Below are 72,089 nucleotides of genomic sequence, written 5' to 3'. Positions count from 1 at the left end.
GTGTGGGGACACCTACCCCAAGGACAGGAATGTAGTGCTGGGCAAATAGGCCTTTTATGTAGTCCTCCCAATAATCCCGTAGGGGGGTGTTATCCCATCTCTTGATAGAAGAGGAAACTGAGGGTCTGTGGGGTCACATAACTTGCTGTAGATCACATAGTGACAATTCTGCTCTGAACCTGCGTCTATCCTGCCTTCAGGGTCTGCGAGCTGTTGGTCCCCTTGACCTTTCCAAAGAACCTCAGCCAAGGACAACAGCGCCTGGCAAATGACCCAGCACTCGAGGCTCTTAAGTTCATGTCTGGGCAGCAGGTAGGAGTTCGTCTGGAGTCAGACTCTTTGAATTTGTGCCTATGGTGAAGCTTCTGGAAACCTCACTTACGTTCGGGAAGCCTCAGCCACTCGAGGGGGATGAGGCTGTGCTTCACTTACACAACAGTGTTGAATATCAGTAAACAATGCACTTAAAGCAGGCGTGGGGCCAACAAAAGGCGGAAATGTTAGCTACCCCCCCAGGACAGGAACACCAGTGCCTTTGTGAAAGGAATACTTAAGTGGGCAGGTATCTATTTCCTTCCTTTGTCTGGAGCTAGGCTGCCCACTAGGAGTGCACTCATCCAGGGACGTGTGTGATGGGAAGTTTTCTTGTAGCCGCACTGAAAAAGTAAAGAAAGGGGTGCCTACCTGGCTGGCTCTGCCAGTGGACCACGTGACTCTTGATCGCTGGGATGTGAGTTCCAGCCCCATGCTGGACATAGAGGTTACTAAAAGAAAAAAAAAAAAAAGTAAAAAAAAAAAAAAGAAAAAAAAGTAAAAGAAAACAGGTGGAATCAATTTTAATATTTGGCAATATATTATTACTATAATTACACATTAATAGATGAGAGCAATATATTTATGATTCATATATTATACCATGTAATATATAATATATAATACAATGTACAATGTACAATTGTATTATGTAGTGTATTTTTTTTGTGTATTTAATTATCTAAGACAATATAATCTGAATAACCTGAAATTATAATACATAAGGTAATGGCTTACTATATACTATAATTATAGTATAATTATGTTAATGAAATATAGAATGATATAATTATGTATATTTGATCAGATAAATTTATAATATAATAATTTAACAATAGGATAAATATAATAACATGTGGGCTGATACAACAAATATATTTATAATATATTTGACTTAATATAGCAAAAGTATTATCTCAACACAAAATCAGTATAAGCAATTGTCAGTAAGATAATTTACACTCTTTTTCTCATACCAAGCCTTCGAAACTCAGTGTGTATTTTATACTTTACGACATACCTCAATTCGACCAGTTACATCTCAAATGCTCAAGAGTTACCTGTGGCCAGTGCCTACCACAGGGGACCGAGCAGGGGTAAAAGCACTTGGGTTAAATGACCATTGAGAGCAATCTTCAAAGAAAACAATAGACAAATCACTCGCTGAAGGGTGAGTCTGTAGGGAGAATTAGAAGTAAGCCCTTCCACTCTGCTTTGGTGATGATGGGGAGATCGTACATAGAACCTGTCTATGCTGTAAGTCTGTTTTTATTTGTCATTACTTATTGGAACGAGTGCCTGGAGGCTCACTCCTGCCCAGTGTCAGTGCCCAGTTGCTGTGATGCTTGAAAGCACAAGGTCAGGGATAATGTCCTTGGCTTCTCGGAGCTGGGAAACATGAAACAGAGAGACCTGGGTTTAAATCCCATCTCTAGCCCTCATAAACTGTGTTCTTCAGAACAAATTCTTAACATTGTTGAGTTTGCATTTACTCTTTTTTTTTAAGATTTTTATTTATTTATTTATTTATTCATTTGACAGAGAGAGAGAAATCACAAGCAGGCAGGGAGGCAGGCAGAGAGAGGGGGAAGCAGGCTCCCTGCTCAGCAGGGAGCCTGATGTGGGGCTCAATCCCAGAACCCTGGGATCATGACCTGAGCCGAAGGCAAAGGCTTAACCCACTGAGCCACCCAGGCACCCCTCATTTACTCTGTTTTTAAGTCGAGGTTCTCCAGAGAAACGGAACCCATAGGATCCTGATCTCTACTAGATAGATCATGAGAAAGATTTATTTCGAGGAACTGGCTCACACAATTTCGGGAACTGGCAGGCTGAGGATTCAGGGGAGAGTTGATGGGAACTTGAGGTTGATGCTATGGTCTTTGCTCTGAATTCCTTAAGCCACCCGGTGGGCAGCTCAGGATGGTTTCCATACTGCTGTCTTGAAGCAAAAGTCCTTCTTCCGGAAGCTCAGTCTCTACTCTTCAGGCATCCAGATGCTTGGGCGCCGTGCACCGACCTAAGGTCCCTTACTCAAAGTCTACTCATTTAATCACACCTGTAGCTCATCACATCTGTGAACACCTTCACAACATTAGACTAGCTTTGACGATGCCGCTGGGCACCCTACCCTTGCCAAGCTGACACCGAAAATTAACTACTGCAGCCTGTAAAGTACAAGAATCACATCTCGGCTCTCTCACAGGGTCCTTGCAAGAACTGAAAAACCGCACGTGAGTGCCCGCGGCGCCCTGCACAAACGAGATGCCAGAAAAGAGACGAATGCAGTCATCACCGTCATCGGTGATTCAAATGATCTTGAAGAAGTTAGCCTGATACGTTGTAGGACTTCTGAGACAATTCTGACTCGTCTTCTAATGATGCGGCCTTGGGTGAGACGTTGCTGCCTTTCTGCGCTTCCGTCCTTTCTTTTGGAAAACAGGGGTCAGACACCCATCTCGCAGAGCGGCTGAAGGCTGGAGGGGAGGCAGGCGGAGCCCTTGGGGGTGCTGGGTCCACGCACAGCTGTTGAACCTTATTGTGATGCTGCGGTCAAGCTCCTACCACTCCTGGGGCAGAGCTCTGACCCCGGAGGGCTCAGAGTAAAAATAAACAGTAACCCTGGTAGTTACAGATCTTGCCAAGGGCCAGGCCCCGTCCCAAGTGCTTTACAGGTGTGAACTCACTTACGCTTTACACCAGTGCTGTGAATTAGGTGCTTCCCTGTTACTTACTTGAGGAAACCATGTCACAGAGATGATGGACGACTTGCTGGAGTCCCACAAGGGTCACAGCGACGGGGCTGGTATCCGAACCCTGGTGGATGGCTTAGGACGTCATCTCCTTACTGTTACCCTGTCCCAGCATCACGCCGGGGGCGGAGAGGGGCAGGGGGCGTAGCTCAGGAAATCAAAATTCTTCTCATTCAGTGTCTTTGCATTATTGTATGGAGTCCTTCCAAAGCCTTAGGGAACTACGTTTTTCTGATTTTTAAAATCGTTTATTCAGCTACTCATTTGTTCAGGTACAAGAGCACAGTGCAAATCCAGAGCTTCTTCCTAAGAAATGCCTCTAACAGGAGCTCCTGCGTGGGTCCGTCGGCTGAGTGGTGGAGCAGCCGACTCTGGATTTCAGTTCAGGTCATGATCTCAGGATCCTGGGATCAAGCCCCATGTTGGGCTTCCTGCTCAACAGGGGTTCTGCTTGTTCCTCTTCCTCTGCCTTTCCTCCTGCTCACTCTCTCTGTCTTTCTGTCTCAAATAAATAAATTAATTTAAAAATAAAAATAATTTAAAAAAAGAAGGGGGAGAGATACCAAAAATAAAAGCAAATTTAAAAATGAAGGGGAAGAGACACCAGACACCAACAGAAAAGGCCATATGAGCACAGTGAGAAGGCTGCCATCCGTGAGCTAGAAAGAGAGCTCTCACTGGAAACCAACCCTGCTGGCACCTTGACCTTGGAACTCCCAGCCTCCAGAGCTGTGAGAAAGTACATTTTTATTGTTTAAGCCTATCAGTCTGTGGCATTTTGTCACGGCAGCCCGAGCACACTAATACAGGGACCAAAACCATGCCTAACTTCCTGAATAAACAGGAGAGTGTACACTTAGCACAGGGCCTGGTGTGTAGAAAGCACTCGATAAATGCTTTTGTCTCCATCATTATCATCTTCATCCTCATCATCAGAATGTCATATATCCCAGGAGGCCCTCAATGCCGATTTCTCCCAGGGCATGATTATTGTCCCTATCCCATTCTCCACATCTTCCCACATTTTCATCAATGGACAGTCATCATCTGTAAAGCTTTCCCAACATGGCACTGCTTTTCAGGGTGAAGGGCTTGTGATTGTTGCTGACCGACTCGGGGCAAACTGCTGTCATTCCCTGACCCTTCTATATTCTGGCCAGTGGCTGCAGAAGTCTTCTTTACCTGGCTTAGCAAGGAGTAAAACTCACAATCTCATGAACACATCCAACAGAAAGGGCTCCACACAGTGGCAGAGTCCTTTCAGGATGCCAAAGTAACGTGAGATCACGAACTGGAAATCAGCTGCATGACAGCAGGAACGGAGGTGGGACACCCATACCAGGCAGGAGCAGGGTGAATGAGGACCTTGGGGGTTTTCTCTGAGATCAAGAACTGGGGGCTCTCCAGCAAAGCAGCCACCAAGTCTGAGGGTGGGAACAGGTGAACAAAAGATCCAGAACATTAAAGGCATTTGAAACTGGGTTGAGAAAGGAAAAGGCATGGAGATAAAGAGGCTATACTAAGAGATTTAGCAAAGCACTGGTTTTCCGGGACTGTTTGGAAAGCCCAGAGCCCATGTCCCATGAGTGCACCTTTGCTGTTTTTTTTTTTTTTTTTTTTTAAAGATTTTACTTACTTGCAGAGAGAGAGAGAGAGAGAGAGCAAGAACAAAAACACAAGCAGGTGGGAGTGGGAGAGGGAGAAGCAGGCTTCCTGCTGAGTGGGGAGCCTGATGTGGGCTCAGTCCCAGGACCCTGGGATCATGACCTGAGCCGAAGGCACATGCTTAACGACTGAGCCACCCAGGCACCCCCTTTTTCTATTCTTAAAGATGAGATACTTGAGAGGTTATCATTCATTCAGCAAGTACTAACTGAGCACCTACCCAGCACAGGCACTTTGCTAGGTCCTCTGGGGATAAGGCAGAATAAGGAAAAGGGTAGAGTGTAACAGCATACCACGGAACAAGAGCCATGGTTCAGATAGCTTCACTCCCGAGTAGGGGGGCAGGTGAGAAAGTGTATGTGGGACTCTGTGTGTTGGCAGATGGGAGAGAATGCAGCTTACCCTCCCCTGAAAATGATTCATCAACATAAATTTTTAAAATATTTTTAAAGGGAGACTTCCATAATAGCAAATAATGCTGGCTACCTCAGAGGGTGGGGGCAGGAATTAAGCCTCAGGAAGTAAGAGAAGCCCAGCCACACCTAAGCCCTGGATGAACACCACGAACCCTCCCGTTCCCAGCTCTGGGAAGACAGCAGAGAGAAAAGGCACAGAAGGATTTTCGCTTTTGTACGAAATCCACCCCATAAATTGCAAATATCACAAACAATGAAAAGGGCCAAGCCCAGAAAGGCACAATTTATACCCAAGAAGGAGTCTAAAATGAAAAAGCCCCACCCATACAGGTTGAATTAAGAAAGCATTGCAACACCACAGGGAAAGTGTGCCCAGCGGATGAACACACCCACGGTGCGGAAGATTCCGCTACAGATGGGACGAACATGTTACCCACAACGAATTCTGAAGAATGACAAGCATTACCTGCTGTAGCCAGTTCTGCCACGTGCCGTCCACGTGCTTAGAGGAAAGAAGAGAGGGCTTCCATGGTAGAAAAGCTGATGGCCCCTGGGCTAAGATCTTGTCTGGGAAGAAAGGGTATTCAAGGCAATTTCCCCTCTTTTTGAGACCCAGACCCCTTTCAGAGTTAGACAAAAGCTGTGAGCCCTCTCTTTAAAACTATACAAATTTAGGGGTTCACGGACTTCTCAAAGTCCATGCCTGGAGGATCAGGTAAAGGACCCCTTACTCTCACCATAAAAAAGAAATAATTCTGTAAGCAATCATACTACCGTATATGAATGCATCAAGGCAATGTTTGTACACCTTAAGCTGACACAACATTACATGTGAAATATATTTCAGTTAAAACACACACACACACACACACACACACACACACACACACAGGCATGCCCAACAGCCCTGCTTAAGAGCAAGGCTGGAGGCAACTGGTGAAGAAAGTGCCTTGGGTCACTGTATATCTCAACGTTCGCTGCACACTGGGATCCTCTGGAGACTAATGTGGGGAGCTGGAAAAGTGCCAGTGCTGGGGCGCTGCCCTGGGAAGTCTGAACACATGGGTCTGGGTGCAGGCTGGACATTTGAAGCTCTCAGAGCTCCCCAAGGGGTTGTTAACAGTGCAGCCAGAGCTGAGATCTAAGGCATGAAGAGAAAAGATTGCAAGGATCAGGTGAGGGACAGGAACGAAGTCTGTGGGGCAGAAGGAGCAGGACTGCATCAAACAAAACAGGAAACTGAGCCCAAGCTTGAAAAATGTTACTCCACTTGAAAATCAATATATGTGAAATGAGTACTGAGCATAAAGGAATAAATAGTGATCATGAAGATTGTTCTGAACACTATGGCGGGAGGCAGAGAGATTCCCAGAGCCTGAAAAACAGCCTTGATACAAAAGACCAAAGGTTGAGCCGTGCTAAATGTGTCCCTCCCCCAGCAAATCCAATTCATAGCAAAAGTACATTAATAATGAAAGCCCCAGTAGAGGCGCTAATGGAACCCAGGAAGTGAAATTAAAAACCACAGAAAGGAAAAAAGCCAATGAATAATAGGGCTGATATCAGTTTCCATGAGGCTTCTCCCAAGAACATGGAAATAAAATATTTCCCTGAGAGAGAGAGAGGCTGTGAAATCAGAACAGACAGAACTTGACCGTAACTGTTGATACCAATGTTCCCAAGGAAAGAAGAGAGGGTGGCGAAATCTGGGAAATGGTGTTCAAGCATTGTCTCAGGGAACGAGTGCTCTGGCCAAGGACTGGGGTCTGTGGGAGGAGCTGTGGCTGGTGAGGGCAGCTGGGACATTAGATGTTCCGATCTAGTAATGCGTCTTGTTTTGATGGCATACCCATCAAACCACTTTCTGATTACATTTCATTTTCCATGCGACAGACCTTCAGTCTACATGCTCTGGCCAGGAGGCATTTATAATTCTCATATATGTGCTATGTTCTCAGTGTTCAGAGCTCATATCAGTCTCTAGGGTTTGACCAATACCCATTTCCCCAGAGGCGAGTTTGCTCTTGACTCTCTAACCAATTGGATTCTGAGCTGGGATTATTGAGGAGCAGTTTCTGGATCATGGATCCTGTTAAGTCTCTTGGGAAGTATCTTCTTGGCGTGGCATGGGCTATGCTTCCCCTCCCCATTAGAGAGATTCCTGGAAGGGTGTGACAAGTCACAGAGAAAGCAGGAACTCCTGTGTGGCATTACCATCTTCGAGACATTCTTTTCTATCGTGTTCTAGCTAAAGGGGAAACATCATGTGGAATCTGGATATGGACATGATAATGTCAGTACAACAACATACACATACGTAATGCTACTGAACTATGTACGTCTTATATCACACCCTGGGGCCACCTGGCTAAATCCTGAACAGTGGGGTTGTTGTCCCTTGTAGATGAAACAGGGGAGTGATGCAGAGTCCAAGGATGTGGATTGGGGGCTCAGAGAAAAGCACAGGAGAAAGAACAACCTTGGTGGTGAGGAGGGTGCTCAGATGCCCATGAATCCTGCCCAGGACCCTGTAGACACACTCACAGACCACTAGAGCACAAATTCATAGATCACTGCTGAATGGGAAGAATCACCTGGCGGAGGGCAGAGTAGCATACTGATTCTGATTCGGTCGTTCTGGGGCAGAGCCAGAGACTGTATTTCTAAGTGCCCAGCAGATGCCCAGGGGACTCCCAGGAGACACTCATGCTGCTGGTTGGTGGAGCCTGCTGTCAGAGGTTTCATGGTTCCCCATGAAAGGCTCGTGATTCCTCAGCAATAAACACTCTGGTGACTTGAAACACCTGAGGCAAACCGTGTTGGAGCTAATGACACAGACTTCTCGTCCTATGATGGCCTAAGATCTGTAGATCTACAGGTAAGACTAACATCTGCACACCAGGACTCATCCAATACCAACAGAAATGGGATTCAATGTTTTCAAATATGAATTTTATTATTGTTCAAGTATGGTGAGGCCAACAGATCAGGAGACAATGGCCATTGGAACCATAGTTTATTACGTGAGGCTCACAAGAGAAGGGGTCGTGCCATGGGGTGGTGGGCACACAGGGAAGCACCGAGGTTTGTACGGAGGCAGAGGGAGTGGGGGGGGTGGGCAGAATGTGGGCAAGAGCCTTTACTGGGGTTTCAGTGGGATCCAATAAGAGCCAGTCAGAAAGGACAGCAAGGGACTTTTGTAATGAGCTTGTTGTCCCATCTACCATGAGTGCCCGCCTCACTCTCCTTCTCTCCCACTTGGGTCTGCCTATGCTCACTCTCTTGGACATTAGCACCTGGTCACGTTTCCACCCCCAGAATTCTCTTTTGGGTGCATTGAAAATAGGGGAGCAGTTGAGGACGGCTGCTGTATTTGGGATTTGCCCTATGTTTGGCAAACTCCCTTCTGATTATGCAAACTCTTTGTGCCATTGGCAGGACTCAGTGCCCTGCCACCCACTATGAAAACCAAAGTGGGGAGAGCGGACTCCCACCCTGACAGAACCTAAGCAAGCGACCCAAGCTTGGCGATTTAGATATTCCAGCCAAGTGCTTGAATTCTGAGTGAGTAACACAAAGATGCAAAGACAATTCAGAAATGATCGACAGCATCAGCATGATGATGTCCTGGGCCAATGCACTTACCTCATCATCTCTGTCATGTGTCCTTGGATAGGATGCTAATTGCCTGGCCTCCCTCGGACCCCATCTAGTTTTAAGCCTGGATCTTCAGATTTCCCATCAATGCTATGAGCTTCCCAAGAGTCTGTCAATGAACTCCTTCTCTGTGTATGCTCATGAACATGGTTTCTGTTGCTGGCCACCGAAACCTCAGCTCATACAGCCAGAGAGAAGATGCCCTTGTATTTGCTGTTGGCCACCATGTTGATGAGTTAGTTTCCTCTTGCTGCTATACAAATCATCAGCAACTTAGTAACTTAAAACAACACCAACCTGTTATCTGACAGTTGTAGAGGCCAAATGTCTGACATGGACCCTACAGGCCAAAATCAAAGTGCCAGTGCCTTCTGAAGGCTCTAGGGAAGAATCTGTCTCCTTGCCTTTTCTAGATTCCAGAGGAATCTAGACCCCCTTGGACCCCGGACTCCTGTTCCATCTTCAAAGAGCATGCTCTAGCCTCATCGCATCTTCCTGACTCTGACCCTCCTACTTCCCTCTCATAAAGACCCCTGTGATTACATTGGCCACTAAGGTAATCCAGGATAATCCCCTATCCGATGTTCCTTAACTTAATCACAGTTGCAAAGTCCCTTTTGCTATGTTAAGGTAACACATTCAAAGGTTTCAGGAATTAGGACAAGGACATCTTTAGGAGGACCTTTATTCTGCCCCTCCCAGTGTTCTAGAGAAGCTCAAGCTCCAGAGTGCACTCACTGGGAGTGTCTAGAACAGATGACACAAAGTGCAATATGGAGTGAGATGCAGCACTCCTACCCCAGCCGGGCTGAGCTTGTCCCCCTCCAGACTTCTTTTCACTCCTGAAGTTGTTAGACGGTGGTTACTCAGGCTAATGAGCAAGGGAAAGCAGACACGGAAGAAGTGACTACAGCCACACTGATGAGGGTTTTGTCAAGCAGGATGAATACAGACCTAGCACAGCAGTGAGAGTCTCTGCTTCCCCTTTCCAGGCTTCAGGGAAGCCGGATGTGGGCACCCTCCCAAGGGCTGCCTGCCAACGTGAAGGGGCCCCAGGACCTACCACGTGGACATGGGCGCTAGTTGGCTGTTGCTATGAGATCTTGGGACACAGGCTAAGATACCATGACTTGAAGAATGAGGAAATGAGCTGGTTTATAAAAATATACTTTCTGCTTACAGAGGGGAAAATTTGTCAGAGCTAGGAGTTTGGGGAGGCATAAATGCTTCTCTTTTAGTTCTCCTCGTGGAAAACAGAAGCATTTCATGCAGACTACCTCTGTGAAGAGAATCACGCCTAACAACCAACATTAAAGTAGGTCATGTGGGGGTTTGGAAATTTAGAGAAGGATCTGGGGAAGGCTTTCAATAAATGTTTACTACAGAAATGTATGTGTGGGTGAATGCATACATGGGTATAAAACTGTGGACCAGGTTCTGTACCAGACATGGCTGCCATTGTCTGTTGAGTGCCGGCATCTTTGAGGAGGGACCATGCCTCACCCACATGGCTGATGGGAGCCACAACTGGTTTTCCAACAACTATGTTGTCATGTGGCCTGGCTTAAAAGATGAGTCTCTTGCAAATTTGGAACAGGGATATCAATACAACAAATCAGTAACTCATGATGTTGGGGTTGGAAGAGCTTATGAATCTGGAATCAAATCACTAGAGCCATGCTCAAGGTAAAGCTGAGGAGGTGGCCTGGAAACAGGTTGTAATAAAACCACCAGACACACTTATTTCTGCAGGTACAGTGCATTTTCCTCTCCGAATACTCACTTTGTGCTTCTTTATGGTTTCTGATTTCACATCATTTGAGTTTGCCTATAGTTTTCCCCGCCATAGTTCTGACCAAGATCTTCACCACTGCCAATACAAATGCCCCTGTTATTTGCCAAACTTCTGTGCTTCTTGGTTCAGTTTCTTTGTCACTCTGCCTTTATTGCTCAGCTGCATGTGGACAGGACTGTGTGTCAGGCACCTACGTCTGACACAAGTAGCTGCATACAGGACAACGGGGTTGCAGATCTAAAGAGCTGCTCCTTATAGGGATTGTGTGGTCAGGAGAAGTTAAGTAAGAAGAGGGAGTTTGACTGCACAGACAAATTAACTGGAACTTTCATCATAACCCAATTAGCAGGCTTATTCAAGAATTTCATTCTCTTTCAAACTGGAGGACTGTACTGTTGCAATTCTTTTTTAAGTTTTATTTAAGCAATCATTACAACCAGTGTGGGGCTCAAACTCACAACCCAGAGATCAAGAGCCACGCGCTCTACCGATTGAACCAGCCAAGTGTCCCTGAACTATTGCAATTTTTTCCCCTCATATTTATTTATTCATTCAAGAGAAAGATAGCATGCAAGTGCACAAGGGAGCAGGGGAGCAGGGGAGCAGGGTGAAGGGAAGGTAGAGGCAGAGGGAGCAGACTCCCCACCCCGTGTGGACCATGAGATCATGACCTGAGCTGGAATTGAGTCAGATGCTTACCCACTGAGCCACCCAGGCACCCCAAACTGCTGCAGCTCTTAAAGACACTACTGGCCGGTCCTGCCAAGTTTACTGAATTTGGAATTTCTTGGGATTCTGCCCAGGACTGCTATCATGCAGCATCTTCTTCTGTACTTCCACCAAAATCTTCTCCCATCAAGTTGAACTATCATCCCAGCATTGCTATGTTTCAGATTTGAGGTTTGATTTTTATTTTCCCCTTCAGATGGAAATAGTTCCACTGTAAAGAAATCAGAATATGATAACATTGCCAACAAGTTCTATGTAGTGCTTGGAAATGACGGTTCAGCTCCGAAGCTGTAGTAGATGGCAAGCTGCCTGCAAATTCTTCCCCATGGAGACATGGCATGCCCCTTTGCAGTGTGGCTTTGAAAGACCCTCCTTCCCATCAAGAGGCAGTCTCTTTTTCCATCCCTGGTATCTGGACTTGGCCTTGAGACTTGCTTTGGCCAATGGGACAGTAGCATATGTGATCCAAGCAGAGATTTCAAAAGGCCTTGTGAAATTAACAAGACAGAAAACAACTGATGATGAGAATATGGAGACAGGGGAACCCTCTTATAGTGATAGTGAAAATGCAAGCTGGTGCAGCCACTCTGGAAAACAGTATGGAGGTTCCTCAAGATGTTAAAAATAGAGCTACCCTATGACTCAGCAATTGTGCTACTAAGTATTTACTCCAAGGATCCAGATGTAGTGAAAAGAAGGAGCACATGCACCCCAATGTTCATAGCAGCAGTGTCCATGATAGCCAAACTATGGAAGGAGCTGAAATGCCCTTCAACAGATGAATGGATAAAGAAGATGTGGTCCATACATACAATGGAATATTACTCAGCCATCAGAAGGGACGAATACCCACAATTTACATGGACACAGATGGAACTGGAGGAGATTATGCTAAGTGAAATAAGTCAAGCAGAGAAAGACAATTATCATATGGTTTCACTCATATGTGGAACATAAGGAATAGTGCAGAGGACCATAGAGGAGGGGAGAGAAAACAAAATGGGAAGAAATCAGAGAAGGAGACAAACCATGAGAGACTCTGGACTCTGGGAAACAAACTGAGGATTACAGAAGGGAGGGGGTGGGGGATGGGGCGATGGGGGGTGGGAGGATGGGTATCAAGGAGGGCACATGATGTGATGAGCACTGGGTGTTACATGCAACTAATGAATCATTGAACACTACATCAAAAACTAATGGTGTACCATACGCTGGCTAACTGAACATGATAATTAAAAAAAAGAAAGAAAAGAAAAGTCCTTGTGCATTGAGTTTCACCTTTTCTTGCTGCTGAGGGTCCATCTGCTACCACATGCACGAGTGCAGGATTGCTTCCTTGAGGTTGAGAAACCACGTGGAGAAAGGCTGCCATGACCTCAACTGCTGGAGCTGAGGCCGGACATATGAGTGAGACCACACTAGTCTGTGAAAGCTCACACAAGAAGCACCCAGTCAACCACAGAATTGTGCAAAATAACACAGCTGCTAAGTTTTGGGCTATTTTGTTATGTAGTAGAAGCTCCCTGACACTGACAACTTTGCGGGGGAGGGGGGTGTCTCTTAAGTATCCTGCTTCTTTTCCAATCCTTTGGTTCCAAAGGGCAGGGTCCTAGTCCTTAGAAGATCTCCTACCTCATGCTCTAGTGGCCATCTTTAAACCATCTTTAGCATTGCTTCCAGCTGCCCTTCAGACCCCATCAGCCCAGTCTGGTGGTGACTTTTCCCAGAGAGAAAACCATGACTCTTTCTTATGTGCTAATGGCCTTGGCACCTTGTGATCATCTGTGATTCTTCTGTCAGCCAGCTATTGGCAGGAAGAAGCACGGGTATTGATGGTAGAGAAAGAAGAGAGACACAGGGAGGTTGGGAGTGGGAATGAGGACATGGTTGAAGCTGTTCAAGGTGGGTGAAAGGAGAGGGAGTGGGGGCCATGGGGACCCACCCAGACCCTGTCTTGTCCAATGTAGTAGAGTACACTGGGTGGGAGCACGGCTCATCCATCACCTGCTGGGTTTGAGTCCTCACTCAGCCATCGCCTGCTGTGTCATCTTTGGCAAAAGATCCTGTTGTCCAGGATGCCCATGAGTCCCAAAACTTACTGTATCAGTTAGCTGTTGCTGCATAACAAAGCTCCGTAAAATGTAGCAGCTTATTTATTATTTCACATGATTTGTGTCATCTTTGGCAAACCTGACCTCCCTGTATCTCAGTTGCTTAATTTGTGAAGTGGGAAAATGCCAGCAAGTACTTCACCATGTAAACATCTTGGAACACGACATTGCACACCATCCATGCTCGTATTATTACCCCCTCCCCCTCGGTTCTGGTAGGTTTATACTTGAGTCACAGACACACCCACCTGCTGGGGGAGTGAGGGCTGGTGTCTAGCACTCTAGCCTTACATCTTCTATGAATCATTTTTAGGACTTGGCTCATGAGAGTCATGCTGTGAATCAGTTTCCTATTCTTGACAAGAGAGAGAGGATGTTATCTAATGAGATCACGGGACTCTTGGGCAGTATATACCAAGCTCACAGAAACTGATTGGGCATTAAAGACTAGGGATCATGTTGTCTCATGATGGTGGAAGCTGCAAGGTGAATGTTATTGGCCTTGTCTATACCATCAGGGTGGGGGTGCCGAGAGTTTCTCGCAAAGACTGCAGGGAACCTCCTGGCTCTCCAGAGTTCACTCCTGGTCTTCTTGACTCAGCAACCCTGAGTTGTAGAAAAAATAAAATTGAAAATTCTATCTCTTGATCGCACTAGCCACATTTCAAGTGCTCCACAGCTACTTGCTGGCTACCCTGTTGGCAAGGGCAAGTAAAAATATCTCCATTATCACAGAAAGGTCTATGATACAGTGCTCTTAGATCTAAGATGCCATCCCTGATTCACACCCTCAACATGCTGTGATGTAAGAGGTCTCTCCACCAAAAATATCTTCCTTACAAGAGAAATTATTTGAATGTTCATCTCCCATTTCTCCTGATGGAAGTGCCTCTTTATAAGCTTTAAATAAAATGCAAATATTTCCACAATACAACATAGTCATCAACACCTGAGTTTATCCGCCACTTTCCTATGCATTCGGCAAATGTTTGTTGAGCACCCAATGTATGCCAAAATGCCAAAGATACAGTCTACTTTTTGTTCTGGAGATGTTTCAGAAACTAACACAGAGGCCCTGCACTCACAGAGCTAAATACACACATAAACAAACATGTATAACACTTTCATTGCTATAGAGAAAATCATATCAGGGTAGAGGGATAGCGTGTGAGGCACCAGTGGGGAGAATGTACTATTGAAAATGAGCAGTCAGAGGGGCTTTTCAATTAAGGTGGAACAGTGAGTTGAGCAGAGAGTTGAATGGGGTGAACAAGAAAGCCCTGAGCATCTCTGGAGAAAAAGCAAATCCAGAAGTAACAATAGCACATACAAAGGTCCTGAGGTGGGATTTTGCTCTGCACTATCAAATAACAGCACATGGCAAGGTAGAGCCACATGAGTAAAGGACAGAGAGGGGATGAGGAGAAAGAGTGGCAAGGAGAGGTAGCCAGGGCCAGCTCAGCAGAACTCGTGTGTAAGTCATTATAATGATTTTGCTTTTACTCTGAAACAGACCATGGGAGGGTTTGAATGGATATAACCTGATTTTGATTTTTAAACTCTCAGTCTGCCTGCTGTAATGATAACAGACAATAGGAAAGTCATGAGCCCCACGTGGGTACTGAGGCCTCAAAATACTGCAAGAGTGTCGGGGACTGCCTCCGGCCGGGAAAGTCCCCGCCATTACAAGAAGGTGCTTGGCTCACTGCTAGCAAAACATGCTGCAAGTATACAATGAACTTTCTGGTGAAGCCCGCCTAAAGGAGGACATAGTTATTGGCTGTATCAAATTTAATCAGCATAGTAACAGGGCTCTCATTGGCTCTCCCCATTGCTTGACCCCTTATTGGTCACCCTGCTGTATAGAAGCTATGGAAGTTGATTAAATAAACGGAAATGAAGCATTAACACCATACCAGGCTCATTGTCGTCCTTGCGGCCCGAGGGCGACACAAGAGTGAAGACTTCGGTACAGGGGCATGGGCAGAAGTGAAGTGGGGAGACCATCAAGGAGACTAACTACTGTATTAATCCAGGCATGAGATGACAGACCAGATTGGCAGGGGCAGAAGCAGGAGGGAGCTGACAATTTCTGTGCATATTTTGAATATAGATGTAAGGGGATTTTCTGGTGGACTGGTTGTGGGTTGTGAGAGCAGTGATTGGCAATTTTGATTATAAGAAGTAGAGAATCCTTTTAAAATATAGGTCAACCTCTCTGATGTACTGTCAGAGGCAGGGATGTCTTCTCTGACCAACCAAAGAGTAACATGAGACCATTGGGTGCTCAGGCACAGGAAATGGAAGGAAGAGTGTGGAGGCTGGTAGAAGGTGGGAGGGCAAAGAAAACGTGCTTTGCTCACTCCATGACTTACCAGTGGCTCTGCCTGGCCAGCTGGTAGCAGGAGCACCAGGTTTACACACTGGCCTTCTAAGATTTCTTTATTTATTTTGTAGAACGAGTGAATGAGAGTGCATGAAGAAGTGGGGGGAGGGGCACAGGGAGAGGAAGAGAGAAACATAAGCAGACTCCCCACCGAGTGTGGAGCCCGACCTGGGGCTTGGTCCCAGGACTCTGAAATCATGACCTGAGCCGAAACCAAGAGTTGGATGCTTAACCAACCAAGCCACCCAGGAGCCTCTCCACACTGGCCTTCTCATGGAATGGTTATGCACACAACGGGACGTTGGAGTCCCACAGTCCCGGGTTGAAGTTCCAACTCTAACTCTTACTGACTGTCCTCAGACAAGTTCCTTAACCTTTCTGAGTGTCTGTTTTTTTATTACAAAATGAGGATAAGGAACTACTTCATAGAGATTTTGTGAGGAAACATCTCTCCACAGGTGATTAATTTCCATTTCCCACCTACTCGAGATTCACTCATCTTTACCACAAGTATGATGGATAACCATGTTTTCAGAGTGTCTAATAGGGGGCAGAACTTGTCCACCTTTGGAACTATCAGTTAACTAAGTGCAGCTTAGTCGTCTAGTTAGATGTCTACAAGAGCAGCCCTTCTACTTCTCACTCACCGAAAGACGCAAGTGCCTACACCAGTACCATTTTCTCGTGTCTGGGCACTGAATAAGTTATTTAATATCTGAGTTTCAATTGCCTCAACTTTAAAGTGAGGATAAGACCATTACCTCACACTATTGTGTTAAGGATGAAATGAGATAACGTGCTTACTTAGAGGTGCTGCACAGGAAGGCAGCTGTCATTATCCCCGTGAGGAAGCGATGGGGAGTCGGGCAGACACCACCCAGCTGGGGCTTCCCCGAAAGGTGATGACTCTCTTCTCAGTCCTGTGTTACACAACCCCAGTGGCTGACTCACTCTCTCACCTCCTAGGCCTGCAAAGGGCCTAGCTGAGAAACCAGTTTTGGCAACTACCAGGACAGAGAGATAGTCCCATGATCCTGAAGTCTCCCCTAGGAACACAACAGCGCCCTTCTGAGGGGCTGGAAGTCCTGTGGGGTGAGGAGAGAGGCTGGGTCTTGAGGCAAGGGGTCTTCCCAGCTGCCACTCACAATGTTAGTGAATCTTTTAAGTGGGCTTCTCCACTGGAAATTCTAGAGAACATGAGAAAACTCTTAGATGTTTGGGGGAAAGGGCAAGGTACTAAAAATTACCCAACCCCCTTCCCCAAATGCATTAAAAACACCAGCTCCAGACACACTGAAATGTCTTACTGCTCCCCAAACCGGGTAAACACGAACTCCTGCCCTGTGCTCTCCCACACCGCCCTCTCTTTCTGCCATCTTTATTTCCGCACATCAGCTGAGGCCCGCTTCATGTTTTCTCTTGCGTAGTCTTTCCTGACTCCCTCGTGGGCAGTTGCCCGTGCTCTGTTTTAAAAGCACTTTATGCTTCCATTATTTCACATACCACATGTTTCAGTATTTGTGCTAACAATCAGAATCATTGTGTGCCCTCCTCGGGGCTGCGTCTCTAGCACAATGCCAACCATGTCACTGTTTCATAAAAAAAAATTCTATAATGAGTCAATATATTTCACTTAGCAAAAAAGCTGGGTGGAATATGAGAATTCTGGGACGCTTATGAGGAATATAGAAAAAAGAGAGATGTGATTTCAAAATACTGCCAAATAAAATCTATTCACTTAAAAAATGCATCATGGAGAAATGAAATACTATTATTGGTATCCCAAGAGTAGTTCGGTGTTAGGATATGCACATTTGGATGAAAATGGCAGGCTAAGGGGCACCTGGGTGGCTCAGTGGGCTAAAGCCTCTGCCTTCAGCTCAGGTCATGATCTCAGGATCCTGGGATCAAGCCCCGCATCGGGCTCTCTGCTCCACAGGGAGTCTGTTTCCTCCTCTCTCTCTCTCTCTGCCTACTTGTGATCTCTGTCTGTCAAATAAATAAATAAAATCTTTAAAAAAAAAAAAAAAGAAAGAAAATGGCTGGCTAAGAACAAGTATCCTTTTCAGGGCAGTGAAAATACTGTGTATGATACTATTATGATGAATATACATGACCATATATTTGTCCAAACACAAAGAGTGCCCCACACCAAGCGTGACCATTTAGGTAAACTATGCACTTTAGCCAATTATATGAGTCGGTGTATATTCACCCTTGCGGAAAAGTGTAACACTCCAGTGAGTGATGCTGGTAGTGGAGGAGGCCATGTGTATGTGGATTCCTGGGGGTCTGTGTGCAGAGTCTATAAGGGAACTCTTTGGATCTTCCTCTCAAATGCATTATAAATCTAAAACTGCTCTTTAAAAAAGTATCCACCTCTCCTCATCTCCAAATTAATTCTTATGAAAAGCATTTTTAAAAAATATATATTTTATTTATTTATTTATTCACCAGAGAGAGAGAGCTCTCTCTTTTTCTCTCTCTCAATAAATAAAATCTTTTTTAAAAAAGCATACAGAATTTACCTCAGACTTCATCAAGATTTTAAACAAAAGACAAACATGCAAGAAAAACTCCACATTTCTGAAGGGAAGGAAGTCCCCAGAGCCCTCCATGGTGGTTTCAGCCTCCATTTATATTAAAATGGTCAAGAAGCCCATTTTAATGGTCAAGAAGCCCATTGGGTCCGTGAGTTGGCCCATTCCCCACACCAGGTTCCAGCAACATCCAGCATCATGGACTCATTCAGCTGAGTCACCGGACCACCTCACTAAAGCCTGTCGCCCTTGGGAACTGATTCCCATCCTGTGCCTTCCTCCTGGGCGGGAACTCCCTATCATCTGTCTACTCTAGTTAATAAATCTTTTTCTTCTGAATGCCAATCCTCATTAGAAACAAACCCCACTTTCCCAGAGGACACAGATTGACACCTATCTCCCCTAAGGATCTTTTCTGTCTTGTGGGCCATCGCTGTTTAATCCACCTCACACGTCGTTGCCATGTGTACTAAGCCTGAGTGTGGTTAGGGTGTGTGTTCGGCACCCCGAACATTGGGTTCCATAGGGTAGATGAGGGGTATATGGTCATGCCTGATGTCATTTACTTGGAGTACGCCAGAAGGCCTCCCACATCCTTTCTAGTTTCAGGCTGGGGTTGTCCCCCTGAGGAACTCGGAGGAACTCTGTGAGGCCCTCTGTCTTAATCCCATCAGAGGCCCCTTGTTTACCCTGATCCTGCCTCCTGGTTCTCCGTCCATGAGAACAGGGGTGGTACACGTTTGCACGTAGCACGCAGTAGCATGCTGGACATGCTGCCACTATATTTGTTCATTATCATCAAAGACCTTTCTACAGTATTTGATCATCAAAGTTGATAGTTACCTAGTGACCAGTGATCAGTGATCAGTCCGTGGAGATCCGTACATCACAGTTTAAAGTCCCAGAAGGAAGCAATGCCTGGAAATTCCTTTTCCAATGATATTCTTTGCAGCATATAGCTTAAAAAGTCGGAATCAAAAGACACTAGCATGTTATTGGAGTTGCATTTAGTCATTAACCATCAGTCCAGGCTGTCATATCGTATGACCAGAACATAGAACAGAACATATCCCCAAGGGATGCCACTTGGGTTGCAGGCTGCTGTTCAGCCTCACCAGATTCCAAAAGTAGGACTGGTCTTGGCAAACACAGCCTCCCTCTTCTGGGCATCTGGTATAACTGTGCTAGGAGATATTATTCTTTTGCTCTGAGCCTCTCTTGAAATATTCACAACATGTCGGATTTCCCTTGTTGCAGAACCCACTTATTTATTCCTTTGTTCTTAGCTCTTATTTCGTCTTCTCTCCCTTTGTCATTTATTTTTACCCAGACTTTTCAACTTTTGGAAGAGACATGAGGCTCAGCCACTGCATCCGTCCAGATTGCTGGCAACAATGTGACTCTAGGAAATGCATCTGCTCCCATTCATACAGGGTAGGGTGACGCAGGTGCAGAACCAGTGGGCTGTCCTCCCACCAGGAAACACAGACGTATCCACTGTGAACCCCGAGTTTGCCAGACCGTGTGAAGGCACAACCCACCCTACCAGGCCCTTAGGAATTCTGTTGTAAAGATTTAAAAGTGTAGGGGCACCTGGGTAGCTCAGTGGGTTAAAGCCTCTGCCTTTGGCTCAGGTCATGATCCCAGGGTCCTGGGATCGAGTCCCACATCGGGCTCTCTGCTCAGCAGGGAGCCTGCTTCCTCCTCTCTCTGCCTGCCTCTCTGCCTACTTGTAATCTCTGTCTGTCAAATGAATAAATAAAAATTTAAAAAAAAGATTTAAAAGTGTAGTTACAGTATCTTGCTTAAGAATCATCCCTCCTCTTGGTGCCCTCAGTTGCATCCCTAGTCCTGGGACCACTGCGTCAGATAGGAAAAAATAAACTTGAGCTGGGGGGGGGGGGGATAGAGCTGCACCTGCACCCTCCCTCTAGCTCTCTCCTCTCCCCCCATCTCCAACATGTCTTAGACATTACATGTTTCAACTGCCTGTTCCAATTCTCTATTACACTATTTCTCTAGGGAGGATTGGCAACCTGATTTGTCCTCTTGATAATGGGCACTGTTGGACATTATGGGCCATAAAGTACATCCCTTGGTCTGAAGAAATGTAATTTGGCCACTCAGATTGATACAGTATCGTCTGTTACAAATTTTTAATAGTATTTTGAACATTTGTATCTAGCATTGGGTATGCAAAGCTAATCCAGAATAAGTATCTGTTCCTGTTAGGACTCATTTATTAGCCCCAGGGTCAATGGCATCAGTCCAGGGTAACCCGCTTGCCAGCAGTGTGCGGGCCTCCCTCCTGGGAATCTTCCCCATAGCCATCTGCAGTCTCTGTTTCTCTTGCTGACAGGCAAAGCTGGTCTTGTTGTTATTTTGCACCTCAGAAGATGCACAAACAATATATCTAGCTTTGGGGCATGTCTGCCTTGCGCATCCAACCCCATGTCTGCTTGTTTTATGGACCCAGGTGCCCACCTGGAGGGAAGACAGCAAAAGGTCCACTTGGTGGTTCCTCTCACCTCTAGACCTGGGACAGGGTTCTTCTGGCAGGCACCCATGTGTCCTACTTTAAATGTGTCCCTCAGAGTAATGTCATCAAGATGGCGGCACAGCAGAACCACTGTCCTCCTGCGAAGATCAACAATTAGCGATCCACAAACAGAAACAGAGAGCTCTGGAGTCCATTTAGCTCCACTTAAGAAACCTCAGCAACATAATAGAACAAAAAAACCCTGAGAATAACCGCATGAAAAAGAGCAAAGAAGACAGTTGCATTTTAGCTACATCATTCCCTCCCCCACGAAGGCATCGTTCAGTGCCGAGAAGGAACTCCCTTGTTGGAAAAAACTTCCCTCACCAGGAGGGAGAGCAGTGTGAACACCAGCTTCCCCAGCCTTTAAGGGCACTGTATGAAAGGGAACGTTTGTGATTTCCCCCTACCCAGAGTGGCAAAGCAGAGACATGTAGGGATGGCAGGAAACAAAGAAGAAAAGCCGTGACTCCCTCATAGTGGCCGCACCATGGGTGCCACTGGGTTCAGGGACCTGCTATACAGTCACATCTAGCAGTTCTTGCCATTGAAGGACTCACCAATGGTGGGTACAGCTGCCTGGGGACCCCTGCAGATTTCACCAGCATATGTCAGTCTACCGAGTCCCTCTCCACTTCCTCCCCACGATGTGTGTATCTGTAACTGGCCACTGCCACTACACGGGTTCCAGAAACTAACCCTTGCAACCGAGTGTGTCCACACTGCCGGCTCTGGCCACCCTCACTGCCTGTCCTAGTTTCTACCTGAGGACCCCAACAGCCATTCCAACCACCGCAGGACCACATCACCCTCCACCCCTCCACACACACACACACGAAGCACTTACCAAGGACCATAGAGTTTTTAATGCTAGGAACCCCAGCAGTCTGAGCTGAGGTGACATCCTGCCTTCGCCCTCCACAGGTGGCCCAGCGCTGCCACACACCTCTGCACTTACCTACTTGCATAGCTAGACCTGGGTTCACAGCACACGCCAGTGGGCCCATGCCTACAAGTGAAAGTCTTCTCTTACTGAAGTTACACCATAAAGTCTAGAAGAGAGATGACTGCTTCTTCAGATGTATAGGCACACAGGCGACAAGGATCATGAAGAATCAGGGAAGCAAGACTCCACCAAAGGAATACAGGAGATCTCTAATAACTGTCCCCCTCAAATGAGGAATCAGGAACTGTCCCACAAATAATTCAAAATAATTGTTCTAAGGATGCTCAGAGAGCTATAAGAGAACAGATGCAGTTTGACAAGAGTAGAAAAACAGTGCAAGAATGAAATGAGAAAACAAAATAGATTTTAAGCCAAAAACTGCAACAAAAGAGGTCATTGTATCATTATAATGGCAAAGGGATCAAGTTTTCAAGAAGAAATAACAATCACAAATATATACCTACTCAACATCTGAGCACCTAGATATATTAAGCAAATACCAACAAAGAATTGAAACCATAAAACTCCTAGAGGCAAACGCAGGGAAACATATCCTTGACCCTGGCCTTGGCAATGATTTATGGATATGACACCAAAAGCACAAGCAGCAAAATAAAAAATAAGTGTGACTACCTCGTACTCAAGAGTGTTGCATAGCAAAATATGAAAAGGCAACCTATGTAATGGAAAAAATATTTTCAAACCATATATCTGGTAAGAGTTTAATATCCAAAATATATTTTAAAAACTAATATATCTCAATAGCTTAAAAAAATTCTTGTTAAAAAATGGACAGAGGGGCTCCAGGGTGGCTCAGTCAGTGAAGCAACTGACTCCTGATTTTGACCCAGGTCATGATCTCAGGGTTGTGAGATTAAGCCCTGAGTTGGGCTCCTCCCTGAGCATGGAGTCTGCTTAAATTATCTCTCCCTCTCCCTCTGCCTCTCCCCCACCCCCCACTTGCATGTGCTCTCTCTCTCAAAAAAAAAAAAAAAAAAAAAAAAAAAAAAAAAAGGAACTGAATATATATTTTTCCAAAGAAGACATACAAATGGTCAACAGACACAAGAAAACCACTTTACATCACTAATCATCAGGAAAATGCAAATCAAAACTTCTATGAAATATCATCTCACACCTGTTACATTGGCTATCCTCAAAAAGACAAGAGATAACAGGTGTTGGTGAGGATATGGAAAAAAGGGAACGCTTGTGCACTGATGGGGAAAAGGCTGACTGACGCAGCCACTGTGGAAAACAGTACGGATGTTCCTCGGAAAATTAAAAATGGAATTATCAAATGATTCAGCAATCCCCCTTGAGGGTATCTATTCAAAGGAAATGAAAATAGGATCTTAAGGTAGTATCTAAACTCCCATGTCCATGGCAGTATTATTAACAATAGTCCAAATATGGAAACAACCTGAAGTCCATCAATGGATAAATGGATGAAAAAGATGTTATATATGAGGGCACCTGGGAGGCTCAGTCGGTTAAGTGTCTGACTCTTGATTTCAGTTGGGTCATGATCCCAGGGTCCTGGGATTGAGGTCCTTGGGCTCTGCTCAGCGTGGAGACTGCTGGAGAGTCTCTCTCCCTCTGCCTCTGCTCTTCCCCCACCTCTCTCTTTCCCTCCCTTAAATAAGTAAATAAAATCCCTAAAACGGTGTTATATATACACACATATGTATAAATATGTGTGTGTACATATATGAATGCGCTCAGCCACGAGAAAGACGGAAATCCTGTCATTAGCAACAACATGGATGGAATTTGAGAGCCTTGTGTTAAGTCAGAAAGAGAAAGACAAATACTATATATCACTTATATGTGGAATCTAAATAAGCCAAATTCATGGAAACAGAGAGAATGGAGGTTGCCAAGGATTGGGGAGTACAGGAAATAGGGTGATGGTAGACAAAGGGTAAACGTTTCTAGGTATGAGTTGAATAAGTTCGGGAGATCTAATGAAGAGGAGGGTGGTTATAGTTAATAACACTGAATTATAGCTATGAGAATAGATCTCGAATGTTCTCACCAAAAAAGACATGGCAGTTATTTGCTGTGGTGGGGGAGCTGGCTGACAGTAGTGCCGAGATCTTCCTTGTGTAAAGGGAACAAATCCACCTGCGGTGCACCCTAAATGATACAGTGTTACGTGTCAATTACATACCCATAAAAGGAGGTGGAAAATGTGCCTTTTAAATCCCTGTGCCCTTATTCTACACTACATTGTACCATTTCCTGGCATCTTCTCCCAAACCCCAATTAGAGCTGACTGGCAGCAGGCTAACCTGTGGCTTTTATGGCTTCCCTCAAAAAGATGACTCAGCTGGCTGGTTTGTTTTTTCTTTCTTTTTTTTTTTTTTAAAGATTTTATTTATTTATGTGACAGAGAGAGAGATCACAAGAAGTAGACAGAGAGGCAGGCAGAGGAAGAGGGAGGCAAGCAGACTCCCTGCTGAGCAGGGAGCCTGATTCAGGGCTTGACCCCACGACTGAGATCAGGACCTGAACTGAGCTCCAGTCCGAGGCTTAACCAACTGAGCTACCCAAGCACCCCTGCTCATATTTTTAAAAGTAAGGCACTGAAAATTATGATGCACCCACACACAGAGCAATGAAATGCCAGATTAAAGGCAGTTAAAAGAGGTTTAGATTAACTTGCCTAATGCCAATTCCTCTAAAAATAATCCACTGAAAAACCAGTTGATTTAATAATCCCTTGTATCCTTATCACAAGGATAATGTTTTAAAAGATTGTAATTGTATTCTGGTTGTGTTTTTCTATCTTTCCATGTTGATGATTTATTTTCCTCTTGTCAACCCAAGGCACCCATTTCCTGGTATTAGGCTAGCATCTGTTCCTGAGGGATTGAAAAAAAGACATAAGGAGGCAGTTTCCAGTTTCTGACATGCAAAATGGGATTGTGCAGCAAAGCAACAATCTTGAAAGCCAGGTTTTCTGTAAGAGATTTTTCCAAATCCCTTTCATCCCCGTTTAGTAGAGCCGACTTTGAATGCACAAAGAAAACAGCTCTGACATTGGAGTCAGGAAAGAGGGAGATGTCATTCAGGCAGGACCCTGCCCTCTTGGCTCCAGAATGATGGGAAGTGGAAGAGAGAGGGAGGGAGGTGAGCAAATCAGACAGGCAGGTGTCCCAGACTCTCTCTCTCTGGCCGTGGGCCTGGAGGATGGGAGTCACGTTAGATGCTCTGACTAAGGCTGTAAGTATGGGTAATACCATGGGCCAAAAGCACTGTTGTCCACCCTCCTCCCCGATCCCACCTAAAACTCTCCTTCTCCCTCCACAGCCTGCCTCTGTCACATAATACTCCACATCACCAGACACTCTCCATCAGTACCCACGGCACAAAGATACCCCCTCCCTCAGAACATCCTTCCACCTCCATATGGCACACGCGCGTGTGCGCACACACAGAGTTTTCCCGTATCCTAACAAACTCCTAACCATAGAAACAGAGAAGGAAACTGGGAAAATATGTCTCTGGCCCCAAAAAGGTAGTTATCTTGAGAGCCAGCTGAAGCTGCTCAGCTAATTCTACATAAATCAGAATAAAAGAATGTTTGTGCCATCAAGATACTATGAGGACTGTTCATGTCTTCTGCCCATTTTTTGACTTGATTATCTGTTTTTTGGGTGTTGAGTTTGAGAAATTCTTTATAGATCTTGGTTATCAGCCATTTGTCTGTAGTGTCATTTGTAAATATCTTCTCCCATTCTGTGGGTTGCCTCTTAGTTTTGTTGACTATTTACTTTGCCTCTTAGTTTTGTTGACTATTTACTTTGCTGTGCAGAAGCTTTTTGTCTTGATGAAGTTCCAAAAGCTCATGTTCATTTTAATTTCCTTTGCCTTTAGAGATGTGTCTTGAAAGAAGTTGCCGTGCCCGATGTCAGAGGTTACTGCCTATGTTCTCCTCTGGGATGTTGATGGATTCCTGTCTCACCTCACTGAGGTCTTTAATTCATTTAGAATTTATCTTTGTGTGGGGTGTAAGAGAGTCGTTAAGTTTCATTCTTATGTAAATAGCTGTCCAACTTTCCCAGCACCATTTATTGAAGAGACTGTCTTTTTTCCACTGTATATTTTTTCCTGCTTTGTCAAAGATTATTTGCCCATAGAGTTGAGGGTCCATATCTGGGCTCTCTACTCTGTTCCACTGGTCTGTGTGTCTGTTTTTATGCCAGTCCCATGCTGTCTTGGTGATCACAGCTTTGTAGAACTTGACATCAGGCAAGATGATGCCCCCAGCTTTGTTTTTCTTTTTCAAAATTTCCTTAACGATTCGGGGTCTTTTCTGGTTCCACACAAATTTTAAGATTGTTTGTTCTAGCTCTTTGAAAAGTGCCATTGGTATTTTGATTGGGATGGTGTTGAAAGTATAGCTTGCTCTGGGCAGCATAGACATTTTAACAATGTTTATTCTTCCAATCCATGAGCATGGAATGTTTTTCCATGAACAGAAAACCATCCCTGGGGTTTCTGGCTATATTTTCAAGCTTAGTAGGAGTAAAACTGCAACCTCCCTTAGATCAGCCTTTCCCACACCTGCCACATGCCCTCAGTCACAGTCTTACCCCAGCTGTGGGAAGTCAAGCCCTTCCCAGTCATCCATGGTCCCACTCGCTCCCTTCTCCAGTTAGTCACCAAATGCTGGGCACCCTTCCCCCACTGCTCCTCTCCTCCGTCCCCTGTTCTCTCTTCCTGCTGCCACTTCTCAAACTGGGAGTCTTCTCTCCCTTCTCTTGCTCTTCTAGCACAGGTCTCCTGTGCTGAACACCTACTGTGTGCCAGACACAGAGCAAATCCTTGATCTCGTGGAGTTTTCCCTTGGGGAGAAGGGAGACAAAACGTAAGCAGCACACACAATCAGTAAGATAGGTCATGGGATGTTAGGAGATGCTAGGGACCCTGGAGAGGGAGGCAAGTTTGAGCAGGCTAAGGGGGACCAGGAGAGGTCCTGGTAGAAGGAGAAGGCTACCATTTGATAACGCAGTCAAGAGGGGCCTCATCAAGAAGGTAACATTTCGGGGCTCCTGGGTGGCTCAGTGGTTTAAGCCTCTGCCTTCGGCTCAGGTCATGATCTCAGGGTCCTGGGATCGAGCCCCACATCGGGCTCTCTGCTCAGCGGGGAGCCTGCTTCCCCCTCCTCTCTCTGCCTGCCTCTCTGCCTACTTGTGATCTCTCTCTATCAAATAAATAAATAAAAATCTTTAAAAAAAAAAAAAAAAGAAGAAGAAGAAGGTAACATTTCGATGAAGTCACACAGGAGGGAAGCAAGTTAGCCGAGGAAATATACAGCGACAAGCCTTCCAAGTGGAGGGAACCACCATCACAGCGCTCATTTTACACTCTACAGCCAGACTGGTATTGCATGATATTGCGTGATATCTTCAATATCACGATCCTGCCCCCAACTCTCCAACAATACTCCATGGCCTGTGTGACATTTGGTTTTCCAGTCCTCAACACTTTGTTTTCTTCTATTTACTCTGGCTTGGGGCACAATCTTCCACTCCTGTCCCTCACTAACCCAAGGTTCCACTTCAACGTTTCCTCTCATTTGCCTATCACCTTTGTATTTTTAATTTTTTTTGGCCACAGCTATGTTCCACCTGCACTCTACTTCATAAGTTTTTAAAATACTGGCTCACACATTAAAGCAAATGTATACAAAAGGACACCTTGCATTTGTGACTATAAAATGAAAAATCAATAAAATTTGCCACAGACAGCAGGCAATGGGAAACAAATACAATAGAAATAAAGTAAATATTTTACAACTCAGACTAGGTTTGGTTGCCTGCCAAGGGCTTTGAAATGGAGGCCAGCTTTCTTTGTTAAAAAGGGAAATTCACAACCGTTAGAGAAGAGTTAAAAGCATGGCAACAAAAAGCTAAGGTTTGTTTCTCTCTCTCTTTTTTTTTTCTCTCTCTTTTTTTAAAGATGTTTTTTAAGAGAGAGAGAGAGGGAGAGTGAGCTGGGGGAAGGACCAGAGGGGGAGAGAGAATCTCAAGCTGACTCCTCACTAAGTGTGGAGGCTGAGGCAGGGCTCGATCCCAGGGCCTTGAGGTCATGACCTGAGCAAAAATCAGATCTGGATACTTAATCACCTGAACCACCCAGGCACCCTGCTCAAATGTGTTTCTTGTTAGAGATACCTCTTTTTCTTTCTCTTTTGTAATTCGGTGTCATTTAATTCCACACACCTTTACCGCCTGAAGCGTTGGCAGGTGGGTCATGTGTCCTATATTTTGGGAAGCACTGCACATGGGTCAAAATAGATGGATTGGAGGGAACACTTTCCCGCACCTTGTGTTTCCTTTCATGGGAAGGGAACTGGGTTACCACGGTCTCTTTGCTCATCTGTACCAGGACAAAGGCGATTTAGCCAATCAGTACATTGAGATAGAACGAACTGGGTGTATTTGGCTCAGCCGCTCTCTTTTTCTTCTTGGAAGCCAGTCTGGTCTTGGAGCGTGAGAGTTCTTCCCGACTCCACGCCTTCTGTCTGCCTTAAGCAAATCCTTTGTCCTGGTAGAACACTGCTCACTTAACTTATGAATTCAATTAGCAGGCCCACTTGGGGCTACAGTAGCACACTATGCTAGATACTGTTAATGGATAATCTCAAACACACATACACACACACACACAAACCAAACATGATAAAATCACAATTATAGAGCCAGGAAAATGAATCCAAGTTAAAAGATTTTATTTAGCTCATTAAGGAAAAAGCTAGTGAGGTGTTACAACCAATTCAAAGGAAAATGAAAACAGAGAAACTTTTATTGATCAGGGTTACTTAAATTAATATGCCCCTGCAAATAAAACTTTTTTCTTTCAAAGGTGGGTGCCGGACAGAATTAATTTTCATGTCTGCAGGCAAGAACAATAATGATTATTCTACGATTTTGTCTGTGAAATTCTTTTCCTTTGCGGCCGCTTATCTACAACTTAATAGGACTATTAAGTAGCTCCCATAAAATCGAAATCAAATAACTGGGAAGGGAATTTATTAAGAGATAAATAGAGATAGAGTTTAATTAGATTCTTGTCTAATCATTCACACGGATGGTGATTCATAATTCCATTCAGATGGAAAAGAGATTAGTTATTGGACGTCCTGGAAATCCCAGCAAGATCTGCTTGATTTCTCTTTGTTATAGCTCTCGGCCTTTAACGTTCCCATTTTTTGGCCAAAATTAACAGGACAGGAAACGAACGAGTGTTGGAGAGGATGTAGAGAAAGGGGAACCCTCTTACACGGTTGGTGGGAATGCAAGTTGGTGCAGCCACTTTGGAAAACAGTGTGGAGAATCCTCAAAAAGTTAAAAATAGAGCTTCCCTATGACCCTGCAATTGCACTACTGGGTATTTACCCCCAGGATACAGATGCAGTGAAAAGAAGGGCCACCTGTACCCCAATGTTCATTGCAACAATGTCCACAATAGCCAAACTGTGGAAAGAACCAAGATGCCCTTCAACAGATGAATGGATAAGGAAGATGTAGTCCATATACACTACGGAGTATTATGCCTCCATCAGAAAGGATGAATACCCAACTTTTATATCAACATGGATGGGACTGGAGGAGATTATGCTGAGTGAAGTAAGTCAAGTAGAGAGAGTCAGTTATCATATAATTTCACTTACTTGTGGAGCATAAGGAATAGCTTGGAAAACATTAGGAGATGGAGAGGAGAAGTGAGTTGGGGGAAATCGGAGGGGGAGGAGAGCCATGAGAGACTGTGGGCTCTGAGAAACAAACTAAGGGTTTTGGAAAGGAGGGGGATGGGGGTTGGGAGGGCCTGGTGGTGGGTATTAAGGAGGGCACGTACTGCATGGAGCACTGGGTGTGGTACATAAACAATGAATCTTGGAACACTGAAAAAAATAAAATTAAATTAATATGTTAAGAAAAAATCCCATTCTTTAAGACTTTACTTTTTTAAAAAAATTATTTTTATATCATGGCAAAATATACATAACATAAAATTTACAATCTTAATCATTTTTAAGTGTATACTTCAGTGACACTAAGGACATTCACATGGTTGTACAACCATCACTGGCTCCCACCTCCAAGATTTCTTTATTGTCCCAAACAGAATATCCCTCTGTGCCCATTAAACATGAAATCCCCACTGTTCCTCTCCCCAGTGCCTGGTGACCACAATTCTATTAACCCTTTACTTTTCAACATCTCCCTGTCACACTCATACCCCCTCCCACTACCTGGATCACCTACCTCCTGCCTAGAACTCCAACCTACCTTTCCTTCTGGTCCGTCTCAAGACACACTTGCGTGAGGGCGCATGAGTGGCTTAGTCGGTTAAGCCTCTGCCTTCAGCCCAGGTCATGATCTCAGGGTCATGGGATCAAGTCCCCCTTCGGGCTCCCTGCTTGGCTGGGAGCCTGCTTTTCCCTCTCACTCTACCTCTGCACTCTCTCTTTCTCTCTCTCTCTCAAATAAATAAATAAAATATTTTAAAAGATTTAAAAAAAAAAAAAAAAAGGAAACTTAAGGACAACCAATCACAAATAACCAACTGGTCTTTCTCAAGTAATGCAACTGTTTAAGCTGTAGCCAGTCAAATCCTCTCCTCGCTTTAATACTATCTCTTCCCCCATAAAAGGCTTTCCCCTTGCTTCCGTCTGTGCAGCATCCCTAACTACCTCCCCTTTGGTGCTTCCTGCCTCTGTTTGATTTTTGCTCAAATAAACTCTTAAAAATTTTTAATATGTCTCATCTTTTCAAACCAAGAGTAAAATCAAGGCAAACAGAGAACGTGCTCCATCCAGACCAAGGAAGATCAATTTAGAGCACTTAAAACCAACCAGGTACTTGAAAAAGCCCATGGGGATGCCGGAAGTTCCCCAGAGACTGGTCTTGTACGTAGCACAGAGGACATTCTCAAAAAGCGTTAGCAACATTCTACCACACACAGACTCAGACTTCCGACAACGCTGCCATTCTTGTCCTTGAACTCAGCGTCTTCAGATGGCTCGTAAAATAGGTGGATTATTTCCCCCCTTCTGTGTCTTTTGAAAGACCTTGACTTTATGTTAGCCAGATAGATACTTAACTCCTCTTATTTGTCTAAACGTTTCTTTCCTTGAGGGTACAAGCAATGGTTCCCTAACAGGCCTGGTTTGCTCGATGGGTGCAATTACTTTGAATTGTAAAACTATTTGGTCCTTGTGGTATTGTTACGTGTTGGTATTTATAAAGACCTTCTTTTCTGTAGTGATTTGTGTTTTCCAAAATTTCCAATATTCATAAAAAGTGGAATAGTAATTGATGACATTTTATAGTTGACCTTTGAACCACATGGGAGTGAGGGAGAGCCAACACCCGCCTCATCAAAAATCTGTGCATAACTTTTGACTCTCCCCAAACTTAAGGACTAATAGCTTACTATTGACTGGAACACCTATAACACAGTCAATTAACACCATTTGGTACATCATAGGTATTATGTACTGCATTTTTACAGTAAATTAGAGAAAAGAAAATGTTATTTAGAAAATCATAAGGAAGAAAAAAATACATTTACAGTGAGGTACTGTGTTTATGGGGGAAAAAAAAAACACCCACATATAAGTGTACTGGTGCTGTCCAACCTGTGTTGTTCAAGGATCAATTGTTTGAGCGGGGGGGAGGGGCAGCAGGAAAGGCTGGGGGAGGGGCTGGGGGAGAAGCATGCTTCCTGCTGAGCAGAGCAAAGAGCCCAACCCAAGGCTCCATCCCAGCACCCCGGGATCATGACCTGAGCTTAAAGCAGACACTTAACTGACTGAGCCACCCAGGTGCCAGGGCCAGTTGTATTTTCTAGGCATGGAGAAAGTCAAGTAAAATTCCGAAGGCTTTGGAGAAAGTCAATCTTGTTTTTCTTACCCAGTCGTTTACCTTCAAAACATGCACGTACATGTGAACTATATACTCACACCCATGATCCTGGTGACCGATCTATATCATATTAGTGAACTTCCTGAAAAACCTGATCGATACGAAAGGCAATTTCTTTCTTGCCAAGTTATGAACTAGAAAAATTATGAGAGGTATAGTCCCTCATCAACTCTTAGTCTCCAGGTTTCATTTCTTTGTATCATCCCAGGTTTGATCATCCTTTTACTAAAAATCTACACATCCAGGGGTGCCTGGGTGGTTCAGTGGGTTCAAGCCTCTGCCTTCGGCTCAGGTCATGATCCCAGGGTCCAGGGATCGAGCCCCGCATCGGACTCTCTGCTCGGCAGGGAGCCTGCTTCCCTCTCTCCTATCTGCCTACTTGTGATCTCTGTCAAATAAATAAATAAAATCTTTAAGAAAAAAAAATCTGCACATCCAAAAAGAAAAAAAAAAAGGCACTGGCAAACTCACTGATGTTTTTCACAAATGGGTGATAATCCCCTAAAAATATGGTCTCCTCTATCTGCCTATATGCAACAAGAATCAATTCATTCAAGCCTGAATAACTCTCCTTTTTTCTTTTTTTAACTTTCTTTTTTTTTAAGATTTTTAAAAATTTATTTGATAGAGTGAGACAGCAAGAGAGGGAAGACAAGCAGGTGGAGTGGTAGAGAGAAGCAAACTCCCCACTGAGCAGAAAGCCCAATGTGGGGCTCAATCCCAGGACCCCGAGATCATGACCTGAGCCAAAGGCAGACGCTTAAGGAAAACCACCCCTGTGGTTTTCTTTTAAAAGCTCTCAGTAAATGGAGAGACATACCACAGTTCACAGTGAGAAGATTCGATAGTCTTTCTGAATTAAGCTACGCATTCAAGTAATACCAAGTTTTAAAAATCCCATTAAGGGGCAGCTGGGTGGCTCAGTCAGTTAAGCGTCTGACTCTTGATTTGGGCTGAGATCATGATTTCAGGGTGGTGAGATCAAGCCCCATGTGGGGCTCTGCACTGAACATTGAGCCTGCTTGAGATTCTCTCTCTCTGTCCCCACTGCCCCCCACCACTGCTTTCACATATGATGGGGTCTCTCCCTCTCTCTCTTAAAAAAAAAAGAAAAAATATCCTATTGGGATTTTAAAATAGCATGGCAAGTTAATTTCAAATTTTATCATGAAGAGTAAGTGCATTAACATGACAAGAAAAACTAAAAAGGAGATAAGAAGGACTTTCCCTACCAGAATGCCAAAAATGCTATAAATCTATAGCAACTCAAAATAAGTGATATTAGCTCCAGACAATAAAAGGCAGAACCTAAGAACAGACTCACAACTAGATAAGGCAATATAAAAAAGAATGAGCTGGTTAAGGAAAGGTAGTAAAACATTTGTTGGTTGATTTGGGGGTGGCAGTCTTGGGGGGGCTGGGATATGATTGTGGTTTTTACCCAGCATCCACTTTCTCCTTTCTTTCTTTCTAGCAGAAAAAAGGAGTGGAACATCCATGTGGGTCTGTGCCTTTCCCTCAACCTCCCTTTAGCCCAAGGTTGATCAAGGGAATGCTCTTTCCCTGGGATCTGAGTCTTGAGCAAGGGACTGATTTAGCCTAGAGGTGGCCTCCGTCTGATTCCCGTCTTCTATGCTCATTTTTTCAGCTTTCTTTTCAATTCTATAAACTCCTCCCTAACCTTCCAATGTCTTTTTTTTTTTAAACTGATCAAGTTAAAAAGAGTAAGAACACCAATAGCGATAGCTAGTTCATATTAAAAAATAAAAAAAAGTAATAAGTTCTAGGTAGTGCAGGAGCTCAGAGCATGTCATCTTCAAATCTGCTGCTTTGGCATAGTGACTATTTTGAGTTAAAGGCACTCTGAAAACAGCAAATACAAGAAAAAAATACCCAGATGTTCCTTGTTTTTTTTTTTTTTTTTTTTTTTTTTTTAAGATGCATTTATTCTGTTTTAGAGAGAGACAGAGAGAGCCCACGCATATGCACACAAGCAGGGGGCAGGCAGAGGGAGAGAGAGACAATCTCAAGCAGATGTCCCACGGAGTGCAGACATTGACGAGGGACAAGATCCCACGACCTGAGCCCAAATCGAGAGTCAGACGCCCAACTGACTGAGCTGCCCAGGTGCCCCTGCTTTTCCTTGTTTTCCTAAAAGCAGGAGATGAAACTCCTGCATGGAACATGTTCTCCTACATGAAAAAAAAAAAAAAAAAAAAGAAAGAAAGAAAGAAAGAAAGAAAGAAAGATGTTCTCCTTGTACCCGAAGGCAGGTCACACATGTATCAAGGACAAGAAGCTGAGGCCGGGAGCATTCTACACAGACAGACCTTGCTGAAGTAGTTCTCTTCCTTCTGCCTCTCCACATCCATGAGTCTCTTTTCCACAATCGCTTCTCTTTGTTCAACCTAATCATACAAGCAAGCAAGTTCCACCATTTCTCTGAGTTTTCGTTCCTCTCTGAGGGCTCTGGTTTTATGTCAAACTTACACAAATTCGTCAAACTTACACAACTTTGGATGCTTTTCTACTGTCGACCTTTGTTTGTTTCATTTACAGACCCAGATACAGATTCTAAGAGGGTCAAGGGAAACTCATCCTCCAGGACAGTGGCTAAACCTATTTTTTTTAAAAGATCTTATTTATTTATTTCACAGACAGAGATCTCAAGTGGGCAGAGAGGCAGGCAGAGAGAGAGAGGAGGAAGCAGACTCCCTGCTGAGCAGAGAGCCCGATGCGGGGCTTGATCCCAGGCCGGGATCATGACCCGAGCCGAAGGAAGAGGCTTTAACCCACTGAGCCATCCAGGTTCGCCTAAATCTATTTTTAGTACACTGCAGAAGTAGTGGAAAATGTATACAAGAATACTTCTGTAACCTTAGTTTGGATAAGATTTTCCTAGGTAGGAAAAGTCTTCCTTATGGCACACGACAGCCACAAGAGAGGAAATGGACTTGACCACATAAGAGTCTGTACAACGAGGGATACAATGATTTTATGTGACCAGGAAGAGATGAGATCAAATATTTATAACATGTAAAACAAATAAAATATTAATATCCATTATATAAAGACACTCATACAAATTAAAAAGAAAAAGACAATCCAACAGGAAAATATAAATAGGAGATTCACTGAAAAAATGTGTTAAGAAACCTTTAAACATGTGGAGATATCCTCCAGTTTACTAGAGCTAGGAAAATGCAAATGAAATATCAGAATGGTAACCATTTTGCAAATAAAATTAAGATTAGAAAGTTGGATACAGTCCAGGGTGCCTAGGAGGAGGTATACTCACATACTGTTCATGAGAGTGTAAATTTATTAAAAACTTCCTGGAGTAGGACAATATCTATCAAAATGTGACATGCTTATATGCTTGGTCCAGTAAATCCACTTCTAAAAAAATTTTCCTACAGAAATATATAGTGCACAAAGATGTAATTTTTATTGTCTCTTTGTTTTGTCAAGCCCTAACTATGATCTAAATGCTTTTCCAGGTATCTTACATTTATTAACTTACTAAGCCCTTCTGTGAAGATAAGACCGTAGACTTTGAATTTTTTTTTTTTTTTTTTTTTTTGGCTTTTGCTGCTTGCTAAAAGGCTGTCAGCAGGAAGAAAGGGGCAAATAATATCATTTCGCCTCAGTTCTCAATGGGTGCATTTTTTACATTCTCTTCATTTTTATATGAATTAATGCAAGATTGGGTCTATAGTCTCACCTTCCAGATATTGTTTTGGGATCCTTAGAGGAAGGAGTCCATAGTAAACAAATTTATAGGATACATTTTGAAAAGGGGAAAGGTTAATAACTATAAACACTGTCCAATAGGGACACCTGGGTGGCTCCGCTGGTTAAGCGTCTACTTTGGCTCAGGTCGTGATCTCAGAGTCCTGGGATCCAGCCCGGCATTGCACTCTGTGTTCAGTGGGGGTCCGCTTGTCCCTCTCCAGCTCTGCTCCTTTCCTTGCTCTTGCTTTCTCTCTCTCTCTCTCTCTCTTTCTTTCAAATAAATAAATAAAATCTTAAAACAAAACAAAACAAAATATGGTCAAATAACATTTGAGGGGCACCTGGGTGCGCCTCAGTTGGTTAAGTGTCTGCCTTTGGCTCAGGTCATGATTCTAGGATCCTGGGATCAGTAGCCATTAGGCTCCCTGCTCACTGGGGAGTCTGCTTGTCCCTCTCCCTCTGCCCCGCTCTGCTGCTCCTACTCTCCCTCCCTCTCTCCCTGTATCTCTCAAATAAATAAATGAAATCTTTAAAAAGAAGAAAGAAGGAAAGGAAGGAAGGAAGGAAGGAAGGAAGGAAGGAAGAAAGAAAGAAAGAAAGAAAGAAAAGAAAAGAAAGAGTCACAATAGTTCAGGGTTTCTAACTTCAAAAAATACTTCCAGAAAAGGCATGCAGGACCCCTTACTTGGCTCTGGACAGCTAATTATACAAACCTCTTTCCAACTCTGCATTCAGTGACTTCACACTGGTGACTTGAAACTGGTTCCAGGTAGAGAATTTATACCACAGAAATCAGCACATAGGACACATCACCCCCCCCCCCAGGAGAGACGACTGATAAACATTTACCAGCACATTAATAAATATAGGAAAGTGATTTGAATATAGGTGGACTGATTTTCTTCATCTATCCTCACAACAACTCAATAAGGAAAGATATTTTTTATTTTACCCCTTATAGAGATGAGAAAACAAATACTCGAGGAGGGACTTGGCCAAGCTAGTAGATAACGGTCAGGATTTAAAGCCAAGAAGTCTGGGTCCAGACCACTGTCACAGGCAATCATGTTTAAGAATAAAATCAAATGAAAACCCAATAACCAAGTATTCATCAATAGAGCAAAGATTAAATAAGCTATGGTGTATCTATTTGATAGTATTCCAAGCAGTCAAATTAAAGAAAAAAAATGCAGATTTTTGTGGACTTACATAGCAGGAAACATCTATCTGTAACTATACATCTATATCTGTATTTATTTATTTATTTATTTTTTAAAGATTTTTATTTATTTACTTGATAGAGAGAGATCACAAGTAGGCAAAGAGGCAGGCAGAGAGAGAGGGGGAAGCAGGCTCCCCGCTGAGCAGAGAGCCCGACGTGGGGCTCGATCCCAGGACCGTGAGATCATGACCAGAGCCAAAGGCAGAGGCTTAAACCACTAAGCCACCCAGGCGCCCCTATATCTGTATTTATATGATGTGTGTGTGTGTACAGAAATCTCTTCTCTCTTTCCCTACTGTGATAAGTGTGTCTGTGTTTGTGGCCATGGTCGTGGGGGTAGGGGGCATTGGTATCCACATAATTAGTCTGGAATTATATCCACACAAACTATTCATAGTAGTTCTCTATAATGTTATATATGTTGAAATTTTAAGTGATTTTTTTGGTAAGTATTATTTTAAAAATGGGTTTTTTGGTAAGTAATACGGTTATACATTTTTTTTAAAGCTACACTAAAAAGACATAGAGTAAAAAAAAAAAAATTCCTTTACTTCTCATCTGTTCAACTCCCCCCCCCCATAAACATAGGTATCCTTCCTAAGTTAGATGTAAACAAATATTAGTATATATTTTTATATCCCTCCTTTTACATAAAAGCGTATTACACACAGAGTCTTTACCTTGCCTTCTTCACTAACAATATCGCTTGGACAACTTTTTAAAAAGATTTATTTATTTTAGAGAGAGAGGGAGCACTTGCGCAAGAGCTGGAGAAGGAAGGGGCAGAGGGAGAAGGAGAGAGGCTGGGCTTGATCTCATGATCCTGAGATCCTGACCTGAGCCAAAATCAAGAGCGGAAGGCTTAAACGACTGAGCCATCCAGGGGTCCCTAAACATGTAATTTTGATAAATACTGCCCTCTTGCCTCCTTACGAGTTACACTAGTATTTCCCCAGCAAGGTTTAAAACCGTCAGTTTCTCCACAGACTCACCCAACAGGCATTACGATATCACCGTAAGTTACCAGACTTTTGGGTTTTTTGCCAATTTGATGGATGAGAAATGCGATCTCAGGGCAGTTTTCATGTGCATTTCTCTTATTACGGCTGACACTGAGCCTCTCTCCCAGATGTGTAAGGGACATTTATATTCCTTTCATATAAACAAACGGACCACATTCTTTCCTGTATTTCTCCCGAGTTCAACTTTCTGTTACTAACTTTAGAAGCTCTTCGTATTTTAAGGAAATCATTCATTTTTCCCGGAAGACGAATTGCAAATATTTTCCTCAATCTGCTATAAATGTTTAACTTTCACATCCCCCCCCCCCAACCATCTTCTATTTGGAAAGAGTTTAAACTAAAGAGAAAAGTGGAGAGAATGGTGCCCGTAAACTATTTGTCCTTTACCCAAGTTCACCAGGTAACAACCTGTCCTACTGGTTTGCTCTTTCTCTGTCTTCTCTGTAGATACAGGTGAGTCTCCACATAGCTATGTCCATATCTACCTACAGCTTTCTCTTTGCTGAAGGATTTGAAAATAAGTTGCAGAGGTCATGACATTTCACCTTCAAAGGCTTTGATGTTCCTTTTGAGGACAGACAGTCTCCTACTAACCATTCTACCATTATAACAAGAAACTTAACATTGATACAATAATATAATCCAATATACAAAACACATTAAAATGTTTCCATTTGTTTCCAAAATCCTTTATAGTCTCTTTGGGAATATGGGCAGGAATGCAACCCAGCCCCGGGGGATCCAATCAAGTCTCAGACATTACATTTGGTACATTTGGTTGCTCAGTTTCCTCCCATGCAGAGTGGTTTTATCCCACTCCCTCTTGGTTTTGGGTGACACTGATTTTTTTTTTTTTTTTTTTTTAAGTAATTTCTCCCAAACCTACAACCTCAAGATCAAGAATCACGCCAACCGAGCCTCCAGGCGCCCCCTGGTGGCACTGGTTCAGGCTACAAACCCCTCTCAATAATGTGTAGAGATCATAAGCCCCATTTAATTGATCAATGAATTATAAAATGTCCTAGAACCAGGTTATGTCTGATTGTTTCTTCATGATTGAAAACAATTTCAACACTTTTAACAAGACTGTGACACAGGTGATCTTATATCTCTCACCGGCTCCCAACTGGAGAGACTTAAAAGTTTGTTTCGTTTTGGGCATCACTGGCAAAGGTCATGTCTTCTGGATCACTCTGTAATAAAGGTGTTTTCTTCCCTTTGATATGTAATCATTATAAAAAGCTTAAATTTAAAAGTTTTTAGGCCTCCTGAAAGCCTTTAGACTTGTTCCCATTACCATGTAGCAGAAAGGATTTTAATTCGATTTCTGACACTAAGGAGGTCTGCATGATCCTTTCAGTAAGATCTAACTTTTCTCATAATAATGCTATGACTTTATTTGTCATTAGACTCATTCTCTCATGTTTTCATTCTCTCACTTGTATATGGCAGAGTTTTTTTGAGAAGCGACAGGACATAATGTCATTTTTCTAGGACAAATGTAATATGTACTAGCATACTCTTCTATTAAAAAAAAAAACTTCTCATTTTTAATGTCTACTATGGTAGATATTGATGGATGTAACCCACATAAACAAAAGCTTGTTGGAGTGGGGCGCCTGGGTGGCTTAGTTGGTTAAGCCTCTGCCTTTGGCTCAAGTCATGATCCTGGGGTCTTGAGATCAAGTCCTGCATCAGGATCTTTGCTCAGCAGGGAGTCTACTTCTCCCTCTCCTTCTGCCCCTCCTCCTGCTCATGCTCTGTCTCTCTTTCCAATAAATAAGAATCTTTTTTTTTTTTTAAAAAAAGCTCTTTGGGGGTCACCTGGGTTAAGCCTCAGGTCTTTGGCTCAAGTCATGATCTCAGGATCTTGGGATGGAGTCCCATATTGGGCTCTCTACTCAGCAGGGAGCCTGCTCCCCACCCCTTCTCTCTCACTGCCTGCCTCTCTGACTACTTGTGATTTCTCTCTGTCGAATAAGTAAATAAATAAGTAAATAATCTTTAAAAAATAGCTGTTTGGGGTGCTTCATAATCTTTAAGAGCAACAAGTGTTCTCATAAATAAAATGTAGAGAATCTTCTGCCTCAGAGTCCCATCTTTGTGGACCCCACCTGGTATCCAGGATCCTGCATCATGGTAAGTCTTGATGGTAGGAGAATGGGTATAAAGACATACTAGTTTAAAACCAAATAATTCAAAGAAAAACAAACGAAAAAGCGGGGAAGAAAGAATCAGTATTATGGCACCATCTTCAGGTTAATCTGTGAATTACAATGATTTGTTTTATTTATTTATTTATTAAAGATTTATTTATTTATTTGACAGAGGTCACAAGTAGGCAGAGAGGCAGGCAGAGAGAGAGAGGGGGGAGCAGGCTCCCTGCCGAGCAGGGAGCTCAATGTGGGGCTCGATCCCAGGACCCTGAGACCATGACCTGAGTCCAAGGCAGAGGCTTAACCCACTGAACCACCCAGGCGCCCCTACTATGAATTGTTTTAAATTAATGATCTTGTTCTCTACTTTTGCTTTTTCTGCTGGGATGTCTTTTCAAATCACTATCACAAAATAACAAATTAAAATGTTAGAGGGAGGGCGCCTGGGTGGCTCAGTGGGTTAAGCCGCTGCCTTCAGGTCAGGTCATGATCTCAGGGTCTGCTCAGCAGGGAGCCTGCTTCCCTTCCTCTCTCTCTGCCTGCCCCTCTGCCTACTTGTGATCTCTGTCTGTCAAATAAATAAATAAAATCTTAAAAAAAAAAAAAAAAGAATGTTAGAGGGAGGCTCCCATCTCCACTGTGACTAATGCTGCTAGGAACATAGGTGTACAGATATCACTTCACGAACCTGCTTTCAATTCTCTGGGGGGTACAGGAATTGCTGGGTGATATGGCGATTCTATTTTCAGCTTTCTGTGGAAGGGCCACACTGTTTTCTGCCGCAGTTACCATTTTGCCTTTCCACTGTGATCCACAAGAGTTCTAATTTCTTAGCCAACACTTGTTATTTTGTTTTTATTTTTGTTTTTTCAATCTAGCCATCCCAGTGGGCATAAGGCGTCTCTCGCGCTCTTTTAATTCCTGATGCATGACTCCAACAGATGCCTTCCTTCCCACCAGTACACCATCTCCACATCCCACTGGTAAGTGTTTACCTAGTGGGCTGCCCCGGCCTTGGGGCAGGGCTGTCTGTGTTCCAGCCCTCCCCCCCCCCCCGTCCCCCCCTTCCCCGCTCAGTGCCTGCTGGACGGTGCACAATCCAGGTCTAAAACCACATCTTGCCACACCTTTTCTCAGACCTTCTGCGGAAGGTTGCGTTTCCCAGCGAGCATTCTCTGAGGTGGACGGAGCTCAGTGTGTGGCTGTTTCTGCTGGACCGTTCTCAGGATTGATGTTTGTAGAAGGGAGGAGGGAGCTCTGGGGTAGCACAAGGGGAGAAATCAGGCTCAGCGGCAGGCCCAGCAAACTGAGCCACCCGTGGGGAGTTCTGGAGCTAACATGGCCCTTCAGCCTATCCCACATTGAGTCATAATAACCATGTCTTTGGAGGCTGTGCATTTAGAGGCTGCATCCACCGGTCGCATGGGCTGCCCGTGGGTGAGATGGCATCTGCATATCTTCACAGGGGCCAGCCCTGAAGGCTGCCTGGCAACAGCACTCCCTGCAGCTAGTGAACCAGTCCCGGGGCTGGGAGCGCAGACCGCTCCCAGGGAGCACCTTCCAAGAGTGAGGGGGCGTGACCAGGGCGCTCAGCGCCGGGAGGGTGCGAGCCTGGAAAGCAACGGGGATGGGGGTAGGAAGAAGGAAGGAAGGAGGGAAAAGCAAAGTAAGTGTGCATTAGCAAGGTTGCTGCAACAGTAGCTCTGGGCAGCGCACATATTTCTCCTTAGAATTGGGGGCTGCGGCATTTGCCCTTGGCTCCCATCCTTGCTTGTTGGAGACTTGTCACCAGTTACATAAACTTGCATGCATTTCTCGACCTGACGCGTGCCACCCTCCGTGCAGACGGGACCTCGCAAAAACGGTTGGCCATAGCTGCCGCTCACTTCAGAGGTAGGCCCAGGGAATGATGTGGGCTACCAGAATCTTCCGTTTCTGTGTCTACACTGTCTACACTTCCAATTACTTCATAAATTCCAAGCTCTTACAAGTTCTCCAGCTGTGTCCCTTTCTGGACTTTAAACATTGAATTAGCTGTGCTTTGGGAAAGAGTACCACCAGGACCCAGTTAAGATGCAGATTAAGGAGAAAAGGAAAGAGGAGAAGAAGAGGGGAGGGGAGGGGACACAGCTCTTCTTAAAATTGGAAGTGTTTGTGTTCGAGATGACACTGAATTCTGTCTAGGCCAGAGATGTGTGTACAAAGCAAAGAATAACACAAGGAGTCCTGGAGGTAAACTGAACAAAACCAGATTACTGTGGGGGAAAGCAACACGCTCATGGAAACAGTAACAAGGTTCTCGCAAAATTCCGAAGGAACCTTCCTACCAAAGCCATTGGCCACAGAATCCAAGAGATGCCGTACCCCTCAGGGATTTAAACTTACTGAAAAGTAAATAAATAAAGGTGTAGATTTGTTCTCTCGTAAAAAAAAAATAATAATAATAAAAGAAGAAAGAATAGAAAAAAAGAGGAAATAAAGAGAGAAGGAAGGAATCTTCAAAGTGTAGGAGATTTCTTGTTTAGTTTGCTTGGGAAGGTAAGTTTCCCAGACATGAACAAGAACCTGAGCTTCCCTAAACATTCTCATGAGATTCTGGCTTCAAGTGCATACTTAACTATGCTTCAGGACCCACTCGCCCTAAAGGCCAAATCCAGACTTTCCACAATAAACTAAATTTGTTTAATGGTGTCTAATGCTCATATTGGATTTTAAGTTTGTTAAGATCTCAAGTGGCTTCCTTTGACTTTTATTTTGCCTGTTTCCCCACTAACTTGATCGGGGTTTATTTTTGTTGTTTTCTTCTGGAAGAAAAGAATAGGGAGAAAATAATTGATCGTCCTTACAAAGCAACAAATCTAGAAAGGCAGGCTCTATGCTTGCCAGTATACAGAATTAAAATAATTTTTTGGTATTTTTAAAAATTATAAAATATATATAACATAAAACTTAACACGCTAACTATTTTTTTAAAATTTTATTTATTTATTTAAGAGACAGAGTGGAGGGGAAAGCAGGGGCTAGGGACTCTCAGGCAGACTCCCTGCTGACTGGGGAGCCTGACACAGGGCTCGATCTCACAACTCTGAATCAGGACCTGAGCTGAAATCAAGAGTCAGACACTCAACTGACTGAGCCACCCAGGCACCCTGCCACATCAATTGGTTTTAAGTGCACAGACTAGTAGTGTTAAGTACATTCACATTGTTGTGTAGCTGATCTCCAGAAAATTTCTTATCTTGCAAAGCTGAAATTCTTTGGCCATTAAACAATGACTTCCCATTTTCTCCATTCTCCCCCTGCTCCTGGCACCCACCATTCTACTCTCCATCCCCATGAATTAGATGCTTGGGTACATCATGTAAATGAGTTTTTGTCTTTCTCTGAATGGCTTATTTCACTTGGCATAATGTCTTCAAGGTTTATTTAAGCTGTAGTGTGTGTCGGAAGTTCCATCCTAAAATAAGGATGATTGTAAATCATAATCCCTTGTGTGTATGGACCTCATGTTGTTTATCAGTCATTCCCTGATGGACCCTTGGGTTGCTTCCACTTGTTGGCTAATGTGAATAATGCTGTTGTGAACATGGGTGTACAATTATGTCTTCAAGACCTTGCTTTCAGAGCCGAGCTGTCCATCTACAGATGAATGGATAAAAAAGTTGTGGTTCAAAAAACAAAAAAAGGGGTCACCTGGGTGGCTCAGTGGGTTAAAGCCTCTGCCTTCAGCTCAGGTCATGGTCTCAGGGTCCTGGGATCGAGTCCCGCATCGGTCTCTCTGTGAAGCAGGGGGCCTGATTCCTCCTCTCTCTCTGCCTGACTCTCTGCCTACTTGTGATCTCTGTCTGTCAAATAGATAAATAAAATCTTAAAAAAAAAAAAAAAGAAGTTGTGGTTTATATATACAATGGAATATTACTCAACCATCAGAAAGGATGAATACTTGTCATTTATATCAATGTGGTTGGAACTGGCGGATATTATGCTGAGCGAAGTAAGTCAACTAGAGAAAGACAATTATCATATGGTTTCACTCATATGTGGAATGTAAGAAACAGCACCGAGGACCATAGGGGGAAGGAGGGAAAACAGAATGGAAAGTCATCAGAGAGGGAGACAAACCAGGAGTGACTCTTAACTATAGGAAACAAACTGAGGTTTGCTGGAGGGGAGGTGGGTGGAGGGGTGAGGTAATTGGGTGATGGGCATGAAGGAGGATGTGTGATGTGATGAGCCCCGGGTGTTATATATGCAACTGACGAATTATTGAGCACTACATCTGGAACTGATAATGTCTATAAGCTGGCTAATTGAATTTAAATTTTAAAAAATGAAAAAAAAAAAGGACCTTGGTTTCATCTTTGGGGTGTATCCCCAGGAATAAAATTGCCAGATCACAATAGTAATTTTATTTTTAATTTTTTTTAAAAAGATTTTATTTATTTATTTGACAGATCGCAAGTAGGCAGAGAGGCAGAGAGAGAGAGGAGGAAGCAGGCCCCCTGCTGAGCAGAGAGCCCGATGCGGGGCTCGATCCCAGGACCCTGGGACGATGACCTGAGCCGAAAGCAGAGGCTTTAACCCACTGAGCCACCCACTTGCCCCTATTTTTAATTTTTTGAAAAGCTGCTCTACTGCTTTCAGCAGTGGCTGCACCAGTGTACCTTCCCACCAACAGTGCCCAAGTGTTCTAATTTCTGCACATTTTCACCAACTCTTGTTATTTTCAATTTACTTTTGGTTTTGTTCATTTACTTTGTTTTTATTATACAGTAGTCATCCTAATGGGGATGAAGTGTATCTCATTCTTGACTTGCATTATCTAACGATTAGAGATGTTAAACATCTTTCCATGTGCTCATTGGCCATTTGTATGTCTTCTTTGGAGAAATACCTACTCAGGTCCGTTACGCATTCTTAAATGGTTTGCCATTGTTGTCATTGAGGTGTAAGAGTTCTTACACATTCTAGATATTAATCTCTTAGCAGACACATGTTTTACAAATATTTTCTCCCATTCAATGGGTTGTCTTTTCACTTTATTGATTTTGGTTTTTGATGCACAGAAGTTTTGGATTTTGAGGTGGCCTAATTTATCTTTGTTTTTGTTTTGTTGCCTGTGCTTTTCATGTCCACATCTAAGAAATCATTGTAAAATCAAATGTCATGAAGCTTTTCCACGATGTTTTTTTTTCTTCTTCTTTTCCTTCTTCTTCTTCTTCTTTTTTTTAAGATTTTACTTATTTATTTGAGAGAGAGAGCACATGAACAGGGTGAGGAGCAGAGGGGGAAGCAGTCTACCTGCTGAGCAGGGAGTCCAATGTGGAGCTCAGTCCCAGGACTCTGGGATCATGACCCCAGCCAAAGGTAGACACCCAACCCACTGAGCCACCCAGGTGTCCCACAGTGCTTTCTTCTAGTCGTTTTATAGTTAAGCTCTTGTGTTTAGGTCTTTGATCCTTATGTTAATTTTTATATATGGAGTAAGATAGGAGTATCCAGTTTTCCTAACAACATTTATTAAAAAGGCTATCCTTTTTGGACTTGGAACCCTTGTTGAAAATCATTTGACTACATACATACAGGTTTATTTCTGAACTCTAGTCTGTTCCATTGTCTGTATGTCTGTCTTTATGCCAGCACCATACTGTTTGCTTACCATAGCTTTGTAAGAAGTTTTGAAATCAGAAAGTGTGAGGTCTCCAACTTTGTTCTTTTTCAAGTTTGTTTTGGCTATTTGGGGTCCCTTGACATTCCATCTGAATTTTAGGAGAAATTTTTTTCCATTTTTGCAAAAAGTGCCTAGGAGTTTAATAGGGATTGAACTAAATCTATAAATTGCTTTGGGCACTACTGACATCATAACTATGTTTAGTCTCCCAGGTTATGAATATGAGATGTCTTTACAATTATTTGTATTTTCTTTAACTTCTTTTAGTAACATTTATAGTTTTCAGTGTATGAGTTACTTGCCTCCTTGGTTAAGTTTATTCCTAAGTGTTTCATTCTTTCCAATTCTATTGTAAATAAAATTGTTTTCTTAATTTTCTGACCCCCCCCTCCACCATGTTCCAAGGAGCTTTGAATGAACCCAATGAATTGCCTGCACTTTTGTAATGAAGTGAAGTATACTAAAATCCTAAAATTCTGGGAAAAAAAAGTAGGACTTGTTTGTTTTGATGTTTTTCCTGATAATGCAGCCAAATAAAATGAGAGGAATAGAGAGAATTTATGTTTATGTATGAGTGTCTCATTTACTTCTGTTGTTTGTATTGGCCCATTATCCCTAGTTTGAGGAAAAACTGATTCTCATTGATGTAACTTGCTTTGGCAAGCAGTGGCTTGATGAGTGCTTGGGTGTTGGATTTGTTCTTTTCCAACACATCTTCCATGCTATAAGGCCTATCCTTTTGGAGAGGAAGACCATGTAAAGAAGCCCTGGATGACGAGGCAGCATGTGGAGAAAGAATTTGTGGAGAACGGAGATTCGCCAGGTGAGCTACTAACCGAAAGCAGCCATAGGAGTGAACAGAAAAACCAGCTTTCAAGGCAAATGTAGCTATTGCTGCAGCAGATGGTTAAAACTTCAGCAATGGAGACCAATGCAGATTGGTTGATCCTGCATCATTGTTTGAGAAGACCAGCTGTTGACTTGGTAGAACGTCGACTACTTTGGCTTCCAATGTGAAAGCACAGAGATTTGTTGTAACAAGAATAGACACATATTTTTCCAGGTATGGCATTGCCTCTCCTGCCCATACAGCTTCCTCTAGAACCCCTGTATGAGGACTAAGGGAATGTTTAGCTCATTGGCATGGGATTCCACTTGGCATTGTGTCAGACCAGCAGGTCCCTGACAATGATACGAATTGACTACATTACATACGTACACCCAGAGGGTGCAGCTCTGTAGGGAATTGGGATAGCTCACAGAAAGCACACTTAAAGCATCAAATTAGAGGCGATACTCTATGAGAATAAGGCACCATCCTCCAGGATGCAGTATATACATTGAATCAAGGATATTTTATCTGGAGCTCTCTCTCCAGTAGGGAAAACACATTGGTCTATGAACCAAGGAATAGAGCCAGGGAATCCCTACTTATCATCACTACTGGTGATTTACTGGAGGATTTTGTACTTCCTGTCCCCGACATTCCAGTTTCTGCAGTGCTAGAGATCCTGGTCCCTAAAGGGAACACACTTTTGTCTGGTGACACAGTAAGAGTCCCACTGAATTATAAGCTTTGTTTGCTGCCTGGGCACTGCAGGCTTTTTATAACCAGGGTCCAGGCAATAAAAGAAGAGGTGTCATCTTGTAAAGGTAATGGACGCTGCTGATCAGGAGGAAGAAAGACTCTGGTTATGCTGTGAGAATAGAAAATGTGTGTGGCACCTGTGATCCACTTGGGCAACTCATGGCACTCCTTTGCTCACTTGTGACGCTAAGTGTACAAGCGCGGCAACCCCATTGAGAAGGGCATGGTGATCAGAGTTCAGACCCCAACATAGGGAGATCAGGATCACACCACAAGGTAAGCCACAGAGACCAGCAGAGGTGAGGGGGGTTCTAGAATGGATAGCAGAGGAGGGAAGCAATGAGCATCAGTTGTGGTCCTGAGACCGGCTGCAGAAGTGGGGTTATGGTCCATGCTTCTAAACCTTCTTTTCAGTCTCCCCCTGGAAGAGAAGCTCATCAGAATACTAGAGAAGCTGCTCCCTAAATGTAAATGAAGATGTGCCTTTGAGCAGAATGGTGGCCAACCAAGAGGAGGTGGTGGAAGACCATGGACGTGAAGATTCCTGTTCAAGGAAAGACTTGTTCCAGCTTTGGGGAGTGCTGTGAGAAGACAGCCTACAACCCCGGATCCTATAAGGTTTGCCTGCAGAGAGCTGCCTTGAACAAGGTCACGGCCTTCCTGGGGCAGCTGACTTCCAATGACTGATCCTTATATAAGTGTAAAAGCCCAGTCACTTTGGCCCAATGCCAAAGGTAGTCTAAGAACCAGATTTCCCCATGGGACTGACCAAGGAGTTTTCCAACCTGCAATGCAGTTTGACTTCCTCTTCCAATCCCACACTCTCCCAACTTTCTCCAGAGGTATTAAATAAATATCCTAATAAATATCCTGTTTGTCAAACTCTGTCTACTTCCAGAGACATAACTTCAGCCCCAGCTTTGCAACTGGTAATGAGACTGTAACTGATAGTTTTAGTTCTCTTTTTCCATTGGGATTCAATGTCTTTTTTTCCTTCAGCCAGTGCCTCAACTGACGGAGCTTATTTACCTAGTGGGGTGGCCCAAACATTTATTTCACAACCCTGGGAGCTAAGACCTCCGTACTAGCAGAGTCTAAAGTTGTGAGGATGAGAAGCAAAAATTCTGTGAGTGGATTATTAAGCATTGCAGAGAAAGTCTCTTGTCCACCTTTTGATTGTTGAACCTATATGTCTTGACTATTGAAAAAATAGTATTAGAGGCGCCTATGTGGCTCAGTGGGTTAAAGCCTCTGCCTTCGGCTCAGGTCATGATCCCAGGGTCCTGGGATCGAGCCCCGCATCAGGCTCTCTACTTAGTAGGGAGCCTTCCTGCTTCCCTTTCTCTTTCTGCCTGCCTCTCTGCCTACTTGTGATCTCTGTCTGTCAAATAAATAAATAAAACCTTTTTTTAAAAAGAAAAGAAAAGAAAAATAGTATCATAAACTAGCAATTAATTAATTTTAGTTAATTTAATTTATTTAATTACTTAATTAATTCTATTTATTTATTTATTTTAGATTATTTTATTTTATTTTATTTTAAAAGAGAGTGAGCATGTGCAAGTGGCAGGAGGGGTTGAAGTGGAGGGAGAAGAAGGGGAAAAGAAACTCAAGTAGACTCCGTGCTATGCCCTGAGCTCCACGCAGGGCTCAATGTCACACCCTGAGATCATGACCTCAGCCCTAACCAAGAGTCTGTTGGACACTTAACCAACTGAACCACTCAGGTTCCCCTAAATTGGCTAACAAGTAAAAGCAAACTATACCCTGTAAGAGAGAACCTGTTTTCCTGGTGTGCTGTCTCCAAATTGGTATGATGATTGGGTCTTCAGTAGACCCTTCTGCCATTTTATTAGATATTAGGTGATGGCAAATAAGAGAATTGACATAACCTTGGAATATAGCAAAACGTGCCTGCTAGATGAAAGTGACTTGCTTCTTTTTTTTTTTTTTTAAGATTTTATTTATTTATTTGACAGAGAGAGATCACAAGTATGCAGAGAACCAGGCAGAGAGAGAGGGGGAAGCAGGCTCCCCACGGAGCAGAGAGCTTGATGTGGGGCTTGATCCCAGGACCCTGGGATCATGACCTGAGCCGAAGACAGAGACTTTAACCCACTGAGCCACCCAGGCACCCAAAAGTGACTTGCTTCTTATAGGTCTTTGCAAACTGTGCCCTGTGGTTCAAATCTGGCCCACTATCTGTTTCTCCAGATTAAATCTGATCGGAAAATAGACACAATCATTCATTTACATACTCTTTATGGCCATTTTCATGCTGCAATGACAGATACAAATAGTTTCAACCACATGGCCAGCTAAGCTTAAAACATTTACTCTCTGATGAGCATTCACTGGTTTGCCAACTCCTGAATTATACATTCATGATTTAGAGTAATAACTACAAAGTTAGTACCCACAGTTGGATGGTTGGTCAAAAAGTCCATTTGCTGCTATAAGCCCCCACTTTGAACCGTGGACCATTATGGCACATTAGATCTCCTAGAATTAGCAACAACTCAAAGCCAGTACCTAGTAATCTACAAAAGATCCAGATCATAAAACTGGGTATTTCTCTTTCTCTAGGCATAGTACCCCTAGAAATGATCGCAGATGTACTTGGTGAAGTTTTGGAGGAAGAAATACATTTACTGATGGCAGTGTTCCTGGTCTTTCTCAAGGTGACCCAGCCTCCTCTCCAGCAAGGGCTCCAGGTCTGAAAACTGAGTGAGAGGCTGTGATATTCCACTGTGACAACTCAAGTCAGGTTTCTGGTCATCAGATCTAGAGTTTTGCTTGTACACAGGTTAAGCAGTACTTATGGAAGCCACAAGCCACCACCTTTTTTTTTTTTTAACCCTCAGGGCAATATGAATGATTTGTCATCACCCAAGATCTCTATAGGACAAAATATTCTGATTAACTCTTCATCCCTGTTACCTTTTATAAAGTCTTCACCCACATTGTTTCTGGTTATAAAGTGGGTTCCCAGACCCCAAATCCTACAGAAATCAGAAAGCCCATCCCAATGACAATGTCTCCCACTCCCATCCCCTGCACATGGGGCACCCATTCTCTCATCATCTAGCTTTCCTAGGATGCTGATGTTCCCACTCACATTTCTCAGTGCCACGTTGTGGGAAAGGAAATGTTCTCGGATTTCTTTGTGCTTCTGCAAAAAGCCCCAGCTTATTAAGACGCAGAAAACTCCACAACATGAAGCTTTTTCACTTCCTCCAGAAACAGTTTATTCTTCACATACCATAAGCATTGGCTCTGTAGCCAACTGCTCTGATCAGAAAAGATAATAAAACTTCTCTTATCTCTCCCAAAAGGCCAAATGGTTACAGCCCAAACTCTGTCCCTCAGCTATGCCCCAAGGGGCTAAAAAACCTGAAACACTACCTGCCCAGGAATTTACATGTCAGGAGGGATGAAACTTAGACTTTGGAGCTCTCTCTGGATTGTTAACAGCAAGGTTCATGTGGATAGATACATCTGGTCCTTGGAAAAACACACTTACATTCCTAAAGGCCCTTTCTGTCCAGTCTCAAAGGAGAAAAAAAAAAAAAAATCTCTTTCTGGGAGGGGAGGGAATGGCTACCTCTCCTGTATTTAAAAAGAGAAAATCCATTGATCTTTATCCATTGTCTATAGGGTGTAACCCATCACCTGCATAGAAGGATTCCTTCTGCTCTCATTGCATTACCTGCAGGGTTAAGGAGTCGGGGGATCAATCCTCCAACAGTACTCTGGCTGCTGATCTGGTTGAATCAGTAAAAAGCTACAGGGGTGACTGGGTGGCTCAGTGGGTTAAGCTTCTGCCTTCAGTTCAGGTCTTGATCTCAGGGTCCTGCGATGGAGCCCTACATTGGGCTCTCTGCTCAGCGGGGAGCCTGCTCCCCCCTACCCCACCGCCTACTCTCTGCCTACATGTGATCTCTGTCTGTCAAATAAATAAATAAAATCTTTAAAAATTTTTTTAAAAAGTTAAGAGCTGCCATCCTGACTCAGGTGTCTTGTGTGTGTGCTGTTTTCAAATACAGAAAAGTCCACGCCTGCGCAAGCAGGTAATATCTGAGATCCTTTACAGTTCAGAATTGAACACATAGTGAAGGGAGTGTCTTCTGGACCCTCTCGGGGCGTGTGTTGTGGGGAGGGGACAGTGGTGACAGAAGACTAACCTTCTTGTACACTCGGTTGTTCCTTTCTCTCTGGTCTTCTAGGTTCCTTTCTCTGCGTTAAACCAGGAAAGTTTCACATCTCAATTTCATTGAATATAGGCTACCACTGAATCCAAAATTTACCCAACCAACCAAGGAAATTGTTAAACTCCCAGGTGTGTAAGTGAACACCTTAGATTCATAATCCCCAGTAAGTGCACCCATATCATACACTGGCCTAATGCAATGTTCTAGTCTGTATTAACACCCTTAGACGCCAATCCAACCCACAGTGTCCAGGTTTCTGCCAGTGTATATTGGCAAGAGCTTGCAACTTTTTTTAAGGTAAAATCTACGCCCAACGTAGGGCTCAAAACTCATGACCCGAGAGCCAGATATTGAGGAAGATAAGCCTATCCTGGCAAGGTAACTGCCTCAGGTGAAGTTATTACAAGATTTTTCAAGCAAGGGAAAGTTGATCTCATATATATGAAAAAGCATTGCTTCTGATGACAAAAAACAAAAACAAAAACAAAACCCTGGGGATTCAAAGTTCTCAGCTTTGTCTAAGTTCACCCAGAGGTCTCACTCATGCCCGACCAAAGCTCTTTCAAATAAGGCAAATGGTAGGTCTGTGAAATCAACTTACGCTGTAATTCTGTAGCCCACAAAATTAAAATTTTATTTACAATGAAGTCTTTCCAAAGCTACAAAAATAAGAGATTTTTTTTTTAGGGCTGTCAGAGATGTACTCTGTCTCTCTGATCCTGACTTAAGCTAAGTGTTCAGTGTTCTGAGTTTGTCTCTCCACTCCCCTCCTCCTGTAAGCTCTTCAGGGTGCTCAGAAATAGTCACTCCATCTGTAGTGGGCAGAATTCTGAGATGGTCCCCAAGATTCTCACTCCCTGGTGTACATACCTTGTATAATTTCCTTCCCTTGAGTGGGTGTAAAATAATAAGATGAGATATCAGTATCATGATTGAGTTATATTACATGCCAAAAGAAATTTTGCAAATGAAATTAAGGACACTAATCAGCTGACACGGAGATTATCAAAACAGAGATTATCAAGGTGGGCCTGACCTAATCATACCAGCCTTCTAAATCACGTCTAGAGGGCAGAGCAAAGGAAGTCAGAGACTTGAAGCATGAGAGGGATTTGACATAAAGGAGATTTTCCACTGCTGGTTTGAAGAGGAGGGACCATGTGCCAAGGAATGTGGGTGGTCTGTAAGAACAAAATGGCTCCCAGTCCACACCTTGATGTTAGCCATGTGATCTGAGAACCCAGCTACGCCATGCCTGAACTATCAACCTACAGGACCGTGAGCTAATAAATGAATGTTGTATTAGGTTGCTAAGTGTGTGGTAGTTTGCCAGTTAGCAAGAGAAAGCTAATACACTGGCCCACAGCCCTGGTAGATCACAACTAACAAACGGGTCAGATGCAGCTTCTTGGTTTGTCCCAACACTTGCTTCACCAGGCGTTGCACCACACCCACGAGAGATGACAATGTAATTAATCACGAGGCCACAGCATGAATTGCTGGCGTTCCAATTTATAAGGAACTCAGCACTGTGTTCAATGCAAGGGATATTTCCAATCTAGACCCAGCATTTCATTTGCGATGTTCTCGTTCCTGGAACCACTCCTGGCAACAAGTAGTCTATCAGTCGGGGTCAGGTCATGAAAAAAAGAAACAATGTAATGTATCTCAACAGAGGGGATGCAAGAAAAGGAATTGGTACCATGGTGTTGAAGGGCTGAAGGAGGAAAAAAACAAAACAACCCCATTCCCAAACGAAAAACAAACTTCATTGCTAGAATCCCTTCCTCTAAGGGTTGGAGGGACACACAGAAGACTTTGGAGTCATCAGAACCTGGAATCTTCATGATGGTGATGGTTTGAAGAGCCTCTCCCAAAATTCCCATCCACCTTGAATCTGTGAATGTGACCTTATATGGAAGGGCATAAGGGGTGTGTGTGTGTGTGTGTGTGTGTGTGCATGCACACATGCACACACACACACTAAGGAGCTGGGTTGCAGAATGAATAGATACAGAGCCTGGACAAATCAACGATGCAAATATTCTCCATCCATGACTGGAGAAAAGGGGCTCAGAAAGTGTCCAAAGGAAAGTTTATTCAGTCAAACTTGCTGTAAGAACGAGCAGGAAAAAAGTGAAATATATACTTTCAGAAGGCAAATAATAGAAGGACAGCATTACGTTAAAGACTGCTGTTCTTTTTTTTTTTTTTTTTAAAGATTTTATTTTATTTGACAGAGTGAGATCACAGTAGGCAGTAGGCAGAGAGGCAGGCAGAGAAAGAGAGGGAAGCAGGCTCCCTGCTGAGCAAAGAGCCCGATGCGGGACTCGATCCCAGGACCCTGAGATCATGACCTGAGCCGAAGGCAGAGGCTCAACCCACTAAGCCACCTACGGCACCCTAAAGATTGCTATTCTTAAAGACAATTTACAGGTCACCTGGGTGGCTCAGTTGGTTAAGTGACTACCTTCAACTCAGGTTGTAATCCTGGAGTCCCATGTTGTTGGGCTCCCAGCTCCATGGGAAGTCTGCTTCTCCCTCTAACCTTCTCTCCTCTCATGCTCTCTCTCTCAAATAAATAAAGAAAATCTCTCTTTTAAAAAAAGACAAGTTACAAAAAATTAGTAATACTGAACTATTGGAGTTAGTCTTTAATATTTTCCCTTTAAATATTAATACTTTAAGTAGTAGCTATAACATGTGTAGATCAAATAGGTTCTCCTTGGTTTTCATACCTTGGTGCTGCCACGATGGCTCCCACCTGTGGAGTAGGTAAGTGTGGTCCACCTCTCTGTTCCACCTTGGAGACTCCCCTTCCCCCACACACCTCCAAAGGAAGCAGGACCCCCATTTTGCTCCCCTCGCCTCACCAGCTCCATTTCAAAGTTCTTCCCAGGCTTGAACTCTAGATGGTACCTGTTCTCACCTTTTTCTTCCCCTACATGATACCTGGTTTTCAATTCTGGCCGATTAACCGAATAAAAGAAATCATGCCAAGCGCTAGAAATGATAGTTAGTCTTTTCTTTTTCTTTCTTTCTTCCTTTCTTTCTCTCTTTCTTTCTTTCTTTTCCTTTCCTTCCTCCTTTTTTTTTTTTTTTTAAGATTTCATTTTTAGGTAATCTCTACACCCCTTATGGGACTTGAACTCACAACTCCAAGGTCAAGAGTTACATGCTCCACTGACTGAGCCAACCAGGTGCTCCTCTTTCTTTCTTTCCTTCCTTCCCTCCTGCCCTCCCTTCTCTTCCTCTCTCTTCCTTTTCTCCTTTCTGACAGCTACTCTTACTTCCCTATGTGCCAGAATGACTACATTCGATGGTCACAACTCTGTTTGCAAGTAATAACCCCTTCTGAACCAGCTTGAGCAACAAAGGAGTTTTACAACAAGTCTACACATAGATCTTATGGAAGCTCAGAGCTAAAAATCAGCCTTGGAAAAAAGGGACTAGAAAGTAGTCAAGGGCTCTGGAGCTCTTCAGTTTATATGCCCTCTGTTCAAGAAAGTGCTCCAAATGGAACTAGAATCTCATGACCTCCCATACTTAGTTTCCAGGAGAGAGTTCCTGATTGGCCTCATTTGGATCAAGTATCCACTCTTGGTCCAAACAACTGAATCCAAGTATAAGACCATTATGAGGTGGGATGACAGCCCATAATGTATTTATTGTTTATATGTGTTAGTCGTCAAGATACTTGTGAGAAATTTTATTAGTTGTTGTTTTTTTAAAGATTTTATTTATTTGAGAGACAGTGCACACAAGCAAGCACAAGTCAGGGGGGCAGAGGCAGAGGGAGAGGAAGAAGCAGACTCTGCTGAGCAGGGAGCCTGATGTGGGACTAGATCCCAGGACCCTGAGAGCATGACCTGACACGAAGGCTGATGCTTAACTGACTGGGTCATCCTATTTATTTATTTTTTTTAAGATTTATTTATCCATTTTATCCATTATCCATTTTATCCATTTTAGAGAGAGAGAGTGTGTGGGGTGGGGAAGGGCAGAGGGAGACACAGAGAGATTTCCAAGTAGACTCCTGGCTGAGCAAGGGGCCCAATGTACAGCTTAATCCCAAGACCCTGATATCACAACCTGAGCCAAAATCAAGAGTCGGTCACCCAACAGACTGAGCCACCCAGCTGCCCCGTGAGAGATTTTATTATCATCTCTATTTTGGAAATGAGAAAACTGGCTCAGAGACCATGGAACTAGGTTTTATGCTTAAGGATTTTTGCCCCAAAACCAATGTTCTTTATCCAATTCTGAACTACATCTGTTGACCTGTTGTTGAATGGAGGCATTGCATTAATATATTCATTCATCCAGTAAGCAATAGAAGTTTATGGTCATCTAGGCTCTACTGAGATAAAGCAGTGAACAAAAATGTTGCTGCTCTCAATGGGAAATAAAAAGGTAATAAACAAGGAACATATGTATTGGGTAGTGATAAGTATTATTGTGTAAAAACTAGTATTCAGAGAAGGCTATGAGAAGAGTGGAGGGAAGTGTTGTAAATTGGGGGTCAGAGAAAGACTGGAGGATAGGGGAGATCTTGTGCAGGAATAACAAATTCTAGAATCAGAATTAAAAGCCAGCGAGTGAGGCAGTTTTGCTCAGGTGTAGAGGGCTGGGCCTTTCTCCAACAATAATAAACCCTCACATAACACACTTTCCAGTTACCACTTGCACGCTTGTTAATTCTCCAATAACAGCAATTTGCATTCCCTGTATTTGTTAGCAACACAGAAAGAAGCTTGCAAAAAAAAAAAAAAATCATCCTCACTGTTGGTGAAATGATTGTGTTTGCTCAATCACTGATAATGTTGGCTAGGATGCTGAGAGAAGACACTCACTCCAACTCATCTGGGAATCACTTCCTTCTCAAACTGTGACCTGGCTCCCTGCAGAAACCCCACATTCCCTGAGTTTCTCCAATATCTGCTTTCTCTTCTGTAACCTTCATGCCACTGAGCCTAGGGGAGGAGTAAATCTCCTGCTGGCTCTTCATTACTGTTTCCTTTCAAGCTGTGTTCCCTTTGTTCTCATGGATACATCCAACTAGAAATCTCATGCCTTTATCAGACTATTCCACTCATGATTCCCCACCTGCTGACCCTGGAGCCACACCCTCCTTCCTTGCAGGGGCACACTACCACTCTATCCAACACCACTCCCATCCTGATTCTGGGTGATCTCAATGTCTTTTGAGATGACGCTCCCAACACCTTCATGTCCCTGTTCCATGACATTTATGGAACACACTCTTCGTGGGGAGGACTACATACAGGTAAGGATTCTGGAAAGTGGGGTGCCTGGGTGGCTCAGTCGGTTAAGCATCTGCCTTCTGTTTGGGTCATGCTCCCAGAGTCCTAGGATTGAGACCTGAGTTGGGATTCCTGCTGAGCATGGAGTCTGCCTCTCCCTCTCCCTCTCTGCTCTCTCTCGAATAAATATCTTAAAAAAGAAAGAAAGAAAGAATTCCAAGAAACAAGGAACAATGGGGAACCACAGGACCATCTTGATCTCAGTGCCTTCTGGTGCTACGATCATGTTCAGCTTGTGCCCTGGTAAACATGAGAGTAAACAGAACAGCAGTGAATAAGCAAAATAACTCTTTCTCAATTTTTAAAGTATTTCTAGTATTTCTGTTTAGAATATTATCTCCATGATGGCAGGCACTGTATCTTGTGTCTGTTGAATCCCTTATGGGGCCATTTGTAGGTGCTCAATGCAGATTTATTGAATGAGTAAATGCTCAAAATCAAATGCTCAAAGACGCATTAAGTCAATAATTAGTGCTTAATTATCCATTCCAATAGAAAAGAGAATTACAGATCATAGAAAAACCACAAATAAGGGAGGCTGGCTGGCTCAGTTAGAGGACCAGGCAACTCTAGACCTTGGGATTGCAAGTTTGAGCCCCATGTGGGGTGTACAGATTACTTAAAAAATTAAAGTCTTAAAAAAACCACAAATAATCCATTATATATTAGTCAACATTACGAGTACAATTTTGAGAATGGAATAATAACAGTGGAAGAGTGATGAGCCCCTAGTGACTCTCCTTCATGATTTTGGTTTGCTAATTATTACTGTAAAGAGGGCATCCAAGATCAGAATTTCACCAATTACAAATTCATTTGACCTTCTGTGACTGTTGGCAATGAGCACCACCGATTCACCTAAAATTTTTTTTTTTATAATTTTTTTTTCCTTTGAATTTAGAAAAGAAAATTCAAAACATAGAGAAAAGTTGGCAATATAGTACAATAAACATCCACATACCCTTTGCTTGAATTTATCAAACACCAGGATACTTCCTTTCTAAATACTCCAGTATGTGTCTTCTAAGATTAAAAATATTTTCCAAAAAAAAAAAAAATTTCCAACAATATAAAAGAGCATCATCACATCTAGAGTTAATGCTAATTCAGTATCATATGGTAAGCTGGCCCATAACCGTATTTTCCTAATAGTTCCCCAAATCAGTTTAATACCTATTTCTTTCTCTTTTTAAGTAAGCTCCATGCTGAGCATGGAGCCCAATGCAGGGCTTGAACTCATGATCCTGGGCTCAAGACCGAGCTGAAATCTAAAGTCAGATGCTTAACCCACTCAGCCACCCAGGTGTTCCAATAGCTCTTTGGTTTTTTAAACCAATCCAGGATCCAATTAAGGATCAAATGTTAGGGCAGAATACATGAACAGACACTTCTCCATACAAATGGCTATAAGACACATGAAAAAATGTTCATCATCACTAGCCATCAGGGAGATTCAAATCAAAACTATACTGAGATACCACCTTACACCAGTTAGAATGGCCAAAATTAACAAGACAGTAAACAACATGTGTTGGAGAGGATGTGGAGAAAGGGGAACCCTCTTACGCTGTTGGTGGGAATGCAAGTTGGTGCAACTACTTTGGAAAACAGTGTGGAGATTCCTTAAGAAATTAAAAACAGAGCTTCCCTATGACCCTGCAATTGCACTCCTGGGTATTTACCCCAAAGATACAGATGTAGTGAAAAGAAGGGCCATCTGTATCCCAATGTTCATAGCAGCAATGACCACGGTTGCCAAACTGTGCAAAGAACCAAGATGCCCTTTGATGGACGAATGGATAAAGAAGATATGCTCCATATATACAATGGAGCCTCCATCAGAAAGGACGAATACCCAACCTTTGTATCAACATGGATGGGACTGGAGGAGATTGTGTTGAGTGAAATAAGTCAAGCAGAGACAGTCAGTTATCATATGGTTTCACTTACTCATGGAGCATAAGGAACAACACGGAGGACATTGGGGAGATGGAGAGAAGTGAGTTGGGGGAAATTGGAGGGGGAGACGAACCATGAGAGATGGTGGACTCTGAGAAACAAACTGAGGGTTTTAGAGGGGCGGGGAGTGGGAGCTTGGGTGACCTGGTGGTGGGTATTATGGAGGGCACATATTGTATGGAGCACTGGGTGTGGTGCATAAACAATGAATTCTGGGACACTGAAAAGAAATTTGTTTAAAAAAAGGATCAAATGTTACATTTGTCTATTATGCCTCTGTAGTGTCTTGTCATCTTCAACAGTCTCCTTAGATTTTCTTTTTTCATACATGGAAACATTTTGAAGAGTCCAGGAAAGGTTTTTTTTTTTTTTTTTTTTTTCTATTTATTTATTTATTTGTTTGTTTATTTATTTGACAGAGATCACAAGTATGCAGAGAGGCAGAAAGAGAGGGAGGAGGAAGCAGGCTCCCCGCTGAGCAGAGAGCCCTATGTGGGGCTCAATCCCAGGATCCTGAGATCAAGACCTGAGCGAAGGCAGAGGCTTTAACCCACTGAGCCACCCAGGCGCCCCCCCCTTTTTTTCTTTTATAAAAATGTCTCACATTCTGTACTTGTCTATGGTTTCTATATGTTTAACTGCTTGTTTCTTTGTTGAGAAGGCTGTATAATAATGTCAAGTATCTCATATCAAATATTCTGATCCACATCGTATTGGAAAGTTCATAAACCAGGTTTTCCTACTATTGGTGGTTCTAAGCTTGATCACTTGGTTAAAGTAAATACCCAGGTTGTTTTCATATTAATGAAATATCTATTTCATTTTCTTCTTTCCTCTATTTTCAGAGAAGCCACAGACACAAATCACTGCCTATCGGATAAATGAGCATTTATCTTTTTACCTTCCTGGCATCTGACCCTTCCAGTTTTTCCTGGACTGAGCCCAGCCTGTATTCCCCAAACCCAGGGGGAAAAAATAATTGCATCTAATAAAGGTTCACCTCACTCCTTGGGTTCTTGGCTGCAGGTGTTACCCCAATATCCAGATGTTGCTTGAGTGCTGTAAATGGCTTTACTGTCCTGGGGAGCTGTCTTTGGACCTGGGGACTTTAGTCAAAATTCTTTTCTTAAGAGGTCAGAATAGTAGACTGAATAATGGCCCCCAAAGAAGCCCACATCCTGGAGCACCTGGGTGGCTCAGTCAGTTAAGTGTCCAACCCTTGATTTTGATTTTGGTTCAGGTTGTGATCTCAAGGTCATGAGATCGAGCCCTGCATTGGGCACCACACTCAGCAGGGATCTGCTTCTCTCTCTCTTCTCCCCCCACGTTTCTCCCCGATGTTCACTCTCTCTCTCAAATAAGCAAATAAATCTCTTTTTACAAAAGATATCCACATCCTAATTGCTGAAAACTGTGGTCTTATATAGCAAAATGGAACTTTGCAGATGTGATGAAGGAGTTTGAAATAGAGAGAGACTATCCTGGACTATTTGATGGACCTTAAAACGGAATCACAATGTCTTCATAAAAGGGAGATTTTACAAAATAAGATGAAATCAGAGACGGAGACAAACCTAAGAGACTTTTAACTACGGGAAACAAAGAGAGGGAAGGAGGGTGGGGGGATTGGGTAGCTGGGTGACAGGCATGAAAGAGGTCACGTGATGTGATGAGCGCTGAGTGTTATATGCAACTGATGAGCCACTGACCTCTACCTCTGAAACTAGTAACACACTGAATGTTAATTAATTGATTTTGAATACAATAAAAAATAAAAGAGGGAGATTTTATACAGAGGAGGAAGAGACAAAGTGACCACAGAAGAACAGACTGAACAGATGCCCAGAAATGCAGGCAGCGACCAGGAGCTCAAAGAGATAAGGAACAGCCAACACTTTGATTTAGGCCTTTTGTTGCTGATTTCAGACTTCTGGTCTCCAAGATGTGAGAGAATAGGTTGTGGTTTTAAGCCACCAAGTCTGTGGTCATTTGTTACGGCAGCCACAGGAAACTCATCACCACAAGTGCCCTCCTTAATCCCCGTCCCCTTCTTCTCCCATCCCCCCATCCCCCTCCCCTCTAGTCACCATCAGATTGGTCTCTAGAGTTAAGAGTCTGTTTCTTGGTTTGCCCCCTCTCTCTTTTTTCCCTTTGCTCATGTGTTTTGTTTCTTAAATTCTTCATATGAATGAAATCACATGGTATTTGTCTTTCTCCGACTGACTGATTTCCCTTAGCATTATTCTCTCTGGCTCCATCCATGTCATTGCAAACGGAAATAGCCCATTCTTTTTTTATGGCTGAGTAATATTCCATTGTATATAGATACAGTTCTTCTTTATCTGTTCATTTATCGATGGACACTTGGGCTATTTCCATATCGTGGCTATTGTAGATAATGCTGCTGTAAACACTGGGGTGCATGTATTCCTTGAATCAACATTTTTGTATTGTTTGTACTAAATACCTAGTAGTCCAATTGCTGGGCCACAGGGTAGTTCTATCTGTAGCTTTCTGAGGAACCACCATACTGTTTCCCAGAGTGGCTGCACCAGCCTGCATTCCCACCAGCAGTGCTAGAGGGTTCTCAGGGTTGAACTTGGATTCTGTCTCTTGGATAGCAATGTAATCTGGGGCAAGTTACTCCACTTCACTCTCAGCTCTTGCTTTTGCAAAATAGGGTTAATAATAGCCATCTCTTAGGGTTAATATAAATATTAAATGACACCACAAAGACATATTTTTAAAAAGCACTTAGTGAAAGGCTTGGCACACAGTAGTCACTCAATACAGGATAGCTTTTAGTACTCATTATTTAATTCAACAGGTTTGTATTAAGTGCCTACTACATGCAATATGGCTATCTTCAAGGAGCTTACATTCTTTTTTTTTTAATTTTTTATTTTTTATAAACATGTATTTTTATCCCCAGGGATACAGGTCTGTGAATCACCAGGTTTACACATTTCACAGCACTCACCAAAGCACATACCCTCCCCAATGTCCATAATCCCACCCCCTTCTCCCAAACCCCCTCCCCCCAGCAACCCTCAGTTTGTTTTGTGAGATTAAGAGTCACTTATGGTTTGTCTCCCTCCCAATCCCATCTTGTCTCATTGATTCTTCTCCTACCCACTTAAGGCCCCATGTTGCATCACCACTTCCTCATATCAGGGAGATCATATGATAGTTGTCTTTCTCTGCTTGACTTATTTCACTAAGCATGATACACTCTAGTTCCATCCATGTTGTCGCAAATGGCAAGATTTCATTTCTTTTGATGGCTGCATAATATTCCATTGTGTATATATACCAAATCTTCTTTATCCATTCATCTGTTGATGGACATCTAGGTTCTTTCCATAGTTTGGCTATTGTGGACATTGCTGCTATAAACATTCGGGTGCACGTGCCCCTTTGGATCACTACGTTTGTATCTTTAGGGTAAATACCTAATAGTGCAATTGCTGGGTCATAGGGCAGTTCTATTTTCAACATTTTGAGGAACCTCCATGCTGTTTTCCAGAGTGGCTGCACCAGCTTGCATTCCCACCAACAGTGTAGGAGGGTTCCCCTTTCTCCGCATCCTCGCCAGCATCTGTCATTTCCTGACTTGTTGATTTTAGCCATTCTGACTGGTATGAGGTGATATCTCATTGTGGTTTTGATTTGTATTTCCCTGATGCCAAGTGATATGGAGCACTTTTTCATGTGTCTGTTGGCCATCTGGATGTCTTCTTTGCAGAAATGTCTGTTCATGTCCTCTGCCCATTTCTTGATTGGATTATTTGTTCTTTGGGTGTTGAGTTTGCTAAGTTCTTTATAGATTTTGGACACTAGTCCTTTATCTGATATGTCGTTTGCAAATATCTTCTCCCATTCTGTCAGTTGTCTTTTGATTTTGTTAACTGTTTCCCTTGCTGTGCAAAAGCTTTTGATCTTGATGAAATCCCAATAGTTCATTTTTGCCCTTGCTTCCCTTGCCTTTTGCGTTGTTCCTAGGAAGATGTTGCTGCGGCTGAGGTCGAAGAGGTTGCTGCCTGTGTTCTCCTCAAGGATTTTGATGGATTCTTTTCGCACATTGAGGTCCTTCATCCATTTTGAGTCTATTTTTGTGTGTGGTGTAAGTAAATGGTCCAATTTCATTTTTCTGCATGTGGCTGTCCAATTTTCCCAGCACCATTTATTGAAGAGGCTGTCTTTTGTCCATTGGACATTCTTTCCTGCTTTGTCGAAGATTAGTTGACCATAGAGTTGAGGGTCTATTTCTGGGCTCTCTATTCTGTTCCATTGATCTATGTGTCTGTTTTTGTGCCAGTACCATGCTGTCTTGATGATGACAGCTTTGTAATAGAGCTTGAAGTCCGGAATTGTGATGCCACCAACGTTGGCTTTCTTTTTCAATATCCCTTTGGCTATTCGAGGTCTTTACTGGTTCCATATAAATTTTAGAATGATTTGTTCCATTTCTTTGAAAAAGATGGATGGTACTTTGATAGGAATTGCATTAAATGTGTAGATTGCTTTAGGTAGCATAGACATTTTCACAATATTTATTCTTCCAACCCAGGAGCATGGAACATTTTTCCATTTCTTTGTGTCTTCCTCAATTTCTTTCAGGAGTACTTTATAGTTTTCTGAGTATAGATTCTGTGTCTCTTTGGTTAGGTTTATTCCTAGGTATCTTATGGTTTTGGGTGCAATTGTAAATGGGATGGACTCCTTAATTTCTCTTTCTTCTGTCTTGCTGTTGGTGTAGAGAATTGCAACTGATTTCTGTGCATTGATTTTATATCCTGACACTTTACTGAATTCCTGTATAAGTTCTAGCAGTTTTGGAGTGGAGTCTTTTGGGTTTTCCACATATAGTATCATATCATCTGCAAAGAGTGATAATTTGACTTCTTCTTTGCCGATTTGGATGCCTTTAATTTCCTTTTGTTGTCTGATTGCTGAGGCTAGGACCTCTAGTAATATGTTGAATAGCAGTGGTGATAATGGACATCCCTGCCGTGTTCCTGACCTTAGCGGAAAAGCTTTCAGTTTTTCTCCATTGAGAATGATATTTGCGGTGGGTTTTTCATAGATGGCTTTGATGATATTGAGGTATGTGCCCTCTATCCCTACACTTTGAAGAGTTTTGATCAGGAAGGGATGCTGTACTTTGTCAAATGCTTTTTCAGCATCTATTGAGAGTATCATATGGTTCTTGTTCTTTCTTTTATTGATGTGTTGTATCACATTGACTGATTTGCGGATGTTGAACCAACCTTGCAGCCCTGGAATAAATCCCACTTGGTCGTGGTGAATAATCTTTTTAATGTACTGTTGAATCCTATTGGCTAGTATTTTGTTGAGTATTTTCGCATCTGTGTTCATCAAGGATATTGGTCTATAGCTCTCTTTTTTGGTGGGATCCTTGTCTGGTTTTGGGATCAAGGTGATGCTGGCCTCATAAAATGAGTTTGAAAGTTTTCCTTCCATTTCTATTTTTTGGAACAGTTTCAGGAGAATAGGAATTAGTTCTTCTTTAAATGTTTGGTAGAATTCCCCCGGGAAGCCGTCTGGCCCTGGGCTTTTGTTTGTTTGGAGATGTTTAATGACTGTTTCAATCTCCTTACTGGTTATGGGTCTGTTCAGGCTTTCTATTTCTTCCTGGTTCAGTTGTGGTAGTTTATATGTTTCTAGGAATGCATCCATTTCTTCCAGATTGTCAAATTTATTGGCGTAGAGTTGCTCATAGTATGTTCTTATAATAGTTTGTATTTCTTTGGTGTTAGTTGTGATCTCTCCTCTTTCATTCATGATTTTATTTATTTGGGTCCTTTCTCTTTTCTTTTTGATAAGTCAGGCCAGGGGTTCATAAATTTTATTAATTCTTTCAAAGAACCAGCTCCTAGTTTCGTTGATTTGTTCTATCGTTTTTTTGGTTTCTATTTCATTGATTTCTGCTCTGATCTTTATGATTTCTCTTCTCCTGCTGGGCTTAGGGTTTATTTCTTGTTCTTTCTCCAGCTCCTTTAGGTGTAGGGTTAGGTTGTGTACCTGAGACCTTTCTTGTTTCTTGAGAAAGGCTTGTACCGCTATATATTTTACTCTCAGGACTGCCTTTGTTTTGTCCCACAGATTTTGAACCGTTGTATTTTCATTATCATTTGTTTCCATGATTTTTTTCAATTCTTCTTTAATTTCCCGGTTGACCCATTCATTCTTTAGAAGGATGCTGTTGAGTCTCCATGTATTTGGGTTCTTTTCAAACTTCCTTTTGTGGTTGAGTTCTATCTTTAGAGCATTGTGGTCTGAAAATATGCAGGGAATGATCCCAATCTTTTGATACCGGTTGAGTCCTGATTTAGGACCGAGGATGTGATCTATTCTGGAGAATGTTCCATGTGCACTAGAGAAGAATGTGTATTCTGTTGCTTTGGGATGAAATGTTCTGAATATATCTGTGATGTCCATCTGATCCGGTGTGTCATTTAAGGCCTTTATTTCCTTGCTGATCTTTTGCTTGGATGATCTGTCCATTTCAGTGAGGGGAGTGTTAAAGTCCCCTACTATTATTGTATTATTGTTGATGTGTTTCTTTGATTTTGTTATTAATTGGTTTATATAGTTGGCTGCTCCCACGTTGGGGGCATAGATATTTAAAATTGTTAAATCTTCTTGTTGGACAGACCCTTTGAGTATGATATAGTGTCCTTCCTCATCTCTTATTATAGTCTTTGGCTTAAAATCTAATTGATCTGATATAAGGATTGCCACTCCTGCTTTCTTCTGATGTCCATTAGCATGGTAAATTCTTTTCCACCCCCTCACTTTAAATCTGGAGGTGTCTTCGGGCTTAAAATGAGTTTCTTGGAGGCAACATATAGATGGGTTTTGTTTTTTTATCCATTCTGATACCCTGTGTCTTTTGACAGGGGCATTTAGCCCATTAACATTCAGGGTAACAATTGAGAGATATGAATTTAGTGCCATTGTATTGCCTGTAAGGTGACTGTTACTGTATATGGTCTCTGTTCCTTTCTGATCTACCACTTGTAGGCTCTCTCTTTGCTTAGAGGACCCCTTTCAAGATTTCCTGTAGAGCTGGTTTGGTGTTTGCAAATTCTTTCAGTTTTTGTTTGTCCTGGAAGCTTTTAATCTCTCCTTCTATTTTCAATGATAGCCTAGCTGGATATAGTATTCTTGGCTGCATGTTTTTCTCATTTAGTGCTCTGAAAATATCATGCCAGCTCTTTCTGGCCTGCCAGGTCTCTGTGGATAAGTCAATCTAATATTTTTACCATTGTATGTTACAGACTTCTTTTCCCGGGCTGCTTTCAGGATTTTCTCTTTGTCACTGAGACTTATAAATTTTACTATTAGGTGATGGGGTGTGGGCCTATTCTTATTGATTTTGAGGGGCGTTCTCTGAACCTCCTGAATTTTGATGCTCGTTCCCTTTGCCATATTGGGGAAATTCTCCCCAATAATTCTCTCCAGTATACCTTCTGCTCCCCTCTCTCTTTCTTCTTCTTCTGGAATCCCAATTATTCTAATGTTGTTTCGTCTTATGGTGTCACTTATCTCTCGAATTCTCCCCTCGTGGTTCAGTAGCTGTTTGTCCCTCTTTTGCTCAGCTTCTTTATTCTCTGTCATTTGATCTTCTATATCACTAATTCTTTCTTCTGCCTCATTTATCCTAGCAGTGAGAGCCTCCATTTTTGATTGCACCTCATTAATAGCTTTTTTGATTTCAACTTGGTTAGATTTTAGTTCTTTTATTTCTCCAGAAAGGGCTTTTATATCTCTCGAGAGGGTTTCTCTAATATCTTCCATGCCTTTTTCGAGCCTGGCTAGAACCTTGAGAATTATCATTCTGAACTCTAAATCTGACATTTTACCAATGTCTGCATTGATTAGGTCCCTAGCCTTCGGTACTGCCTCTTGTTCTTTTTTTTGTGTTGAATTTTTCCGTCTTGTCATTTTGTGCAGATAAGAGTATATGAAGGGGCAAGTAAAATACTCAAAGGGTGGCAACAACCCCAGGAAAATATGCTTTAACCAAATTAGAAGAGATCCCAAATCGTGAGGGGGGAGAAAGGGGATAAAAAGAGGTTCAAAAAGGAAGAAAGAAAAAAAAAGAAAAGAAAAGAAAAAAATTTTAAAAAAAAGAAAACACCTAAGAAAAATAATATAAAAAAGAAAAAATATATATATTAGATAAACTAGTAAAAAATCGTTAAAAAAGAAAAAGGTAACAGTTAAAAAAAAAACTTACCCGAAGGCGAGAAAAAAAACAAAAAATGAAAAAGAAAAAAATTAAATTAACTGCAAGACTAAAAAAAATCACAGGGAAAAAGCCATAAGTTCCGTGCTTGGCTTTCTCCTCCTCTGGAATTCTGCTGCTCTCTTTGGTATTGAAACCGCACTCCTTGGTAGGTGAACTTGGTCTCGGCTGGATTTCTTGTTGATCTTCTGGGGGAGGGGCCTTTTGTAGTGATTCTCAAGTGTCTTTGCCCCAGGCGGAATTACACCGCCCTTACCCGGGGCCGGGGTGAGTAATCCGCTCGGGTTTGCTTTCAGGAGCTTTTGTTCCCTGAGCGCTTTCCGTAGAGTTCCGGAGGACGGGAATACAAATGGCGGCCTCCTGGTCTCCGGCCTGGAGGAGCTGAGAGCCCAGGGCCCCACTCCTCAGTGTGCCCTCAGAGAACAGCGCTCAGTCACTCCCATCTGCCCGACCTCCGGCCGCCCTCCGAGCTCACCGAGCCTGCGACCGGTTCAAGGTAACACCGAGCTGCGAGCTTACTGTCGGCTCTGTCTCTGTAGCCAGCTTTCCCGTTCCAATACCCGCAAGCTCTGCTACACTCAGACACCCCCGATCCTTCTGTGACCCTGCGGGACCGAGGCCACGCTGACCCCGCGTGGGCTTCGCCCCGGTTTAGCCTCTGGAGCGATGTCCCTCAGCGGAACAGACTTTTAAAAGTCCTGATTTTGTGCACCGTTGCTCCGCCACTTGCCGGGAGCCGGCCCCTCCCCCACCGGGGTCTATCTTCCCATCGCTTTGGATGCACTTCTCCCCCGGTCCTACCTTTCAGAAAGTGGTTGTTTTTCTGTTTCCAGAATTGCTGTTCTTCTTCTCTTCGATCTGCCGATGGATTTTCAGGTGTTTGCAATCTTTAGATAAGCTATCTAGCTGATCTCTGGCTAGCTGAAGTAGTCTCAGCCTGCTACTTCTCTGCCATCTTGACTCCTCCCCCCAAGGAGCTTACATTCTAACAGGGGAAGAAAGACAATGAACTCATAAACAATAAATATATAGCACGCTAGAGAGTATTAAATGCTATAGAGAAAAAAAACAAGGCAAAGAGAATTAACTGGATCTAATTAAGGCTTGGGACACATTTGCAAAAGACCCCACAGCCTACTTGTGGTAAAACATTATTATGATATTAATAACAGCTGTCATCTATTTATTTTGTTGTGTTCTCACCACAATGCTTAAAGTAAGGGTAAAATTATCCCCATTATGATGAGGAACCAGGCTCAGAAAGTTTAATTAATTTTGTCTCAAACAACTGCCAGGACCAGGAATCAGACTCCAAGATCCAGGCTCCTTTAGCATCTCCATGTGCTGCTGCTAAGATGGCAATCCTCTCCTCCCCCAATCATTGACTTGTTGGTTCTTACACAGAACACAGGGTGTCTGTGACATCCCGTGTGGTTTTTGCATGCTGTGCCAAAACACAGGAACAGCATGTGCCTCAGGCTCCTATCAAACCTCTAACAATGGGGCCATTTTAGTCATGAGGCTGTCTTTCTCTCTAAGGCAGTATATTCTTTGAGTCAACCTTTCTTAAAACATTAATGAAAATTTTATCAGTAAGAGTTCCATGATCAAGTAAATTCTGGAAATACTAGGATAACAACACGAAACAGTTTAGTTATTGTTTTTTGATTGGGGACCTTTCCTTTAATACGATGATATCACCATTAATTTACAAAAGGGGGTTACAATGGGCAGCATTTCCAAAATCGACACAAGAGAGCTTTTTCAGGGCCCATCTGTCAGAGTTAGTGATCCGAAGATCACACTTTGAGAAACACGGCTGTCAGGAAATTCCATACCTGCAGATGTAGATACATTTTTTGAACTTAGCTTATGTTTTTTTTTTTAAGATTTTATTTATTTATTTATTTATTATCAGAAAGAGCAGGCAGAGGGAGAGGGAGAAGGAAGCTCCCTGTTGAGCAGGGAGCCCAATGCCGGGCTCAATCCCTGGGATCATGACCTGAGCTGAAGGCAGATGCTAACCCGACTTAGCCACCCAGGTGCCCCTGGAACTTAGTTTAATCATGACTCTTATTTATTCCACAAAGTCAATATATTTAATCAGTGAGGATGCTTTCCATTTTAGGGGATGAAACTTTAACTCAACTTGCTTAAACAGCAGGGGACTTTACTGATCCCTGAAATTCAGAGATCTACAGATAGGGCTACCTTCAAGTAAGGTTTGATCCAGCAGTTTGATCAAGCAATATAATCAAAGACACAACTTTTCCATGTTCCTCATTCTGCCTCTCATGGTGTCAGCTTCATTATCAGGTACACCCAGGAGCAGGGGTGCGCCCCAACCCATGCGCTCCAGGCTTTCCCTTCTTGGTAGCAAAATGGGTGCTGTAGTTCCAAACTTCTCATTTTTACTCTACAATATCCCAAGAAGAAAAAAGATTCTACCCTGGTATGTTATTGCCGGGAGCCTGTCTTTCTTATGGGTCCAGCTTGGGTCACTTGCAGATTCCTATACCAAATACTGTGATAAGAGGAATGAGATTTGCTGTGACACCCCTCCCCCAATTGGAATCCATCCCTGGAACTACAGGTAGGGGTCAATCCTACCCAGATTCCAAGACGGGGAAAGGGAGGGATGCGTTCCCCATACCTACATACGAGAATCTCAACCATCTGTTAATCTTTGTCCCAACAGGCTTTCTTAAAAATCTTTTTATTTATTATTTATTTGACAAAGAGAGAGAGAGAGTACAAGCAGTGTGAATGGCAGGCAGAGAGAGAGGGAGAAGCAGACTTCCTGCAGAACAGGGAGCCTGACATGGGGCTTGAGCCCAGGACTCTGGGATCATGACCTGAGCCAAAGGCAGATGCTTAACCAACTGAGCCAGCCAGGCGCCCCCATATAGTCTTTTTAACATGAACTTTATTTAGGAAACAGTATTTTACAACAAATAAGCACAAGTGTTTCCCTAAGTGCTTCATAAATACTAATTCTCATAAAATCCTTGTTCTATAGATGAGAAAATGAGCACAGAATGATTAGTTCTCTTGCCCACGGTCACACAGCTGGTAAGAAGCTGAATGTTAGAAAGTGTCAGAATCCAAATTTGGATACAGGTGGCTTGGCTCCAGGGTCCCTGCTTTTAACCTGCCCCTCAATTTCATCTTTGCGATTGCTTTTGCTAATACAGCTTTATTAGAGTGGGATGCTTCTAAGACTACTACCCCAGCTTCTTGGTGGTAAGAAGCACCTCTATCTATAATAACAAAGATTTGGAGCGGAATATAGTGAACTGATTCTTTTTTTAAAATTTGAGCCCCAGTAAAGTTAACACACAGTGTGGCATCCATTTCTGGTGGACAGCATTGCGATTCGACCCTTCCTCACATCACCCAGGGCTCATTGCGACGAGTCTGCCTGAATCCCTTGCAACTTCGTGAACTGCTTATCAATTACCTTAGAACAGAAGACACTTTCCTCAAATATATTGTTTTGTTTATGAACAAATGGATAAGTATTATGAAACAGCGCCCAGGAATGCTCAAGAAATGCCTGTTAGTTGGACAAGTAGCGTTATTGTCCTGAAGACGCATCTTAGGGGACGCTCCGGGTGTCTGCTCTACTCACAGCTTCAGGCATATAGAATGTTCTTGGTCAGGGGACTCCTCCTCATGGACCCCTCTCCTGCACTTGTGCAAAAGCCACCAATCTTCTCCTCAATTGCCTGTGATGCCACCTGGCCTGAAAATTTAACCAATACCGGTGTTCCATAATGAGTGGCTCGCCAACAAGTCCATCGTTAACCAGCAAAATACTCCCCAACCCATTCAACCAAACCACCCCACTTTTGGATGGGAAATACTCTGTAATTCAGATCACGAGGAACTTATAAAATAGTGTTTGTACTATAACCTAAAATGATGCACAGTAAACTTTAAAAAAATAGCTTTATTCTACTCCAAGAGCGTGTTGAAAATTATGAACATGCGTGTGAGGTAACCTATCAGCCATGAAGTGTGTTTGTCTTACAGCAATTTGAAAAAATTGATATATGCCTGTTTCAGCAATTGAGGCATGGGTTGGTTATTTCTACGTAAGCAGTCATGGGTACAACTTCTAGTCTAGCTATTAGGAAGTATAAATCAGAAATACAGAAAGATGTTCTGCCACACATTGTAGGGTGAACCAAAAAGCACACTATAAACTCAACTGACAAAGACTTTTTAAAAAACCAACAATATAGCATAATTAAAAATCAGTACCCAACAATAGCTGGCCTGCTCAAGGTCCTGGAAACCTTGCTTCCAAAATTCCTTAGAGACTTAAGCAATCCCTAACCACCTCCCAATTTGAAAGTATATAATGGGCCACTTCTCATGACCCTCGTGCAGCACTTTCTGCCCATGGGTCCCGTCCCCATGCTTTAATAAAACCACCTTTTTCTACCAAAGAAAAAAAAAGCAGTACCAGCTTTGACCCACTTTAACTTCAACAATAGCTGTGGACACAAATATATCCAAGGAGGTCATGCACACAGGTGACCAAATGTCCTATTTTAGGCAAGCGAGTTCAATTTCTGGATTATCTCTCCTGTGAAGGCAAACAGAGAGGAGGGAAAGGAGGTGAGATCGGGTTTGTGGGCCTTACTCCTGCTCTGACATCTGGTCATTTACCAGATGAACCATCACCCAAGGCTTCAACCTTCTCTTCAAGGGAGCAGAGAATCATGGGCCTCTCTCAGGGATCACACCCCCACGTGGTACCCAAGATCCAGCCACGGTTCTCAGGTTAGGTCATACCAAACCAGAGTTAAGAGCTGTCAATCATCTTGAGCGTGCCTCGGGGCTGCCTACAACTTACAGAAAAGGGCCAGAAGAACTTTTTAGACACATTCAGACGCACGGCAACTAAGATTCAGCAGTGGGAAAATCAATTTTTTTTTTAAACAAGTGCAGTTGTATATGAAAGACATTTTTGTAAACTATGATAAACAGACATTTTTGATGTTCCGTTCTTGATGCTGCGAAGGTTGGAGAAAAGGCGGCAAGAAGCAAAGGACAGGACACGAATCATCCGCTCGGAAAATGTAGAAACCACTCGATGGTGGCCTCCGTTACTCCCATAACACTGTC

The sequence above is a fragment of the Mustela putorius genome, unplaced genomic scaffold (assembly GCF_011764305.1).
Source record: "Mustela putorius furo isolate JIRA1106 unplaced genomic scaffold, ASM1176430v1.1 tig00003870_pilon_pilon_pilon, whole genome shotgun sequence".
NCBI classification, from domain to species: Eukaryota; Metazoa; Chordata; class Mammalia; order Carnivora; family Mustelidae; genus Mustela; species Mustela putorius.
The sequence above is the reverse complement of the archived record's forward strand: the minus strand, read 5'-3'. Positions refer to the sequence as shown.